This window comes from Camellia sinensis, chromosome 4 (genome assembly GCF_055761805.1).
Source record: "Camellia sinensis isolate YWXY chromosome 4, ASM5576180v1, whole genome shotgun sequence".
Taxonomy (NCBI): Eukaryota; Viridiplantae; Streptophyta; class Magnoliopsida; order Ericales; family Theaceae; genus Camellia; species Camellia sinensis.
This window is the reverse complement of record NC_138964.1, coordinates 66,551,141-66,623,229: the sequence shown is the minus strand read 5'-3', so window position 1 is coordinate 66,623,229 and position 72,089 is coordinate 66,551,141. Positions and strand designations below refer to the sequence as shown.

The window sequence follows — 72,089 nt, the reverse complement described above, 5'->3', positions numbered from 1 at the left end:
TTTAAAAATTACAAATATTATTTTTTTTAAAAAAAAGTTACAAGATTAACAAAAAAAAAATGAAATTTACAAGTTTTCTTTTATACATTAATAAAATTACATGAACTGTTAATTAAAATATATTTATGATATTATTTAAAACTATTAATTAACTTGATGATTTATTAATAAAAAGAATAATTTGTTATACAATTAGAAACTTGAAAGGGTAGGATATAATTTTTAAAATAACATAACAATCCGTATTTTAAATAAATTTCAAACGATGTATTGGTAAAAATACCAGAAGAATTATATTTTATTGATAAATAATGCAAAAAAAATGAGATAAAACTAGATCAGGCTGAGGCACGGATATCTCGTTTTCTTTAAGGAGATCAAGCCCACTGCAGTAGAAAGAACCCAAATACCGATGTTGCAGTCACTAAACTATGACTTGTCCTCTCCAAGATACAACAGCTCAACCACTTGTCGTATGGTTCAGGCCAACTCTGCACAAGATGGTGAACTCAAAGCTCCACCAAGAAAAAACACCCTTATTTGGCTAGTAATCTCTCAATGTAAAAAATAGTTGGTCTAGAAAGAAGTAGATGAGAGGAATAATTTATAGGCCACTATGACCTTACAAATTACACCAAAAAGTAATGACCATTAAACTAGAAAAAATGGAGAGTCCCAAAACCTCCAAATATTTACTCACTACCAAGCCCATGACCTTCTAATTAATCTCCATTCATGAACAAAACAAAAAGTCACCACAAAAAAAAATAAAAATAAATAAAAGATATTAAAATGGTCCAACTATCCCCCACTCATTTTAATATCAACAATGACAAGAGAGATTATCAAACAAAGATAGACTAGTATGCATCATGAAGGTGTGCTCTGCATTGAACATTCATTAGTGAAATAGCAACCTCTACTCTAGAGTCAATAGTGGTCTCAAACTTAAACTATGACTACTTACGGGAAATAAAGTATTACTGCTCACACATAATGATCCAGGTGTTGACATAAGTTTTTAAAAGCCAGCACATTACCGCTATGTGCCTATCCCAGTTTTCATGAGCATATTTGAGAATAAGCCTTGTTATTATAGAAAGCAGCCCCACTTCCATGCTCACATAGGTGAAATCTGTCAAGAATGTTCCTGTAATTTACACACTCCACTCAACAAGAACTATAGAATTTCATTAAGAGTATAAAAACTTAACCCTCCAACATTACAGGACAAATGCACTTATATAATAGGGACGGACAATAAAATATTAAAAAGTGCATTTTTTTACAACCACCATACGATTCGTTCTTCCCATTGAACCTAGTTACAGGATCTCTGGTCCCTATGTTGGGTGTCCTCATACATGATTTATGATTTTATAGGCTTCAAGCCCATCCCCCTCGATGTATTCCAGACCCTATCTCTCGCCAAGGCCTTGGTTAACGGATCCGCAAGATTATCACAAGATTTTACATAATTCACAGTTATGATGCCATTTCTCAAATAGGATCTCACATTACTGTGTTTCCTTCGAATAGGTCTGGATTCACCATTATAAAAATGGTTTGTTCATTCTACTAATAACAATAGTGCTATCACAACGAATTAACATAGAAAGAATTGGTTTTTCCCAAAAAGGAATTTCATGTAACAAATCTCTCAACCAATTCGCTTCCTTATATGCGGAAGCTAACGCTATAAGCTTAGCTTCCATTATAGAATTAGCAATTATGGTCTGTTTTTTATACTTCTAACAGATAGCACCACCACCCAAGGTAAAAATAAAACCCAAGGTAGAGAGAGAATCACCTGACAAAGTGTTCCAATCGGCATCACTATATCCCTCAAGTACCATAAGATACTTATTATAAAACAAACCATAATTTTTGGTACCAGATAAAGATCTCATAATTCTTCCCATGGCTAGCCAATGATCTCGACTTGGCTTGCTAGTAAATCTGCTAAGTACTCCAATAGTATATGCAATGTCAGGTCTACTACAGTCAGTAGCATATCTCAAACTACCAATCATGTTAGCATATTCATTTTGATTAATCATTTCTTTTTCATTTGTTACAATAGATAAATGTATGTTTGCATCAAAAAGAGTAGCGACATGTTTATAGTCTAGAAAGTCATATTTCTTTAAAATTTTCTCAACATAATGCCATCGATCAAGAAAAATACCATCATTAGTTTTGGTAATTTTAATTCCTAAAATAAAATTGGCTTCACCAAGATCTTTCATATCAAAGTGGCTATTAGGCATATTTTTAGTCTTATTTATAATATGTAAATTAGAGCCAAAGATAAGTAGATCATCCACATATAGGCTAACAATCACATGTGCATTCTCACAAGTTTTATAATATATGCACTTATCACATTCATTAGTTTTGTAGCCATTCTCAAGCATGCCGGAATCAATTTTCTCATGCCACTGTTTAGGAGCTTGTTTTAAACCATAAAGAGATTTAGTTAGCTTATACATCTTGCTTTCTTGGCCAGGCTCCACAAAGCCCTCGAGTTGGTCCATGTAAATCTCCTAATCTAGATCTCCATTTAAAAATGTTGTTTTCACATCCATTTGATGAATTTTTAAATCATGAATTGTAGCCACTACTATCAACAATCTAATGGATGATCTATAGTAACTAGAGAAAAAGTATCAAAGAAATGAAGATCAACTTGTTGCTTAAAAGCTTTAGCGACAAGCCAATTCGGTTTAATTTTTTTTACGAAAGACCCATTTACACCTAATAGTTTTACAACCTGGAGATAAATCCACTAGCTTCCATGTTTTATTTAAAGTAGTGAATCTATCTCATCATTTACAGCCTCTCTCTAAAAAATAGCATCAGGTGAAGATAAAGCTTCTTGCACCGTAAGAGAAATTTCTTCCATATTGTAAAGATAATAGTCAAGGCCAAAATCTTTTTCAACTCTAGCTCATTTACTCCTCCTTGGTTGGATTTGAGAATTTTCTTGTTCTTGAAAAACTTGAGATGGAGTAGAAGAGCTAGGCATGGATAAAATATTTTCAGAAATTATTTGACCCCCACTATTTCTAAATTTGAAAGGAAATTTATTTTCATGAAAAATAGCATCACCTGATTCAAAAATAATATTATTTTCCATATCAATAAATCTATAAGCTGTACTATGCAACGCATACCCAAGAAAAGTACAAGTGGTAGCTCGTTCATCCAATTTAAGTCGTTTAGGATCTGCAAGCCTCACAAAAGCTAAATAACCCCAAACTCTCAAATAACCTAGATTTGGTTTATGCCATCGCCACAACTCATAAGGTACAATTTTAGTCTTTTTATGTGGCACTCTATTTATCACATGGCAAGCTATCAAAATAGCATTGCCCCAAAGATTTGAGGGAGCACCTGAATCAATAAGCATAGCATTCGTTGAGTCAATTAACGTTTTATTTTTTCTTTCAACTACGCCATTAGATGAAGGTAAATATGGTGGAGTAGTCTCATGAATAATTCTCAATGACTGAACAAAAGAGTTGAATCCAAGAGATTCATACTCCTCGCCTCTATCACTTCTAATTCTCTTAATCTTTTTATCGAATTGATTTTCTACTCAAGAAGGAATTCTTTAAATTTCTCAAAAGTATCACTTTTATTTTTTAATAAATATACGTTTGTGTATTTTGAAAAAACATCAATAAAAGTGATAAAATATCAATTACCATCACGAGTTAAAATTCTTTCAAACTCACACAAATCAGTATGAAATAATTCTAGCAATTCGGTATTTTTCTCAACACTTTTATGTGGCCTCTTGGTAATTTTTGCTTTACTGCAAACTACACATTTCTCAAATTTTTTGTCACTTTAGGAATTAATCCTAAACTACTCATGATTCCCACATATTTTCTGTTAATATGATACAAGCAAGCATGCCAAAAATTAATAGAAGATAACATATAAACTGAATTGTTGAAACAAAGGTTTCCTTTTATAGTGGAATTGTCATTACCTTATTGTGTTATTAATGTATCTTGGCATTTAGCCTCCTTTTCGACTAAGATGTGAGTGATGAACGCCTTTAAGGAAGTCTTCTTTTGTTCGTGGCGCACGCCCTTTTGGAATTCTCTCCAAGATGGCGGTAACTTGTCAACAACTCCTGCAACTACCAAGTTGTCACCAATCTTGATGCTTTCAGATCATACTTCTACAACTATCATTTGGAAATCTTTTGCTTGCTCCCCAACAGATTTTCCATCCATCATTTGGAAGCGAAAAAATTGGCTAGCTGCATACTTTTTTGCTCCTACCTCTTCAGTATTATACTTAGTCTGTAAAGCTTTCGAAATTTTCTTTGCGGAAGTGTAAGTGGTGTCACAGTAAACATAAAATTGATCAGCAAGAGAATTTAAGAGATAAAAACAACATTTATACTCATCTGTATTGTATGAAGCCACTTTTGCTTCATGTGCCTTGTTGTCACGACCCGCTCCCCGTACCCAAGGGTTAAGCTTCGTGATGGCCAGTAGCTGAGGTTACCTCCGGCCAATTCTTAATTAAATTACACTCTATTGTATACCAACAATAAATTAATTATTTATTTTACTACCACACCCATTATTATTATTATTATTATTATTATTATTATTATTATTATTATTATTATTTACTCTTACTTTTATATTTATTTATTTACTATCTTTAACTTTAATTTGGCCCAACTAGTATTATAAATCCATATTTCTATTAATTTGGCCCCAAATAATAATTCCTAATTAATCCCATATTTGATAATCCAATACCAAATTAGATTCTGTATTTATTATTATTTAATAATATATTATCATATACAACTATAATACTAGTATAAAATTTAATGGACAACTTAAATTTGTGGATTGTTACAATCTTCCCTCCTTTTAATAATTTCGTCCTCGAAATTTTTCATGTGTGTAAGCTATCCACTGCGCACTTTGAAAAATATATATTAGATGATTAATCTGATAGAAAATATTACCTAAAAAAAAAAACTTTACCAAAAATAACTCACTGTCTAGTTGTCAAAAATTATTTTGGGCCAAAATGAGAAACAATCGATAATTTTAAAAACTTTTCATTAGTTTTCTTTCTAAAAAAAAAAATGAGAACACAATTAAACAAGCGATTAGAAATGAAATGACGGAATCATATGTAAGAGTTAAAGGAATTTGAGATGAGATTCCATTTCTTTTACCTGTCAACTTTTCTATCATGACTCTAACCCGCCCCTATGGATTAAGGTCGTAACCGGCCAGTAATCAAAGGATTACCTACGGCCTCAAACCAAACAAGACATATCTCATCACAGTAAAGGGGTCAAACATAAGCAAATTTAAAACTTTTGTCCATAGAGCTGTGCCTACATGGCACACCATAACAATCCATATATATATATATTAATAACTCACATCAAAGGAATAATAACACAAGGTTCTATACATATAGGATCATTCAAGTCTAAGTCAGTCAAACCCAAAGTTTATATACAAAAGTAATCTGATGTTTTCGCCAATATAACAAAACTATATCAAAAGAACAAAAGAGGTGAAAACAACTCTCGTGCGTGAGACGTTTGGGCTGACTCTTCAAAACCTTGACTGTTTCTCACATATTTCATCGAGGCTGGGTTTGGACATCCCTTAGCTCACCTACATAGACATGAATGAGCGTGAGAGAAAGCCCAGTGAATAATATCAAATAAAGAAGGTACACGAATGAAATTCACATATAGCAAGTGGCCTTGGGCCCATTTAGAATTCTATATAGCGCATTATTTAGTACATTAGGCGATTCAAGCCCAAACATATCAAACGGCCTCTGGCCCACTTCGTTCCTTAACAAACGACCTCAAGCCCAAGTCATTGATGTCCAACGGCCTTTGGTCCAATTATCCGTGTCAAACGGCCTTCAGCCCAATCGTTCATGTCAAACGGCCTTTGGCCTAATCATTCATGTCAAACGGCCTTTGGCCCAAACATTCATGTCAAACGGCCTTTGGCCCAAACATTCATGCATGTCAAATGGCCTTCGGCCCAATCAATTGTATCCAACGGCCTTTGGCCCAACCATGTGGCATAACAAGCATTTGTCCGCAATTCAAATTAACAAGGTCATAAGACTTATATAGAAATCAACAATTGGACAAATAACGTATTTCAAAATATCTTTACTAAGATATTACTCACAGTGTTCTGCCGGTGGATTTGCCCTGGCGCTCGACCCTACACATTTCATGAACACAATGGGTCACAAACAATTCATTCTGTTCTTAATTCATACATCCTTCTTAGGCTTCTTTCTTATCCTTTTAACTCATTTACAATGCTTAATGTATGCCTAAGAGTGCTTAGAAGTGAGAGAAAACGGAAAATGAAACACAAAACATCTTTACAAAATTTCTGAAACAGGGGTCCCCGCTCGAGCGTGGGTTCTTACGCTCGAGCGGACCCCTTTGGTGTGCAAAAGTACTGGTTGCCTTACTTTTACGCTTGAGCGTGAACTTGGACGCTCGAGTTGAAAGTCACACTACATGGCTCCTCGCTCGAGCGTGAATGTCCCCGCTCGAGCGGGCACCAATGTCTGCAAAAGTTCTGGGAACTCGCATTTCACGCTCGAGCAGCCCCTTCCCTGCTCGAGTGGACATGCCAAATTCTGGGTTTTCCAGAATTCCCTTTGAGCTTCAATCACGCATTCAAGTTGATATTTCTTGCATTTTACAGCCCATATTTCTCATATATATATATACTAACATGATACAAACACCAAATTATAACATTATGAAGCTCAAATCCCATGAATCAAATACATGCATGCCCCAAATCATACCAAATTTATTTCCAACACAACAAATTCATATATTCAACACCCATGCTTCTATGAATTGCACTTGCATGTGGAACACAACTTCTATTCTCAAATTAGATGATGAAGAGATGGTCAAAAATATGAACTTCAATTAAAATCTAACATGGATTATATATTTTATGCTCAAACATGCAAATTCATAGCAATTTCTCATATGCATGCATCTATTGACTTTAAATTCATCAATTTCCACTCAATTCTTGTTCTTGGTCAGATAATCACTTGAATTCACATGGTTACAAACTCAAACCCATGAATTAAGAGTTGATTACTCACCTAGGAGCTTCAATTCTTCCAAATTGTAGCTAATTCTTGAGTTTATCATCAAGATTTCCAACTTCTTGATCAAAACTTCACTTGTCTACACACTCTCTCTCTAAATTCGGTTTTCTCTCCCTCTCTAGAGAGCTAATCTCAGCCAAATGAATTAAAAGAGAGAAATTGAGTGAGAATGAGCCTTTTTATAGGCTCTCTTAATCACACTTTATTAACAATAATTAATTGAGCACTATTTTATCAATTTAATCTATTTAATTCGATCCAAATCAATTTTCAATTAAATTTCAGTGTGGGCTCTAAAAATTATGCTAATCACAATGGCGCAATCAATTTCGGGTTCTGTGGCCGATAAGGCCTTCAATTTAATTTCTAAAGCAGAAAATCAAACAGATTTTCCTACGGTGAACAGATAGAAATCCAAAATCACATATATTCATACAAATAACACTCAAAATCATATCAAACACATAATTACATTCATAATCAAGATTAATTAGGATAATACGGAACAGGGTTATCACATTTTCACTAATGAAAAATAGTTTCAAAATTAGTATTTTTATAATTGGAACCCATTTTCAATTTTTTTTTTTAATACTGAACTGAAAATTATATGTATTTAATTATATTATAATTTTGGTGGGTGTTTGAGCCCAACATCCTTTGTTTCTTTTTCCTTCTTTTACTATAACAAATATAAATTATATCTAATATCCTTCACTAATTATGCACACACAAAAAAAAAAAAAAAAAATTAATATATATATATAATCATATAAAATTATAATATAATTAAATCGACTAACAAAGAATAATATTTAAATACTAATTACCCGTTATCCTACTTTTTAAATGTGCGTGTGTCCTATGCTCCAATGATGAATTTTTTTTTTTTTTTTTTTTAAGCCATTGCTATGATACCATTTGTCACAACCCTCTCCCCGTACCCAAGGGTTAAGTATCGTGATGGCCAGTAACTGAGGTTACCTCCGGCCAATTCTTAATTAAATTACACCCTATCGTATACCAACAGTAAATTAATTATTTATTTTACTACCACACCAATTATTATTATTATTATATTATTATTATTATTTATTTATTTATTTATTTACTCTTACTTTAATATTTATTTATTTACTATCTTTAACTTTAATTTGGCCCAACTAGTATTATAATTCTATATTTCTATTTGAGAGGGAAATCTATGATCTGGATTGGGCCGTGGTAATGGCCGGACAGATTTGGGCTGAACAAGATTGGGTCGAGGTAGCGCGGCCCGTGCCCTAAAAGGATTTGCTCGGTTAAGGCATGGTGTGGTTAGACCGAGCTACTTGGCTGCATGGTATAGAGGCCGGGCAAGTGAGATGTCCGGTGCCAGGAACGGCGTTGTTGTTCCACGGTTCATGATTTAGTCGGGCAGGAAGGCCAGCGGCAAACCAGCATGAACTGTTCCGAGCTCGGCTATGCCGAGATGCAGATGAGCTCGGCCCTCATTGAGCACGGTGAGCGGAGCGCTCTGGCCAGCTGCACAGCACGACCGTTGATAGCCGAGAAGATTCAGCCCGACTGCCGAGCTCCCAGTAGAATGGGCTTGCAGTTTGGTTAGGTGGTGTTCAGCAAGATTTGTGCTGATAGATGGGATAGCAGCACCACGTGTCGAGAGACGAATGGGAGTAGATTTGGGGCACAGAAGGTATATAAGCGAGTTTGCGCCCCCCATGTTGGGATAGATGAACATTTGGTAAGAGAAACACTTACACTCAACTCTCTCATCACTCTCTCTATCCTCAGGTCTGTGCTAACTTGGTCGTCGGAGGGGTTTTTCGACCACACACCGCCGGGTAGCTCACTGCTGTTGTGCATGCAGGTGATCGGACAGAAACGGAGCTTGGAAGAAAGGAATACGGGCTTGCCTGAATATCTGCTCCCCGTACAATTGGCGCCGTCTGTGGGAATTCTTTGCAAACAAAACCTTGTCTTCTAGGCTCGTCTGATCACCGTCCATGGCAAACAACGAAGAGATTCCATTGTCTGCCATCGATGGAATTACCCCGGAGTCAGGTAGACGGAGAGAAGTGCATCTCACCATTGTTCCTCCGATGGCGGACCTGGAGACTTCTCCAGGAGGACATTCAAGAGATGCGCGGGATAAGCGCGGAAGAAGTTATGGTCATTCACGGAGTCCAGACGGTCATCGGCGGCTGAGAGAATCACATGCCAGACGTCTGGAACACAAGTTAAGGGATCAAGACGCCATCATCCGGCGAATGGCGACGGAGATGGAGGATCTTAAGCGGCATGTCAAAGGAAAGGGTGTAGCTGGAGTAGGCGACCACAGTGAGCGCACCCAACCACGTTGTTCAAGCAGTCAGAGCCAGCGGCATACTCCGTCCATCTCAATCACCAGAAGTTACAAGGTTGGAGATTCCGACGCGCGCGAAAAGAAATCCAGCATGCAAGATAGAACTTACCGACCCTGACGTCCGACGACGATGTCGAGGTATTCTTATTCTGCTCATTCAGAGGATTTGCGGGCAGTTTTGAAGGAACGGGCTCGCCGGCGGGAGGCTCAAAGGGTGCTGGCGTTCCAGCGGCTATCCTATGGGGTTCACGCCAGTGAGGAGGTCAGAATGCCTCTACCCCGCCCAGCCGCGCCTCTCCTTGTAGATACAGACTTGGCGAGGCTGAGTGCCACTCCATTCTCCGTGGATATAGAGACCGCACCGCTTCCGGCGGGCTTTCACCAGCCAAAGTTCACGCTCTATGACGAAAAAACCGACCCGTATATGCATGTAAGTCATTTTCGACAGGTCATGGCTGGACATAGGCGGAATGACGCTCTTATGTGCTTGATCTTCCCGTCGAGTTTGGGCGAGCTGGGTTTGAAATGGTTCGAGAGGTTGCCGGAGGGGAGCATTGAAAGGTGGCAGCAGTTGGCCGAAGCCTTTGTGACACGCTTCAAAACCAACACCAAAATACCAAAGGAAGTTGATCACCTCCTGAGTGTCAAGATGAAACCGAGCAACACATTGAAGGCATACAACTCCAGATATTGGGAGACCTTCAACGAGATCTTGGATTGCCCGGTCAACCTTGGAATCACACAATACAAGCGTCGTCTCACGATCGGACATAGACTGCGGGACTCGCTTACCATGCACCAGCCGACATCCATGGGCCAACTAATGCAGCGCATCAATAAGCACATCCTAGTGGAGGATGATGCGTCAGCATCTACCGTGAAGGCAACTCCGGTAGCAACAGACAAGCGGTCAACTGGCAAAGTGCACGCGGTCGGGCAGGAGTCCAGCCGATCCAGCTACCGCGCTGAGGAATCAGACCGTGACACTAATCGCAAAAACCGGGGTAGGGGACGTCGGAATGACCGAAATGACTACCCCCAGGATGACGTAGCCGATGCAAACAGAAGGTTGAAGGCAAGGACAGGCATCACCACAGTCTTTAAGATTCCAATCTATCGCATACTTAGTGAAATCCGTGATGAGGAGTATGTCCGGTTTCCTGCTAAGTTAGGCGACGGACAGAAGGGCTTCAATCTGAGGTACCGTTGCACGTTTCACCGGAAGCGAGGCCACCGGATAGAGGACTGTTTGCCTTTGAGGCAACACTTGGAAGAGCTAGTCACAGCCGGACACTTGGACATTTACATTGATGGTGGCGTGAAGGCCAATCAAGCTCCGGTTGACCTGCGGGGACCGGATGACCGAGATGCGCCTCTCCAAGGGGTTATTAATGTCATCCACGGCATAGTGGAACCGACGCGTGTATGCGAGCTCCGAGGAATGATCAAGAAGGTAGAACACATGAGGGAAGTTTTGTCGGTTCAGCCTGCGATCAAAAGGGGAAAGACCGAAGAGAAAGACGTGATCAGTTTCTCCTCAAGAGACCTAGAGCGCATTCAGACGCCGCACAACAATACCCTAGTGGTAACACTCCGCGTCAAAGAATTTGATGTCAAACGGATCTTGATCGATCAGGGAAGCTCGGTTGAGATCATGTACTACGACGCTTTCAAACAGCTCAAGCTCTGGGATACAGATTTGGCCCCGGCGACTTCGCCACTCGTTGCTTTCAACTCACAACCGGAGTGGCCTTTGGGAAAGATTATCCTGCCGGTCAAAGCGGGATCCGTGGTCAAACAGGTGGAGTTCTGGGTGTTGCAGGTGCCCTCCACTTATAATTTGATCCTTGGAAGGGGATGGCTTCACGCTATGCAAGCAGTAGCGTCGACCTATCATCAGGTGATGAGATTCTCCTCGGTTATGGGGGCAATCGAGGAGATTTGGGGCGATCAAGTCATGTTGAAGCAATGCTTCGTGGCGGTCAATGGGAGCCGAGCTGCCAAAGGCTTCGTTCAAATGATTGAGGGACCGGAAGACCGGGGAGTCCTTGATGACGTGGGCACCAAGGCCGAGGACAAAGCTGTCGAGGAGTTGGTGGAAGTGCGCATTGATACAGAGCATCCGGACAAGTTCTTCTTGCTCGGCTCAAGTCTTATAGCCCAAGAAAGGACCGACATGGTTGAGTTTTTGATGGCCAACATCGAAGTCTTTGCATGGTCACCTTACGACATGCCCGGTCTCGATCCGAGTTTTATATGCCATCATCTCAATGTCTTCCCTGGGGCTAAGCCGGTCATTCAGCGAACAAGGAGATCGGCGTTGCATCACGCTGAGGTAGTTGCGAAGGAAGTGAAGAACTTGCTTGAGGTGCGAGCAATTCAGGAAGTGCATTATCCTCGGTGGATTTCAAACATGGTCGTGGTGCCCAAAAAGAATGGGAAGTGGCGAGTTTGCGTTGACTACAAGACCGTCAACCGCGCTTGTCCGAAAGACAGCTTCCCTCTGCCTAGAATAGACCAGCTTTTGGACTTAACAGCTGGACATAACAGGCTCAGTTTCTTGGACACCTACCGCGGCTACCATCAGATTGCCATGCATGGGCCCGACCGAGAGATCACCTCGTTTACTACACCAAGGGGACTCTTCTGCTACCGAGTCATGCCTTGTGGTTTGAAGAATGCCGGGGCAACTTTCCAACGGATGGTGACCAAGATGTTCGCTCCTCTGCTAGGCCAGACAATGGAGGCTTATATTGATGACATGGTGGTTAAGAGCCGGCGTCAAGAAGACCATTTGTCCGATTTGGTTGAGATGTTCGCTATTCTCAAAAAGCACAAGCTACGCCTGAATGCGTCCAAGTGTGCCTTCGGCGTGGGATCCGAAAAATTTTTGGGCTTCCTAGTCACGAACTGAGGTATCGAAGTAGACCCTACACAAATCCAAGCCGTGCAAGAGTTAAAACAGCCTAACTCGGCTAAGGATGTGCAGCATCTGGCCGGAATGGCCGCCGCGCTTAACTAATTTATAAGCCGGTCATCAGATCGCTGCCGTCCTTTTTTTTCAAGCCTTGAAATCAAAGTTCTCATGGGATGAAGAGTGTGACCGGGCTTTGGCCGAGCTCAAGGAGTATTTGTCTTCAGCGCTGTTGTTGGTCACACCGGAGCCCGGAGAAGAACTTTACCTTTATCTGGCGGTATCGCAGCATGCAGTCAGTGCAGTGCTTGTTCGGTCGGAAGGAATCAAACATCTACCCATCTTCTACATCAGCAAAACCCTGCTACCGGCAGAGTCGAGGTACTTGCCGCTGGAAAAATTTGCGTTAGCTTTGATGATGGCTTCAAAGAAGTTGGCACACTATTTCCATGCCCATACCATCATCGTCTTGACCGAGTTCTCTCTCAAAGCTTTGTTCGAACGGGAAGACTTCTCCAGACGGATTCTTAAGTGGGCGGTCGAATTGGGACAGTTTGATGTGAAGTTCCAGCCGCACACAGCCATAAAAGCCCAGACTCTGGCCGACTTCGTTGCTGAATTCTCACCTGGAACTCATCCGGTATGCCCGGTCGATATTGTCGTGGCAGATAAAGAGGCGAATGCAAGCTCGACCGAAATACCACAGCTTGGCGGCATTGGCAACGCGGAACTTGCGCTCCCCGCCGAAGCCCCTTCAGTTAATATGATACTACAGCCCGGTGATGCGATGACGGAGTTGGCTATCACTGACCAACCCGCTTTGTCCGACACCACATCACCGAGGAGAGAAGAAATGGAACAGCTCAGCACAGAGCCTGCGGTCGGCGTAATACCGCAACCTAGCGATTCGCCTATGGACTTAGGCATTATGAATCAACTTGCTAAGTCCGTCGCCGAATCACCAAGGGGGGCTGAAGTGGAACCGCTCAGCACGGGACCGGAAGCCCAACAGCCGAGCAACAGTGATCCCATCAACCTTCAAGCTTCTCAGGACCCCTCAGAGTGTTAGAAGCTCTTTATCGGCAAAATGTGTAAACTTTTTGTTGATGGAGCCTCGAACCGTCATGGTGCTAGGCTGGGTATAGTTATGATTTCGTCAGACGGACTGACTATAGAACATTCTATCACCCTTGGCTTCCCAGCATCCAACAATGAGGCCGAGTACGAGGCGTTATTGACCGGTCTCAAGAGCACGCTTCAGATGCAAGCATCCGAACTAATGGTTTACAGTGATTCCCAGCTTGTGGTTAACCAAGGTTCTAGGGTTTACGAGGCAAAAGATGATAGAATGATGAAGTACCAAGCTCTGGTCAGAGACCACATCAAGCGATTTTAGGCGATCAGGGTTCAACAGATTGGCCGAGAAGAAAACGGCCGAGCAGATGAGTTGGTCGGCCTTGCTTCTATGGTCGATAGCACATCTCCCAACCCTCTCTTGATTGAATTCCTTCCGAGGCCCAGCGTTGAGGAAATCGGGCAGACAGAAGTACTCTACGCCGAGCTAGGTCCTTCTTGGATAGACCCCATAATCCTCTTTCTCAGAGAACGGAACCTTCCAGCCGACAAGAAGGAAGCGCATAAAGTGCGGGTGAAGTCAGAGCGGTTTTGGCTCTCTCCATCAAGCGCTTTATATAAGAAGTCTTTCACCGGTCCCTACCTGAAGAGTGTGCACCCGAGCAGCGTGGAGGCCTTCCTTTACGAAATTCACGAAGGCATCTGTGGCAGTCATATAGGGGGCAGGTCCTTGGCCTACCGAGCTATTTCGCAAGGCTATTGGTGGCCGTGCATGCAAGCCGATGCCCAGAAATATGTTCGCAAGTGTGAGAAATGCCAGAAGTTTTCCCACCAGATCCACCGGCCGGCCAGGGAACTTCTTCCCCTTACCAGCCCTTGGCCCTTCGCGATGTGGGGGCTAGATATAGTGGGGCCGCTACCAACAGCACCAGGCAACCAGAAGTTCTTCATCGCGGCCACAGACTACTTCACCAAATGGGTTGAAGCGGAGCCTTTGGCAACAATCAAGGAGAAAGACGTGAAGCGGTTTGTCTGGCAGAACGTGGTCACGTGATTTGGCGTCCCCAAAATTTTGATCTCTGATAACGGCACCCAGTTTGACGGTCGCCTATTCAGAGGGTTTTGTGTAGATTTAAAGATTGAATTCTACAACTCTACCCCGGCCTACCCACAGTCCAACGGTCAAGCCGAGGCTTCGAACATGACCATTCTTGATGGACTGAAGAAGAGGCTTGAGAAAGCCAAAGGAAAGTGGGCTGAGGAACTCCCCAGTGTCCTTTGGGCATACCGAACAACCCCGCGGCGATCTACCAGGGAAACTCCTTTTGCTTTGGCATATGGCATAGAGGTGGTCATCCTTTTGGAAGTTGGTATGCCCACCCTCAGAAATGAAAGTTTTGAGCCCAAGCTGAACGCTGAAGCCATTGCCTTGGAATTGGACCTAGTGGAAGAACACTAGGAAAAGGCTTTTATCCATGTGGCCACTTACCAACAAGAGCTTTCAAGGAAATACAACAAAACCGTGCACCCCAGACCGTTCAAAGTGGATGATTGGGTCTTGCGGAAGGTCATGGGCAATACCCTGGTGCCAGGCGAAGGCAAACTAGGGGCAAATTGGGAAGGACCCTACAAGATAACCGGTCTGGCGGGCAAGGGGGCATATCACTTGGAGGACTTGGATGGTAGAGGAATACCCCGGCCATGGAATGCAGCCAACCTCAAGTTGTATTATTTCTAGCTTTTGCTCTTTTTTTTGTGCAAAGAAATTTTTTGCCTTACACTTCGTGTAATATTCATTTTTGTCAAATATATAGAAGTGACTCATCTTTACCTTTAGTATTTTTTGTTGCTTTGAGTTTTGCGTATTCTCAACCGAGATGATTTACTCCGGTTGAAGGAGTTGATGTTTTGTTCAACTTAGGTATTCTCAACCGAGATGATTTACTCCGGTTGAAGGAGTTGATGTTTTGTTCAACTTAGGTACTTTCAGCCGAGATGTTTACTCCGATTGAAAGAGTTGATGTTTTGCTCAACTTAGGTACTCTCAACCGAGATGTTTACTTCAGTTGAAGGAGTTGATGTTTTGCTCAATTTAGATATTCTCAACCGAGATGATTTACTCCGGTTGAAGGAGTTGATGTTTTGTTCAACTTAGGTACTCTCAGCCGAGATATATACTCCGGTTGAACGAGTTGATGTTTTGTTCAACTTAGGTATTCTCAACCGAGATGTTTACTCTGGTTGAAGGAGTTGATGTTTTGCTCAACTTAGGTATTCTCAATCGAGATGTTTATTCTGGTTGAAAGACTTGGTGTTTTGCTCAACTCTGGGTGTACTACCGAGATGATTTATTCCGGTTATATGAGTTAATTAATGAAATTTGTCTTGCCGAGATATTTTGTCTAGTTGAAGTTCCTCAGCTCTAAGACCGTGCAAACACTTGGTGAAACTAGATCTTTTTCATTAATGAAAAAAGAAGTACAAAAGGAGGGGCAGAGAGCCCGGTTACATGTGCAAAGCAAAAAACAAAGAAAAAAGAAAGCTAAGCTAAAGGGGGGAAAGGTTGGTGAATTCATCCTCGGTTGCCTCCAAGTTGACTGTTGGAGATTAGTCTTGGGCACCGGGCTCACTTCGGCCGGGCTGCTTCTACTCTTGGTGGCCCTCTCCCTCAGCATCTGCCTCAGCTTCTCCTTCAAGTCCTTTATTGGCCTCAACCTGCAACGTGCTGAAGACGTCGTTGGCATATGGCATGAGATAGACCGGTAGGAAGGTAGCTGGTGTTGCGGCAAACACATCGGTATCAGGACCTTGACCGAGCTTTTCGCAGGCAGACTTCCAACCCGCCTTAAAATAAATGTCTTGAGTGGCAAAGACTTGCTTTTTGTAGCTGTCCTCGGCTTCCTTAAAGCCAGAGTTGTTGGCATCTTCGCACTCCTTCTCCCTTGACTTTTTAAGTGCATCCAGCTTGGCCTGGAGCTCATCTCTCTTTTTCTCAGCCTCGCCGAGCTGGCCGAGCAACTTGTTATTGTCAGCGTTAGCAATTTGCAGTGAAGATTTTGCTCGGCCGAGCTCGGTTTGAAGACTCTGGACTTGGCCGGCAGTGTCATTCGCCTTCTGCCATAGTCGATGGATTCGCTCCATGACCAAGTGTTGCTTCTGGATGGCCTGCAAGAAGAAAGTTTGATCAGAGAGGAAACCGTGCAAACACTTGGTAAAAATTTCAGTGAAAGATTGAGACTTACCCTGGCCATGGACTTAACAGACGATTTCACCAACCGGGTGTCAGGAACGTGGTCGCTGCCGACCACGTCGCTCGGTAGGAGAAGGGCTTTAGAAAGGTCAAAGGCGAGCAGGTGCTCTTTGTCGCCCTTGATGGAAGCGGTAGCCGGTATGTCCTTTCCCCGGTGTTTTAGCTGCGGTCGCCACGGTGGTGTTGAGTCGACAGTGTCGGCGGGTTGCTCGGTGGTTAGCTCGGCAACCAGCTCGGCAGTTGGGTTTGCGCGAGGCCTTTTGCCAGCCCGGCGAGCTTCTTGTCTGGGTTACCCGGCACTTGGAGATGCCAAGGTGACCACGGGGCCGCTGGATTGTCTGGCAGCTTGAGAGTGGGTGATGATGCTCAGTATCTCAGCTGAGGTTGCTGTGAGGAGGTTTTTGATGAGGCTTCATTTTGCCATCTCTTGTTCTTCGGTCAGCCGGATTAGCGGCACGTCTGGTAAAGTTGGGTCTGGAGGAGGTGTTGGAGCACAGAGAAAGTCTGTAACTTTGCTCCGGCGTGGAGCTGAGTATCTGTAGGTTGGAGTGTAGCCGAGCAACTCGTTATAATCCCAGTGGCTGTAACGGAGCACGGTCCGTATGGCTTCTACGTTGGGATATTGGTAGTTGCAAGGCTTGAATTGCTGCAAAAGAAACAAGAAAAATGGTTAAGTACAGAATGTTGAAGGCAGGAAATTAACCGAGCAAATTAGCGCGGCTTACATGTGGAACCAAAGTTCTTGTTGATGAACCAGCCCGGTACGTCGGTTGTTTCATAATTGCCAGACACCTAGAAGAAGTCGTCATCATGTAAGTCCTTGTCTGGGGTGCCGGTCACTATTTTCTCTTTGCCCGGTCTTATTTTTAAATAATAGGCCAGGCCATCGCCGGTGTGCCCAAGGGTGTATTGTCGTAGTATCTTGGCTAAACCTAAGTTTGTTCCTAGCCGGTTGTTTAGCTCGTGCACGCCATTGATTATTCGGTAAGTATTGGTCGAAACTTGGGTGGGTGCTAGCCCGGTGCGGCACAGAAATTCGGTCATCAAAGGATTGACCAGGAAGCGGAGGCCTCCTTTAATTACTGACAGCACGGTGAAGGGGCAATGGTCAAGCCTGCCCCAAGGGGTTGTTTCCATCTCGGCAAGCTCTAAATGGACATCAGCCGGGATACCGTACACTTCCCTAAAGGCGGCCAAGGCAGCAGGTGTGTCCACAAGGAAGCGAAATTTCCCCATGTGTGGCCAACTAATTTAGCTCGGCTGAGGTGGTTTGGTAGACTGGGAATTAATGGCTGCTTAGTCCTTGAGAGCCTCAGAATTGGTCTTTGGTCCCCATGGACTCTGCAGGAAAACAGAGGGTAATTGTAAGTGGGGGTGCGGTCGTGCAAAACGAGCTACACTTGAGCTCGGTCATGGATTGTGCCAAACCACCTCGGTCGTAAAGGCTAGCCAAGGAGCTCGGTCACTCAAGCGAACCAGAGATTAACCCGGTCGAGCGGCCAAGTCCTTTTTGCTACCCCAATTTCTACTAAGGTTGGGACAAACTGCTTATTTGCTCAATCTGAATGATTTTTTCCATCAAAGGAAGACCTGGAGCTCGGTTCGCCCTAGATCTTCAGTGTTCATCAGAGAAAATGAAGAGCAGCAAGGAGAGTGAAGAGTTAGGGACGGTTTTGGGTGCCTATGTCCTAAAACCTACGGATTTAGTGCCCTAATATGCAAAATACCAAGTGAAATAACAACAAAAGGGGTTGAAGAACTTATCAGTTGAGAGTAGTGAACTTCCTCGAACACGAACTCAGTAATGACAAGAAAGAAAGGGAAGAAGCTCTGGATCAACAAGGATGAAGGAAAATCAGTAATGACGAAATGAAGAAGGAAATGGCGTATATAAGGGAGGAAGACCGCCAAAAATTTGAATCTGAACGGATGTGATGTTTGGCTGTTCGAGGCCAATCAGCGCACGACACGTGTCCCTATTGACGGCGGCGTCAGTATTGAAGAGACAGGATGGTGAATCGAGGCGTTGACCGGGCAAGTTTTGAAGACAGGCATGTCAACTAGCCCGGTCACCGTATTGCAAACCGAGGACCGAGGAAGTGTTACCCTGGTCAGAATAGGTAATCCCAGTCACGCTTGTGCGGACGAAATTAAGGGGCAATTGAGAGGGAAATTTATGATCTGGATTGGGCCGTGGTAATGGCCGGACAGATTTGGGCCGAACAAGATTGGGCCGAGGTAGCGCGGCCCGTGCCCTAAAAGGATTTGCTCGATTAAGGCATGGCGTGGTTAGATCGAGCTACTTGGCTGCATGGTATAGAGGCCGGGCAAGTGAGATGTCCGGTGCCAGGAACGGCGTTGTTGTTCCACGGTTCATGATTTAGCCGGGCAGGAAGGCCGGCGGCAAACCAACATGAACTGTCCCGAGCTCGACTATGCCGGGATGCAGACGAGCTCGGCCCTCATTGAGCACGGCGAGCGGAGCGCTCTGGCCAGCTGCACAGCACGACCGTTGCTAGCCGAGAAGATTCAGCCCGGCTACTGAGCTCCCAGTAGAATGGGCTCGCAGTTTGGTTAGATGGTGTTCAGCAAGATTTGTGCTGATAGATGGGATAGCAGCACCACGTGTCGAGAGACGAATGGGAGTAGATTTGGGGCGCAGAAGGTATATAAGCGAGTCTGCGCCCCCCATGCTGGGACAAATGAACATTTGGTAAGAGAAACACTTACACTCAACTCTCTCCTCACTCTCTCTATCCTCAGGTGTGTGCTAACTTGGTCGTCGGAGGGGTTTTCCGGCCACACACCGCCGGCTAGCTCACTGCTGTTGTGCATGCAGGTGATCGAACAGAAACGGAGCTTAGAAGAAAGGAATACGGGCTTGCCTGAATATCTGCTCCCCGTACACTATTAATTTGGCCCCAAATAATAATCCCTAATTAATCCCATATTTGATAATCCAATACCAAATTAGATTTTGTATTTATTATTATTTAATAATATATTATCACATACAACTATAATACTAGTATAAAATTTAATGAACAACTTAAATTTTCGGGTTGTTACACTTGTAGTCTTCTTCATTCATCTCCTCAGTTGGGATTTTGTTTGTGTTCTTCTTGGTAAGAATATAAGTAACTTTCAAAAGGCTGAGGTAAAAACAAAAACTTTTCTTTTCCACATCCTTTAAACTTGAAAGGCTTGTTGAGATCTCTAATTCTGCCTTTGATTTTTTCTGGTACTTGTTCTATTTTGATCTCCTTAAAATTGTTGGTAAAAATAGCAGATGAATTATATTTTATTGATAAATAATGCAAAGAAAATGAGATACAACTAGATCAGGCTGAGGCACGGATATCTCGTTTTCTTTAAGAAGATCAAACCCACAACGATAACAAGAATCCAAATACTGATGCAGCAGTCACTACACTATGACTTGTTCTATTCAGGATACAACAACTCGACCACTTGTCATATAGTTTAGGTCAACTCTACACAAGATGGTGAACCTAAAGCTCTACCAAGAAAAAAACACTCTTCTTTAGCTAGTAATCTCTCAAGTGTAAAAAATAATTAGTCTAGAAAAAAGTAGATGACAGGAACAATTTATAGGCTACTAAGACCTTACAAATTACACAAAAAAATAATGACCACTAAACTAGAGAAAATGGAGAGTTCCAAAACCTCCAAATATTAACTCACCACCAAACCCATGACCTTCCAATTAATCTCCATTTATGAATAAAACAAAAAGTCATTAAAAAAAAATAAGATTCATGAATAAGACAAAAGGTCACAAAAAAAAAAAGAATAAATAAATAAAAAATATTAAAATAGCCCAACAAGATGTATTTTAATTTATCCTAAAATTTTTAATTACACATACATATGTTTATCCTTTCACTACTAAAAAAAACACTTTTTGCGACCGTCATAAACCGTCACAAATAATAAAAAACAGTCGCAAAAGACTTTTTGCGACGGCCCATGCGACAGTAAATAGGGGTCGCAAATGTGGGGGTGACAAATACTTTTTGCGACGGCAAAACAACGGTCGCAAATTATTTGCGACCGCCTAAACTACTTATGGAGACCACTATTTTGCCATCACAAAAAACAAAGAAAAACACTAACACGATTTTTGGCGACCATCTTGTTACCGTCTCAGGAAAAAAAAAAAAAGAGTAGCGTTAAGCACTCTAGGAATATCAATGACAAGAATTCAGACAATATAGCATTATAGTTTAATTGAATATTCCATTTGAGTCTCAAAATTTGAGTCATATGTGAAAGTTATTACAACTAAAAACTTGGAAAAAGTACTTTTATGAAGAAAAAAAATACAATCCAGAACTGGCCAATCTTCTCGTCAATTTTCTTGTTCGGGTGTTTCTCCACTCTATCGATGAAGTGGCCAATCTTCTCATCAATTTTCTTTTCAAGTTCCACATCACCACATTGCACCTATGCAACAAAAATTTCAGGCATTAATGATAAAAATTATATACTGCCAAAATAAAAATTATCAATTTTAATCACTCCTATGGGTATAGTGCAATTAGATTGAAAAAAGGCATTAATTCAATTAAGCATTAATGTAGTTGCTGCTTCATAGATGTTCCCTTTTAAAGCAACATGCCTCAATTAAACACTCCGTTGAGGAAGTCTAACTTGAACTAAGCATAGATGCTACCCCATGTCACCATCAGCACTAACTCATAACTAATTGAATGACTACAAGGATGCCTAAAAATGATTGTCTTACTTCCTAAAAGTCATTTTCGGGTGCCATCAACATCGAATCTGGGACATAATTCAGAAACAGTTCATAATAAACATAATTCAAAAATTGTTTGATTGGTTTAGGCCAATGTGCAAAGTAGCATAATAAACATATTAAACAAAGTATGAATTCAACTGGTATTCAGCAAGTCAATGTTTTCAAATGGCAAGATATTGTAGCAATCAGTACAGGCAAACAGGAGACACCAGAATCATAGTTTAATTAATACTTCTATTCACTATCAGCAAAAGAATTTTTACTTGAGGAGCATACCAGAAGATCTAAGTGTAAAAGGAGAATAGCAACCAAGGGTCTTTGCTAAGGTAAAGAGCTCTGGAGATAAATGAGTAAAACATGCATTGGATCTAGTATTCCCTCATTCTGAAAGCCACTTAAAAAAAAATTAACGTCTTTCCTCCTGAAATGAGAAATAGTGGCATCAATTTATGGTTAGAACAATAAATCCATAGCAATAACACTGCAAAATCGTGCATACTATGGAAATTACTGAAATAAGCATATCTCACTCGTGCAGAATGATGCAGTACATAGGCAAAGGATGCTCTACAGCATGCTACTGATAATTGATGCACAACAAAGAAAAAGCAAACTAAAAGTTAAAACATAATACCTGTCCAGGCATATTAGTTCTGTCAGCAGCAACACTGCATTTTCTCTTGATTTAACTTGTTTGTTGTGGATTAGCTCACGAAGACATGGTTTCTTAATGTTCCTAGCTATGTAATTTCTGCAGCCATTGTCTGTCTCAAGAAGAACAAATGTGAACACCCATTACGAAGGCATTTTAGGATTTATCATTTTTTGACATGAACACATATATAACACAACTCATTTATCATAGGAAAAATGTGTTGCTTTTTTTTTCCTTTTTTGTCTTTCTGAATGGAGTATAATGCGTGAGTGTTTTTAACCTACATAACTTCCATGGCTATTGTTTCCTGTAAATAATACTGGGCAATTGTTGTGTGTTTGGCATAATCTTATAATTCCTAATATATTATCTAAAGTTTGCTCGAGTAACTCATGTTGTCGTGCTTGATAAAGGCATGTCGTTTGAGCATGTCTTTTCTTCTTTTTTTTGTCATTTTTAAAAAAATAAAAGTAAAACATTATTATTATTTTTTTGTCTTTTCATTTGACCAGCTGTTATTTATCATGTTGGTGTTCACTGGTGTTTTAATTGTGTAAGCCGTAATGGTTAACTATGTACTTGTTTTTAGGAATTTAGTTTTTGCTTGATTTTCAAACTTACTCGAAAACATTTCTACATTTTGTTTCTTCACTTGATTTTGCTTTCTGAGTTCTTAGCTATGGTGTGGGACAAAAATATGGATTCAAGTTACAATAATGACTTTCCAAGTTCATGAATATCTAAGACCTAAGGTGAAGTTTCTTATCCTATCTCTTCATGGAGTCCAGAATAGTTACAGCTTTTGTTGTCCATGACATGAATTTTTTTAGTTATTTAATCTCAGCTCTGTGATTCATATGAAAATGTTTCTATCTCCGACAAGTTTGGGTGTTGTCTGTGTCGGAGATGGACTATGAGTGGCAACTGGGTTCCTAAAGGTCTGCTTTAGAATCTATGGCCCTTGACTTGTTATTCTTGTTGAAAACCTTATCCATGTTAGCTTCACCTGAACTTTAGATATAACTATTTTTCCTGTGATCCAGCAATATGTTTCATGTGTTTAGTTGTTTTGAGGGCAGCACAGAAGCAACAAATCTAATATGACATAATACATGGGGAAATATAGTGATATCCTTCAAGAACTTCATACACAGCAAATATCATAAATACATGCAGAAATATAACGGAAAAGAGAAGTATTCCAAAGAGATATTCAGAGAAATAAGCAACCTAATTCATAATAAGCTGAAAAATTCATTAAAAGTAAAGAAATGCATGCCTATTCATTTTCTTTTGAAGCTTGCTGCCCACTAGATGCATCTGACACCTACAATATGCTAGTATAATGTGTTAATAATTTCCATATGTATATATACAAATTGATAAAAAAACGTAAAATTCGTCAATTTGTAAGTATTGCACCTCTCTCAAGCTCATACTCCCAGCCACACCCTGTGACTCTAAGAACAAAACGCGTGCCATTAGGTTCTTGTTTGCAAAGTATCATAATGACAAGTGCATATTATATTTGTAAGTGTTTTTGTACACATCAATAAAAAGAATAAGTTTGCAAAGTATCACAATGACAAGTGCATATTATAGTTCAAAAAGTACACAAAATAAAACCAATGGCCCATGAACACTTTTAGTTCAATAATTTAGCCAACTAAGTTACCTTGGCATTGTTTAAAAATAGAGAAGAAAAAAAAATGACCATTCATGGTATTAATCTGATGCCTCAACTTTTAAGGTGTTAATTGGGGACATTGGTTCCTACGAACCCCATAAAGTAAAGGCAGCCTGAACCTTGGTAGAGTTGTTGGTCCTATTATATTGTTTTTATCTTGGAAATAATGACCATTCATGGTATTGGGCCAAACCATCCACTACAACAAAATGCACATTCGGCGACCAAAATTGGCGACTAAAAAAAATTTAGTCGCCAAAAGTTATGAAATTGGCGACCAACTAATTTTTTTAGTCGCTAAAAGTAAAATATTTAGCTACTAATTTTTTTTAGTCGGGGTATATTGGTTTTTGGCGACTAAAAAAATTTCAGTCGCTAAAAATGCTAGAATTGGCGACCAAAAAAAAAATTTAGTCGCCGTATATTAAGTTTTGGCTACTAAAATCATTTTGTCGCCGAAAGAAAAATGAAAAATTAATTTTTTACCTTTGGCGACCAAAATTTTGGTCGCCAAACGTTTATTTTCAGCGACAAAAAATAATCTTGGTCGCTGTATGTTGAGTTTTGGCTACTAAACCATTTAGTCGCCTATTGAAAATTAAAAAATTATTTTTTTACCTTTGGCGACTAAAATTTTAGTCGCCAAAAAATTTTTTTATTGTTATTTGGCGACCAAAAATATATTTAGTCGCGAAAGGTTGAAATTTTTGTTTTAGAGGGAAACAAATTATTTTTGGCGCCCGATCTATTTACACTCTGTTCTGTCTCTCACACACACAGACACACGATATACACTTCTATGTCAAACACTAGCAAGCCTCACCCTCACCATCCCTGCTAACAGTTGCCATCGAACTTCCACCACCGACCATCGCGGCTCTCGCCACCGCTGCTGACCATCGCGGCTCTCGCCACCGTCGCTCACCATCGCGGCCCCCCTCCCAGCCACATTTAGGTTTCTCTCTCTCTCTCTCTCTCTCTCTCTCTCTCTCTCTCTCTCTCTCTCTCCTCCTCTATTTCCCCATTTCACCATCTCCGATCTAGGGTTTTATTAGGTAGATAGCAATTGATTTAAGGTACTGAACAATTTAAGAATATTATTAGTAGGTAAGTTAATGGAAAATTTTACGACTCAATTCGGTGAAGTCCTCTTCACTTAATAGGATTGAAATTTGTTCTGTATTCTACATATGGATTTTGATTTTTTTATTATTTTTTGAGTTTTATATTTCAAATCCTACTCAATTTAAGCAAATGGGTTTCAATTTGATTTGTTTTTTTATTATAAAAAAATGGTCTTGCTTTGATTTGGTGGAGGTAGTGATTTTTGTGATCCTAATAGCTATTCGTGCTCATGATTGAATGATTTTGAGTTTTTTATGCATAACAAAAGCTTGAGTCACTGTGAAATCTCATCCTCCTTTTTGTTTTCTGAATTTCAATTTGAGGGCTTAGCTGTGTGTAAGTATTTACGTTCACAGAGATGTAATGAATTTGAATAATAAATGATGTTTCCTTAGCTGGGTAGAATCTGATAGGTGGTTTGATTTTCTTTGAATTTTTATATCCATATTTTGTTTGTCTTTTTTCCTTTTTCATATATTAAACCATACTCAATTCAAGCAACTGGGTCAGAATTGAATTAGATTTTGTTTTTCTCAATGAGCTTGGTTTGAATTATTATTATTTATTTTTTTGGTGGTTGGTAATTTCTGATGCTCTCACTGATTCTGTTAGAAGTAATGAATGGTGTTGGTGTTAATTTATTTGTTTTATTGTGTGCATAATTCATTCATTTTTAACATAGTGAATTGATTTAAAATTTGTGTGTGCAATGAAAACCTGGCTCATTTCTGATTAAGAAAAAGAAAAGAAAAGAAAAGAAAAGAAGAAACTTGTGGCACCATGGGAAAATTTTAATGGATGGTGGAACCATGTGTTATCACAAATTATCATGGTGATTTGGTTGGCAATAACATTATCAACAATAGAATCTTGTCCTTTTTGTTTGGTGAATTTGATTTTGAGGGAAGTTACTTAGTTGTGTCCAAGTGTTTAGGTGTTGCCATCATTTGTTTTGGAATGTCTGATTTTCTTAATTCAAGATTTTTTTAATATTATTATTGAATTCATGTTAAATTTTTTATGTGCATAAAAAGTTTGGGTAATTTTTGATTAAGAAAGATAAAAAATAAAATCTGCGGGTATGTGGCATCATGGGAATCATTTTTGATTAAGAAAGATAAACTTTTGTTGCTTGATAGCATGAACTCTTGCCATGGCACTAGGCAATTATTAGTTGAAGCACATGTAGAAGTAATCTTTGGCAAATTTATGGAATCTACAATTTTGCTTCCAGCTAACTATTAATTTGAAGCTGTCTTGGTGAAATAATTCATGCTGATATGGGAAGAGACGAATGCTTGTACTTTGTCATGTACTGTTACTTTCAAACTGCATTTAGTAGTTTAAATTCTGTGAGATGGAAAATCTATGGAAAATCTATGCCAGAAAAGTGAAATAGAGTTGCAGTTGCAAGAGTGATGAAGCATTAATTATGTTGTCATTGTATTTCTTTGTATGAAGATATGATATTAATTATGTTGCCTTCTTGTTTCTTTCTATAATAGTGGATTGGAATTGGGCCCTCACAAAATGATGGTGGGAACTGCTATTAGTGGTAAGGCTTTAAGGTGTGGATTGTGGGATAGATATGTTATCCACGTTCTTAATGAGGAACAACTATTGGTGTTGTTTGTATGGTTGTGGGTGTGCATTTATGGCTTTGATTTTGACTCAAATGGTTGCTATATTTGATTGGTTTACATACTCCCCACAGTGAAAATTTTTCCATTGAAAAGCCTTTTGCTAGTTAAAAATTTTGAGTTCAGAAAATGATTTCCACTTGAATTCCAATAGGACAACAATGCATTAAACTTAACCGAAAAAGGGCGTTAAGGGGGCGAAAATGCGAATCAACCCCCGAACGACTGTACGGATGTCACGGCTACCTTTCCCGTCAAAAATAGGACCTGTGACAACAGACAGAATGTAATTAGCACACGTAGTTTGGGAGTTAGAGTCGAAAATGCATTAAACTTAGTCGAAAAAAAGCGTTTTGGGGGCGAAAATTCATAACAGCCCCTGAACCACCGTGTGACTCACACGGACAGTTTCCCCATGACAAATAGGACTTGTGAGAACTGACAGAATGTAATTCGGACCCGTAAGTAGGGAGTTAGAGCCGAATACGCACTAAAGTGGGTCAAAGAGCTAAAGATATTTGAAGTGGATTTTATTATTATTATTATTATTATTATTTTTCTTGGTCTTATCATGGAAGGGGATTTCAATGGGACATCAAAATGCATCAAATTGGTTTTGATTTCAATGGGACATCATGATGCTAGTCTTGTGTGCTCTAGAAAGTGGGTTTAGAAAATGATCTTCTATATCATTTCCTTATTTTATTTTGTTTTATTTTACAGGGATTGAAGTCAAACCTGGCTCACAATACACTTGCCAACTTGATCCGGGAGTAAAGCTTCACATATCTCAGGTTTATTTTCCTTTCTCAAACTAATGCCTCTTTCCTAGATTCAACCATATATAGTCAACAAAACTCTGGTTTTAGATCCCAAATTTCTCAAGGTTTTATTTATTTTTAAAAAAAATTATGTATATATATGTTACGATTTGATGGAATGTTTTGTAAAAGACACCCAATAATAGGTTGTGGTATAATTTTATTGAGACATAAAGATCTCTAATTTGCTAAATATTGGGCACATTTTGCATCTTTTTTCTTTGGTTGTGATAAAAAGAAGCAAGGTTTTCTTTCAGTTAATTAAAGAAAATTCTAGCGTTACCCTCATTACAGAGATTCTTATAAATTAGTGGTAAGAACCTTAATCCAGTAACTGTCTAAAGCAGCAGAGTCGATGGCAGATGGCAGGACCCAGATACTTGACTTGTACCTTTTATGGTGATACTGATTTCTCACTAGTTTTTCAAACAGACCTAGAAAATGATTTATGAAAACCATGTCAATGTAGACATGTTAGAGCAGTTTCAGATGAAAGCTGTATACGTATTTGTTTTTTGCCCAAATTTTTTGGATTTAATTTGTTGCAATTTCTTGTATATGAAGGTACTACTCACACAGCAATGATTACCTTGAAATATGTCGCTGTTACAAGGCAATATATGAGATTCCCTCTGTGAGAAAAGAGCCAGCTAAGTGGATACCGGTAAAGAAACTTAACTTGTGCTTCCTTAGAGATAAAAAAGAAAAGAAAATGCTTTCCTTTTTTTTGACTATCTAATAAAGAAATTCTCACACTTCTCCAGGTTATCAATTGTAAGAAGGGAAAGATTGCAATACAGCGGCAGTCTAAACATAATATGTTTCATCTAAGGAGCTTTTGTAAACCAAACTCCTCTCTTAAAAATAGAAATTCTCATAATATGTTTCAGGTTCTTCTTTTTGTAATCATCCCATTGGGATCAATTCACCTTGCGTATGTTATTCATAGGTCAAACAACTTCAATAAAACACATCAGCACTAGTGAGAAATCTAAGATGCCATTCTTCTGCTCCACAAAAAATAACATGACAGAAAGGCAGGTGAGAAACTAATACTAATTCTCCTCTATCCCCCACAATGAATCTCCTCAGTGTACCTCCGTCTTCAACACACCTCACAACTGGTAACACCTCCATGACTAGAATAAGAGAAGTGGGCATAGTTGCTTAAAATCCCTTGAACTTGAGAAAAAAAACCCTTTCCTTTTGCCAGTGATTAGGATAGAGAATTTCACCTTGGAGATAGCACCAATAAACTAATCATTACCAAAATGTGTAATATCTACCACCATGATGTTTTAGGGATCGGTGAAATAACTGGTACTTCGATACTCTTCTCAAACTCTCCATGCTCATAGCCTTTGGGCATCTATTAATCTTGTGCAAGTGTTATGTTTTAGCGTGTGCATATTGACGCTACATTTTGCAAAATACTATTTCTATCTATGGAAATTAGTTACCCTGCTAATGTCTTTGATTCTATTGAGTTTCTATTGCCCTATACAGGAATTTGTGTACTCTTTTTATTTTTCTTTTTTTCTTTAAAACGCACTCTCTTCTTTTGATTTCCTATTTTCAGCTTTTTGTTAGGCCTATTTGATATTTGTTGCGGTCAATAATTTGAAATTCCCTCATTTAAGAACAATGAATTTATACTCCTTCTATTCTTTTGTTTATATTGTATTAGATGATACATAGTATGAAACATCACATGTGATATATAACTTTTTATTGACAATTATACTATCTCAAACAACTAGTACTTACTATTAAGCTTTTCCATACTGTTCCTTAAGGGCAGGCTGCCAGTTTTGCAACAACCCCCCCCCCCCCCCACACACACACACAATGCGAAGGGAAATAATAATAAAAAATACAAAACAGAGGAACAAAAAAAAGAAAAAGAAAAGCAGAACCCTTTAAAATGGGAGCTATTATTAATCTTATCTGGAGGGTGCTTGTTTTAATTCCTTTACCTCTGTATTGGATTACTGCATACTGCACTTCAAGTTTGTTTGCTGCAATAGTTTTTTTTTGGGTTGACACACCTGTGTATGACAATATTCTTCATATCTTGTTGCTGATTGTTGTGATGTTGCATGTATCTGAATCCATGTGTTTTATGAAGAGTTACATATTTGTCTCTCTTTCTCAGGAAGTTGAGAAGCATCTTTCAGAGATGGTTGTCTCTAAAGCGCTGGTAGCAAAGATTGATCGGCCAATGGGTATAGTCTGTTTCCAGGCAGCAAAGGACAGCAATGACATTTTGAATTCATGGGCTATGAACTTGGAGAAGTTGCTTGACCTTGTGGAGAAGAGTTGCCACCAAATCCACAAGGAAACTATGGTTCACAAAGCTGCCTTGAAAGTTTGAAAATGCTGATGGCACTAATTGCAAGTAGACTTCTCTATTCATTGTGTCTATGCTATTAGCATAAACATATATATATCTATAATATTACATCAAATGAATTAAAATTTGCTACTTTGGTAGTAGTGATATAATTTGTTTTTTGACTTGTCATTTAATTCTTTGCAGGGTGTGCTCTGCTCTGTTTTGAGGACCTATTGACAGAAACCAAAATGGGTTGGTCTTGTTGCAGCGGGAAGAGATTATTATGTGCTTTTATCTGTTTCCTCCATCCTTCGGCTTTATTAAAAGATTGATTAAAGATTCCACATGGTTTCTGCCTTTAAGTCTTTTGTGCTTTTTATTAGTGTTTTTTCTCAGTTGATTTACTCATTGGGATGATAGATTGGTAGTTGTGATATGAAAATTAGCAGGCCTATGGTATTTGTTGTCTACAGTAAAATGATTTGTGAATCAGATGTGGATTATGTTTCACTTCTATAGTTCACAAAGTGGATATTTCTTTTTTGTATACGGAGGACATCATTTTTGTATGATTATCTATTTGTATGGAATTATTATTTTGGGTTGGATTATATTTGGTTTGTATAGAATTTGATGTTACAAGACCAAATTTTTGGAGGTTGAAAGTGAAATAGAAATAGACATATGTATTGTTTTGTTTATATACAGGGTGCAGGTTGCACGAAATAAATACAGATTGTGCAGAAATTAATAATAATAAAAAAAAAAAATAACACTAAATAAAGTTTTTGGTGACTAAATGTTTAGTAGCCAAAAAAACTAAATAAAACTTGTTGGCCACTAAAAATTTAGTAGCCAAAAACAAACTAAAGATTTTTTTGCGACTAAAAATTTAGTAGTAAAAAATATATGAGACTTTAAGCGACTAAATAGTTTAGTAGCTAAAAAAAAAATGAAAATTAATTTTTTTTGGTTACTAAATATTTAGTAGCTAATAATAAATGATACTTTGGGCGACTAAAAATTTTAGTCGCTAAAAATAAAATTAATTTTATTTGGAAACTTTTGGCGACTAAATATTTAGTCGCCAATTTATGATTTTTGGCTACTAAAAAATATTTAGTCGCCAATACCTCGTACTTTTCCCTACTAAAACATTAGTAGCCATTTATAGGACTTTTGGCGACTAAATTTTTTTTAGTCGCCAAAACCTTCCCCGACCGTGTTCCCGCGACAAATCTAGCGGCCAAAATATTTAGTCGGGAAAAGGCTTCGGCGACTAAAATCCTTACTTTTGGCGACTAAAACTTTAGTCGCCAAAAATGCATTTTCTTGTAGTGATCAATGTAGGAGACCTCAAAGCATGGACAATTTGTATAGTAAAATTTTCATGATTTGTTTGAATAGAGAGGGCTCCAAAATATTGTGGCTCTAAATGAACATGGTTGAGAAAATTTAACACTTAACTGAATCTTCTATTTTGTTGATTGAGGAATTGAGGTTGACCATACAACAAGATTTGGTTTTATCGATTTTTTAGTTTATTGTAATTGAGTGATTTATAGAAGATTTTATAAAAATTTATAAAATTGCACATCATGAATAAATAGAGTGTAGGAGCTGCTCTATAAATGTATTTCCAGTCTTTATTGCAAAGTAATCACTTATGTTTTAATATAATATTTCAGTCAATATTAGTTTAAAAATTCTTCAAAATCAAAAAAAGAGTATACTATCCCACAACCAAACATCCTCATTATATAGAAAAAATTTCCATCGTCTACAAACCGACAACAATAGTATCATTCATCTCCCTCCATTGCCCTCTCTACCACAAATGCATGCACCTAGAAACCACCTCTACCAAACCCCTATTGACTGTTTTGACCACGATCATACATCAATGATCTTAATGATCTGGCCTAAATGTGAATGCAACAACTCAGACTCATTCAGTAGAAAACCTAACCCTCATTTCTTGGCCACTATTGTAAACCTAGCTCCCTTAAATAATTTCAAGTACGCAACTATTATTATTAATATTTTTTATTTGAATTGAGATTTTGAGATTTAGATTTCTATTTAAATCCCACAATTTAGCCAACTAAGTTACCTTGCTCATTTCTCGGCCGCTATTGTGGAACTCGACTCTGTAAAAAATGAATGGATTTTTTCTCCTCTTTTTCTCTTGAATTAACTAAGAGTTTAAATCATATCAATTTTTTTTAGTAAAAAAAAAGCACATATGGGGACAGATCTGACCTCTGACTATTGGCGTCAATTAAATAACAAAAGAAAACAGGCAAAAGTAAGGTTGGACAAAGAGTCAAGAAAAACATGAACTAGAAATTAAACTATTTCTTTAACACATTTGATATCTCTATGAGCCCATCTGGCAATTGATCTACATTACTAAATGATTAGGCCACATGTTACACCAATGCAGAGGGAAGTTACAGAAGAAGAGAAATAAGTTCCATGTACAAAAAGTTACTCTGCTTGCAAAATACTAGCCACTACAAGTAGATCACAAATTTTTCAACAACAAAAAACTACTGAACAATGTTGAGGCAATGATCTGATTCTGAATGTGAGAAAACCATAAATTCAAATTAGAATTCCAGAATTTGATCCACAAACAATGAAGACAAGTAGACAATGAAATTCATATCTAAGTCGCAACACTAGAGAAATTAATTTTAAATGTAGAAAAAAATCATTTCAGATTCAAACTCTCTGGATCATAATTCGGATTTGAGTTACAGTAAAATTCACTGATAAATTATTGAACAAAACAGAATCCAGATTCAGCGTAGTATGACTTATTTAAAGCAATGATCTGATTCTGAATATGAGAAAACCGTAAGTTCAAATTATAATTCCAGAATTCGATCCACAAAAATGAAGATAAGTAGACAGTGAAATTTATATATAGGTTGCAATGATCATCTGTAAATGAAAATCAAACGCTGAACTGTACTAGTAGAAGCGAGTCCTGCTCGGTTATCTCCGATTCCTTCACTTTCTGTACAACAACCTGATCAATCGAGAAGATTGCAGCGAGATTAGTGGATAAGCAACAAGTTAACGAAGAAGGCGTAAAGATGAACAAGAAGTGAATGCTTCGAAGAGATTTATCTGATCTCACCATGTTTACTGATCTCACAGAGAAACTGAGACAAGAGAGAGAGAGAGAGCAATTCAGAGCACACTTGATTTCTCGGATCATTACAGAGAGAGTTGAATCGATGAAGATGTGTTTAGGCTTACCGATTATGAAATCTTCAACAATTGTGGACTTGAGAAAGTTGAATCGATCGACAGATTTGAGCGAAAGATTCGAGTGACAAATTCGAGCAAAAGAGATAGTGAGATTCGAGCGAGAGTCAAGCGAGAGACAGATTTTGAGAGGGAGAGAAAGAGAGTTCAGATTTGGGAAATAAGAAAAAAAGGGGATTACAGGGAGAGAAAGAGAGAGTCAAGTTTTACTAATTTTTATTTATTTTATTTTTTTAAGAACACGATTGGGTCAGGAAAATGGGATGGTAAAATGAGATTTTGATGTCTAAAAATGATTTTTTGTGACTGTTAAATAATCAGTCACAAAAAAGTAGACGCAAAAAATTATATTTCTAGTAGTGTTCAAAAGTTACAATTATGACAAATCAGATATTAATATATATTACATCACATCATTATAAAGTAAATTGTGAATTATTCTTTTGTGAGCCTTAAATATTTTTTATAATGATGAGATTTTTATTTTTGCGTATATGTCTAATGTAGAAATATAAATCAGATAATTTTTATGAATAAATCCACGCACCATGTTCAGACATAAAATAATGATAATAATAATAATAAATAGATAAATAAAGAAGTCCACACCCGCCAATAAACAGACTACTCAACTCCTGGACTTTTACAAAGGGAGGCCACACTCTGAGCCGCTCCTGCAGCTCGAAAACCATAATCAGGGTTACGATTGTATCTTGAAACATGGGCTGGTCCAGATCCCTGGTCTCCATGGCAGTGGTTGTGGTTATGTCTATGATGGTATTCGTTTTATCAACGGCGGTGGACATGTGGACCGATGAAAAATCGGTGGTGTGGAGGAGGTCGGAAGAGGAGGTGATGAGTATGTACCAATCATGGGTTGTGAAACATGGAAAGTCCTACAACGGCGAGGCCATGGCAGTGGGTGAGAAGGAGAGGAGATTCGAGATCTTCAAGGAAAACCTGAGGTTCATCGAGGAACACAACGCTGAGAACCGGAGCTACAAAGTGGGTCTGAACAAGTTCGCTGACCTGACCAACGACGAGTACCGATCCATGTACCTGGGAGGTGCAAAGGCCGGCACTAGGCGGAGGCCTTCCATGCCCAAGGTCACCGACCGATATGCTCCTCGCCTCAACGAGGCCTTGCCGGACTCCGTCGATTGGAGGAAGGAAGGTGCTGTTGTTCAAGTCAAAGATCAGGGTAGCTGTGGTATGTGCTTCATTCTCTCTCAAATTCACAATATTGCCCTTGGTTTATTTTATTTTATTTTTAAAGTTAGGATAGGAATTCCAAATAATCAAATTGAACTGAGTTTTAAGGTCAAGTTTGGGAAGACTAAAAAAGTGTACTTTTTGTCTTTTTGGACTAAAAAATTGAGGTTGAAAATATAGATGTTTGGGTTAACTTTTTGACTTTTTATTGAAAAATGTGTAATAAAAAATTGTAAAAATTGATTTGCAGGGAAAAATTTGAATTGGGAGTTGTGCAGCCGTAATTGTTGACTTTTGATGAATAGTGTTAACTTTTTAACTTTTTGAGTAACTTTTTGGCTTTTTGGCTTTTTTTGAAGTCCCCAAACTCAGCCTAAGTCTCATCAAATTGGATTGGCCGATAAGAATCTTAAATAATTTATCAAATTTTCTATTAAATCTCTCACATTATGTGAGACCTATATATACATGGGTTTGTGTGACTCTTATGCTAAGAAATTTGATAAAAAAAAATTAATAAATTATTTAAAATTTATAGCATTTTTTTTTTCAACTCAAATGATAACAAGCGCCCCATGTTAATTTTGGAATTGTGATAAAAAGTGATTTTGAAAAAAAAAGTTCAAAGATTACAAATTTTATGAAATTCATAAAAAAAATATTTTCAAATGTAATTTATTTATTTTTTCCTTGTGCCCAGAAATATTTGTTATTAAGACCTTTTCTTGAATTGATATTTTAATCCGCATATACTTAATTAAAAAGAAGCAAACAAAATTGTGACAATTATTGAACAATTAATGGTTGTGGTCCACAACTTCTGGAAGAGCGTCTTATCTTTTTGCTTTCACAAAAAGTCTATGTGATGATTGGACGGAATACCCTCTCATTTGTTATAAGGTTGAGGATATATTGGCAATTTTAAAATGTTTTGGAAAAATGGTTAAAATTTATATTTTGATTTTTTTTTTAATTTTTTTTGAAAGAGAGAAGTGGGTTAAAAGTAGAGAAGTGACTTCTAACTCACTTTCTAAAATAAGCCTTTAATAATTGGAGGTAATGAATTCATTTGGTTGTGAATGATGTAAGGTGGTGGGTTTCATATTTTTTATAATTTAAAAAATATATTTAATTGATAAGGTGGTGGTTTTGGATAATATAAATAAGTGCACTTTTTGACTTTTTATGAAATATAGGTTGGGTATAGGTTGGGTTTGAAGTGATGTGTTATAGATGTGATGTGATTTAAATAAGATGATATGACTTAAATAGGATAGTGATTTTTTGATTTTTTGACTTTTTTAGATCATGCCAAAGAAGACCTTTGTTTATTTATTTATTAGGGGTGTTTGAGAATATACTATTTCTAGTTAATTTTTTTAAAAAAGGGTACAGAAAAATAAAAAGAATAATGAAATTCAATATTTTGACTTATTAATTATTTTAACCGTAACCCAACTTGTCAAATGGAGCCTTAGGCCTCGTTTGGGAACCAGCCCATTTAGTCAAAAAGTCAAAAAAATACTAAAAAGACAAAAAACCAACAACTCATACCAAAAAATCAAAGATTTAGGGTTCGTTTGGTTTGAATTTCGGAAAAAATTTTGGAAAATTTTCTCTACAAATAAGTTTTTAAAAGTAATGAAACCAAACAAATTTTTCCAAAAAAATTTCTCAAAACTTGTAAACCAAACAAGTTTTCCAAACAAATTTCTCTCTCACACACATCAAATCAATCACTTTTTCCAAAACTCTCTCTCAAAATAATTTTCCAAAACACCTTTTGAAAAAAACCAAACCAAACAATTTTTTGTACTTTTTATCTCTAAAACACATCTCTCAAACACAAACCAAACATACCCTCTATTTTTTCTCTACTTTTTGCACATCTTTTCGTAAAAAATCAAAAAGTCATCTTAAATATACTAGTTTTTTTTAGCTTATATTGTAATCAAATAGTCAAAAAATTAGTAAATTAGCCTGTTCCCAAACGATGCAATATTTGAGTTGTACTTGATGAGAGGAAAAGTTTTAACCCAACTTTGGTCCGGTATGCTAATTTATAAAATATTAATTGTAATTTTATATTTTTTAGTTATAAAATAAAGTAAAATATTTATAAAAGATAATAAAGTAAAATATTTATAAAAGATATATATATATATATATATAATTCATTCACTTATATTAAAAAATTGGAGAAATTATAATAAAAAAAATTAAAATTTGAGCAGTATAACAAAAGAAATCTTAAGTTTTTAATTTTATCAATTTAAATTTTGATTTATTGTCAATCTCAACTAATTATCTAATTTTGTTGAGTTAACTGTCAGAAAAAATATATTTTAGTCATAAAAATTAATGAAAACGAAGTATTTTAGACATTTTTCATACATCCACATTGAGTTTAATTATTAAAATACATATTTTTTTGACAATTTTACTTAACGAAAAAAAGTGAATGATTTAGATTGAAAATAAATAAAAGATTAGGGTTTAAATTGATGAAATTAAAAGTTTAAGGTTTCTTTTGTTACAAAGCTCAAATTTCTGTTCTTCTTTTTTTTTTTTTTTTTTTGTAATTTTTTCTAAAAAAATTGTTAAAAGATATTTTACCATTGAATTTTGTTAATGTTTCAAATTCAAATAGTAATTAAAATGGTCTAAATAATTTAATATCACTTCAAGTCAAAAATAAAAAAATAAAAACATTAATAGCATATATCTATTGAGTTAAGTAAGCGGGCTTAGAATTTAAAAGCTTTTTTAAGGTCAAGATTGGGTTAGTTAGATTAGGCCCGATAATTGGTCGTGCTTAGAATTACATATTTTCTTACTATATAGTGCAAGCTCAGGTTTGTTCACCTCTAACAAAATATCTTAGTTCATTTTCTAAATCTTATTTACACTTCTTTAGTTTATTTTACAGATTGAGTTTCTTTGAAGTTCAACTTTGAATTTGATTGTCATATTCAAACTCATAGGACTCATTACGATTGCCTATTTTGTAGAGTTCTATGACTATATATCATTTATAAAAAAAATTACGTTGATTCAATAATTGTAAGATTTTTATTTTATTGTATTTGTTTTCAAAAAATAGACGACATGTGTATTTTTGAAAATAGGCCATCTATTTATTTTCAAAAGAAATGTAATAAAATGAAAAAGTTACGATTATTGACCAACCTAATTTTTATATACATGAAGGGTCATACAAAATGAAAACTATCGATACAGACCTGTGAAGGTCTCATGAATCCAAACATAACGTTCAAATTCAAACTTAAATTTGAAAAGGTCTAATCCTTTGGGGTCGGATTTTTCTTAAGGAGAAAATTACTCATCAGTGTTAAGTTGGGGGAAGTTGTTATACATACAAGGAAAAGTATATAATTTTAATAATTAATATTGATAAAATTTACCATTGATTTATAATTATTTTTTAACTTTTAGACTGATTTGAAATTTCCCCTTTTTTAAGGCCCCGTTTTAATTTAAAATAAAAAAGTTACTTTTTTTGCTTTTCTGCGTGTATTTAGTAAAAAAATAAAAAGCTTACTAAAATAGTTAATTTCGAAACCACCAAGTTCAAATTTAAAATTGAGGGAAAATAAACCGTCTACAACCAGTCTTGTTTTTATGATATAAACGGTTTATTTGGTAGGACTTTCCATGTATGTCATTTTTAAAAAAAGAATAGAATGATCTGATAATCGTATAATTCTCCATTTATTGTGTTTATTCAAAAAATAAATAAAATTTAGATATATATATTTAGAAACATATTGGTCTATTTTTTTTTATTTTTTATTTAAGACAAATGTGATAAAATAAAAGTTATAATTATTGGATCAATCTTATTTTTTCATGGATGAACTTATAAAATGAATAGTTTAAATTATCAAACTAAAACATATGTTGTGTTTCACCGCCGTCTCAAATTATCTAAAAATTCAAATTTACACCTAAAGAGAAAGCTCACCAACCCCGTTCATGGGGCATGTTTCTCTATTCACAAGAAATTTCAAATGAATTATTAAATATTTTATACAATAACTTATATGAGTGAGTCTTATGTGATGCAGATTTCATACTCATATAAGTATTATGTAAAATATTTAATAAATTTATTTTTAAGGCTTCGTTTGGCATATAGCTTTTGAGCTAAAATAATAAAAAAATAAAATAAAATGCGTTAAAAAGTCAACAAGACAAAACATCACATCTAAATCATAATCATTTCATTTTCTCTCGCAAGAGTCAAAAAATCCAAAAAAACCTATTCCAAACAAGACTTCTTAGCCGTAAATAGCCAAAAAATCAAAAAGTTAAAAAGTCAACTCACATTCCAAACGTAGTCTCTAGCTTTGCTCCTCCATTTATTATCAAACCACAATGCTTGGTACATTAAGGCCTTGTTTGGTTTGTGTTTTTTAGATATTATTTTAAAAATAATTTTTTGAAGAGAGTTTAAAAAATTTGTTTAGTTATATATTTTGAAATTTTTTTTGAAGTTTTGGAGTTTTTGATGATTTGATATATATATATATGTTTTTTTTTTTTTGTTTTTTGTGTAGTTGAATAGATGAGTGTGAGAGAAAAAATGAATAGATGAGAATGAGAGAGAAGAAAGAAAAAGTGATTGATCGATGTGTAGTGGAAACTTTCCTTCATCGCCGGAGTTATATGTTTCATTGGACGATCATTGATTGTGAAATCAGGATTCTTCAAGTCCAATTTGCAGGTAATCTGATTGTGCGACCAGTATTTCATAGGATCTTCGCCTATGATTCCACAGGTTTTGAGCTGCATCATCAAGCAGAGAAAGGATCTACTAGTAAGTAAGAAAAGAACTAGATAGAAACTTACAGAAATTTATTAAAGAGAGCGGAAGCTTCTTCAAACTTTGATTACAAGACTCGAGACTCGATTTCTAGTGTCAAGTATAGTTTTTGGAACTTGTCTTGATGCTTGAAACTCTAAGTTTGCAACCTATTTATAGAGAAAATATCAAGGATGCATGCAATAATGCCGAGTGCACTGTTAGCCTCATCGACGCATTATTGGTGTCCTGATGATTCTCCATTGACACAACTTGTCTACCAGGATATGACAGGTTCATAACTCTGGTTCACACAATTACATTGATAGACGAGCCAGATTATGACAGGTTCATAATTCGGGCACATTATTGCAAAATATCTATAATATGACAAACTGATATTATTCCAACAGTTTTTCTCAAATGCCTGAGTATTGATTAAAGCGGAATAATACTGACCGACACTTATTGACAGCTATCGTTTAGACTCTGGACCACGCCCACCACGTTCTTTCATTATTAAAGAGATAAGCATGGAATAAGATCCGACCTGTTGATCTTATCAATAACGAAACATTCTCATCAGCATGACGAGATCAAATAATTCGCCGTCGATTTCATTCAGTTCACAGGTCTGCTGGTGTACTTCCGGCAGTTTGTCAGTGTATTGGTTGTCACTGCAAGCGGCTCTAGCGATGGCTTCAAGCTTGAGCTGCTGGATCTTACGTAACTGTTGAACCGCTGTTCTTGCCTGTTCAATGGCGTTGTCTTCTTCTTCGGCGAGACTGGCCTGGATTTCGGCCATTTCATCAAAGGAGATTCCTGAGTCGTAAGTGAACCTATCTTCAATTTGCTGCATGAGAGATTGGTATCGTACAACAATGGGATGAAATTGAGGATCAATCCAGCGACTTGATGGCTCTGTCTGAGAGAGGATGATCCGTTCATGTCTCTGAAGGGCTGGATAAGTTCTTCGAGTTGCTGAAGGCCGATTAGCACCTCCATATCTTCCTGCTCCTCCTTGGTTGGCCATTCTGTAATAGAAAACAGTGAATATACAAGCCTAGATAATGCGTCAGCAAGAGTATTATCAGAACCATTAATATGTTCTAATGACACATCTATGCCTAAGCCAGTAATGTAATCCGTGAAGGCTATCCATCTGGACCGTGATGGTTTATGATCCACTGTCTTATTGAAGAAACTGATTATGGCCTGACAATCAGTTCTAAGAGTAAGCTGCTGTTTATCAAGATAATAAATCTTGAAGGATTCAAGGGAATTCATGCATGCGTAGATTTCGGCGTCAATAGTGGATTTAATCGGATTAAACTTCCCACTAGCGTATGCACAAATCCGCTCCGTTGATCGTGGGTCTTTAGCAGCTAGTTTCCACTTGCAAATTCCTCCCCACCCTTCCATGCATCCATCTGTTTCAAGAATAATGGAGCACTGCAATGGAGGAATTGACAGATCAGGCAACTTCTGGATCTTGGCCTTGATCTTATGGATCAGCTCCCAATCTTGGGCATTCAGCCTCTTTTCTCCATTTGGGCTGACCTTTGAGTATAATGGGCTTAGCATACGGCCCAAATCTTTAATATATTGCCTGGCATAATTGAGGAGACCTAACCAAGAACGTAGGCCCTTAGTTTCTTTGAGCGTTTCTTCTGGGAATTGGGCTACCTTGGTTACAACATGTGGTTGTAGCTTTATCTTTCCTTCCCCAATTGTTGACCCAAGAAAATCCATCTGGGCCTTGGCAATTTTCATCTTTGTTGGGCTTAGGATAAGCCCGTTCTTCTTGCAAATTTCCATCATGGACTTTATGTGCTTCACATGCGTCTTTTCATCTGGAGAGAAAACCAGGATATCATCGATATAGACGGCAATATAATCTTCAGTGCCCTTGAAGCATAAATCCATTTTCCTCTGAAAGACTGCTGGAACATTTTTCAATCCAAATGGCATGACTAGCCATTCATATAACCCAAGGGGTGTCCAGAAAGCAGTCCAATCAATTGAATCAGGGTGCATGGCTACCTGATGAAATCCACTTTTCAAGTCAAACTTGGAATAAATACGGCTATGGCCCACCTTTGCCATTATGGTATTTATACCAGGTAGACTGTATTGATCCTTGTGTGTATTATCATTTAACCTTTTATAATTACACACCATTCGCTCCTTGCCACGTTTTTCTTCCTTCGTGACTGGATCAATGTACGTACCAGAATTTACGATGAAAGCTGTGGTACGATGTCGACTTTTACTTGGCCGGATTACCTTCAATTGTAGAAGCTGATCAATATGCTTCTTGAAACTTTCCTTCATCGCCGGAGTTATATGTTTCATTGGACGATCATTGATTGTGAAATCAGGATTCTTCAAGTCCAATTTGCAGGTAATCTGATTGTGCGACCAGTATTTCATAGGATCTTCGCCTATGATTCCACAGGTTTTGAGCTGCATCATCAATTCTTCAAATTGCTGCTCAAAATGAGGATTTATATGAGTGGAATGAAATAGCCATTCTGTTGAAGGCTCATAATAATGATCCACTGTAAAATCCTCTTCTTCTTCAAGCTCCTCCAAGAGGTTCACTGATTGACGGGTTTGGATTGTTATTACATTCTTGTAGAATGTAACATTGTCTCCTTCAATACGTACTCCTCCATACATTGCTCGAATGAAGTTGCACCCGATAATCATCTGAATTCTTCCTCCAAGTTTGAATGGGAAACTGTATGTATAAGGGATCCGAAACCAATTATCCCCTATATACATTTTTCCACCCTTTAATTTCTTGTTGGCCTTTGACTTTGAATTTATACCGTTGAACTCAACAGTATAGGTATTTTCTTCCAAGGCGTCATCTGGGACGGAGTCAGCATCTACGACGCAAGTGGTTGCACCCGTATCAAGGATTGCGCGTAGTTGGATTCGTTGTACTCCTGGAACCTCCAGTTCCACGGTGAGATTGTAAAGCATGTTCTTCTTTTTCTCCTTGAATTCTTCTCCTGCAATGACTTCATCAAGAGCAAGAATCTTTTCTGAGGGACCTTCTTCAAATTGAACATGAGCTTCAGCTTCTCTTTCCAACTCCTGTATTTCTTCTTCTTTGTATTTTCCCTTCGTTCTTAGTTCCCGTTCATCATCCTGAAGCTTAATTGTTAACTTGAGTTCCTCAAGTTCAGTCTTGTATTGGATGGCTTCTTCTCGGAGCCTCTTCATCTCAGCTTCACACCACCGGATGTACTCTTGTTGCTCCTGTAACAATGGCTTTTGATTGTAGGGGATTGGAGCTTTCCGAGTTATGAACGTAGTGAGGTTGAAGTAATGCTTGGCACAAAGTGCACATGTCAAGGCATTACATTTGTTGCAGAAAGCCTTCGAGTATGAGGATAAATCTCTTCTGCATGTGGTACATTCTGGTCTCCTGTCTTCTGGTAATGGGTTTTGCTGATCCCATTCATGTTGACAGTGGTAGATTTCTGGAGAGACCTTAATTTGAGCCCGATATCCTCCTTCCTTGCCAAGCCAATAAACATTATCAGCTTCTCGAAGCATATAAATTGTTTCTGTCAAACCACCTCCGATTTGTTCAGTATCATCAATCCCCTCTGATACTGAGTAGATTGCATCTGAGTCGTCATCTCCTGGTTCTACGGACATCACATCATAGTCTTCAGGAATACTCAGATTTTCGAACACAGCTACCCTCTTGACATTCTTCTTCTCCTTTGTGCAGTCCCTGGCATAATGTCCCTCCTCTCCACATAAGTAGCATTTATAGTGTTTTGACTTTTGTAAATACTTTCTCTTGTCAATTCTGACGTGAGAATTATGTGGCTTGCCTTTGTAAGTGGTAGCCTTTCGAACACCATACTTCTTCTCTGGTTCTTTATAGTACCCAGGGATAGGGATTTCCCTGCAAAAGTCCAGATTACGAAGTGACTTCTGGAACGCCGCGTTCTTGCATTCAGCTTCCAGATATTTATAAGCATAAAGAATTCGGGGAACGACTCCGATTGTGTTTGCTCCATGTCGTTCTGCAAATCCTTTCTTGATTCTTTCACCAAGGTCTCCTGGCATTTTTGACCAAAGCTTTGAGGATAATTCTTCTCCAATGAATAATCGTCCTGACTTTGTTGCAAGGTGAAGATAATCATTTAGAAACTTGATGATATCCTTCACATCTCGGCAGGAAAGTCGTTCGAGATCACGATAAGCTTCCTCCTGCATCAGCGTTGATCCTTGGTAGGGGTCTTCAAGAGTAAACACAGTTCTCATCTGAGAGATGATGTTCTGTGTACCTTCATTCCCATCGCCTATAGCCACAAGGTTAGCATATTCATCTGCATACCTCATTCGCCATTGTGTCCAGATTAACTTCTCCGTTTCTCCAAGAAGATTCTCCATAAACAGAAGTTTATCTCTGACATCTGTAAATCCTTGAGAAGCAACATAGGACCTTGTGATTGATTCCCATCTCATAAAGGCATCATCAAATCTTCCAAGAGATTGTGGAATAACAAACATAGCTCCTGTTTGTTGCATTGCAGATGGTAAATTCCACATTTCGTTGTTAGCTCCTCGTCGGAAATTTGATCGTATTCCTGTATAAGAAGGTCTTTCAGGAATATTGATTGAAGGACCATGTCTTGTTGCTGGTGGGTAACCTGGGGGACCCATCATTGAATCCTGCGGAGGATTATAGTGAGAGGTTACGGCTGATGATGAGGATAAAAGATAATGAGGCTGCTTCTGTTGTCTTCTCTCAATTAAAGCCTTTATCTTTGCGATCTGCGGATATTCAGTTTCCGCTTCTCTGTCTACTTCCTCCATCATGGCGATTATGTTAAGAGTAGAGTCAGATTCTTCTTCATCATGTTGATATCCCAAAGGATCATGGTACTCCAAAGAATCATCTGAATCATCATTTTTGTACTGCAAAGCAGCTTTCCCTGTGCTGCCAAATCCTTCAGTGCTCCTCCAGTTACGAGCATCATGTCTTTCATAATTCCGAATGTCACAGAGATTGCGAGCATCTTTCTCCACCATTCTTGGTAAAGAAACCTTCTCAAAGATGATCTGAGCAATTCTTTCACCGGCGCGAACTTCAAATTCCTCCTGATTATGATTAAAGAGAAGGACCTTAATTTCTCCTCTGTAATCAGGGTCAATTACCCCTGCGCCAACATCGATGCCATGTAGTAAGGCAAGCCCTGATCTTGGGGCAATTCTTCCATACATTCCACAGGGTATTTCCATGGCTAGTCCAGTAGAAATTAATGTTCTTCCATAGGCTGGAATAACATACATGGCTATTGATGTCAGATCATAACCAACGGCTCCATCAGTTGCTCGAATTGGTCTGGTTGCATGTGGTACTAGCTTGATGAGTTGAACGGCATCGAATCCTTCATATTCACTCATAGGATAGCAAGTTCGGCAAAGTGGTTTTCCTTTCTTGTCCTTCTTTTGCTTCCGTGACTGTTCTTGAGGAGGATAGGATGATTCAGCATCAGTATCAGTTTCTGGTGTAGGCAACATTCTTTGCCGATGTCGATGTTGTTGTGGATGCAATTCAGAAGTTCCTTGTGGATGCAATTCTTGTTGAGGTCGTGGTTTCCATTTTCTTCGTTCTGAATACGGTCGCCTTTCTCGCCTTTCTGGTGATCGCCTTTCACCACCTTCCGTTCGTCGTTGGAATTCTGCATATCGCATGCTTGCTTCTTCAAGAGTTTCTTTGAAGACATTTGGCTGCTCTTCAAAGAATAACAGTGTCTCCTGTTGATTGCGGGATTCATTTTGGATAGACTGAGCATCATCGTCAGATTGCATGATTTCATTATCATTGGAATCATAATGAACTGGATCTGCACGTTGAGCGGCTACATAATCTCCGAATCGCAGACTGAAATTACCCCCTGGTAAATTTCGAGAGACGGCAGTTGTTGGCTGTTGAGGATGTATCCTTCTAACTGGTGGTCGGATGATCCAGTTACGTCCTCGTAAAACATCAGTGGGAACTTGTTCTCCTGGGATGGCTTTGACTCCTCGAGATGTTAGAAATTCAGTTACTCCTTGAATTTCATACGCAAATCCAACGTTGGGAGTGTTGGATAATCTGCCGACTAATCCTCGAGTGATCAATAGGTTGGCTTCACCTCCTTGCCAATTCTCATATCCCCGGGTTTGAATTACAATTTGTACATGATTGTAAAAGTCCCCAATAGTCATCATAGTATTAGGAACTATGTAGACCATCTGTATCCCTCTAGTAAGGTCAACCTCCATAGATGCGAAGGTTGCTTGATCTCCCGTCCATCTTGTGTCCCGAAGAACTAGAACAGCAAGATTCCCTTGTTCTATCCGATGTAGGACTTGAAGTCGGATTTGAACAACTCCAAGGTGGATGTACTGCATATGGCTCCTTCGTAGTTCTTCATAGCTTTCTTCTTGGATGAAGGGCCTCTCGACTTGCGTTTCTCCTACGCAAAGTATGGCTTCTTCAGATCTGTGAACATAAACTCGATGATGAGCATCATCTCGTCTAGTCCTGTATAACACCTCAGCTGGTGCTATATTTGCTCGCTCTGCCATAGATAGTTGTAACTGCACTTCTGGAGAGATCTGCTGCTCCAAGGTGTTTGATGTTGAAGGACGCCCCCTTATTCGTTGAAGTGCGTTTCTTGCTCTCCTCTGCAAAACATAATTTCGTCGCTGGTCCTGACGATACTCTCGGATCTGATCTTCAAATAATGGTGCTCCAGGTGTTGCTGTTGTTGGCCGTGGTTGGTTGGTAACTCGTGGCAGGGTCACCGTCCTTGTCCTGGATGTTGAGGCCATTATGAATTCTTAAGCCTGAGTTTGTCAAGCTCGTCTTGTAGCAACTTGTTTGGATCCCTATGAACTCTGAGAAGTCCTTTTCCTTCCTTTGGCTTCTCCTTTGGTCCGAGTGAGAGTTTTGCGATTTTTGCAACAAGATCGTCGGTTGAAAGTGCTGGAGACTTCTGGGCTTCCAAAGCTCGAATTCGTCCTTCAAGTGTTTCAACCTGTTTGGACAATCTTAAACAAAGTTCAATTATGGTGTTATTTTGCCGTATCAGGGTTTTCACTCCTGATGGTATGGACAACTTGTCAGAGGAAGTTGATAAGCCGATTCCTGGTGCTTCTGTGGTTTCTGATGCTTTGAGAGCTTCAAGATACACCAGATCGTTTTGACTCATTCAACAAGTGCTCTCTTGAGCTGTTGAAGAATCCCTTCTATCGATTTCAGCTGTTGCTCTTCCTTGTTCCACGACTTACTTTCAAGGAAAACCTGAGTTAAGGAATTAATTCCTTTTTCAAGTTTCTCTGTCTTTTCACCAAGCTGATGGACTGATTTTTCCAAGGACTGAATTTGAATTTTCTGGCTTCTAAATTCTTTCAAGTTGACTTTGCTTGAGAGACAGACTCGATCGTAAATTACAGCAATATTATGAGCTAGTTCTTTAGTTGATGGCTTTTCAGTTGAGGTTTATATCCAAGAGGTTTAGAACCTGGTGGAAGATCCACCAATTCCTAAGTATGATTTTGCATAATGGATTCAATTTCATTATTAACAGCCTCTTTCCACAAAGGTGCTTCAGGACCTGTCATTGCTGCCTTAAAGTTTTGAGGTTCATTTTCTAACAAGTATGTCAGAAAATCTGGACCAAAGGATTTTGATGTTTTAGCTCTCTTACTTCGTCTTGGTTCATCATTAGTTAAATCCTGTTGGTCGAGACTATTACTAGTCTCTTGTGTTTGATTGTCATTAGTCTCTTAACTTTGTGTACAATCATAAGTTCTTTTCTGTGAACTTAATTCCTGTCCTTTCTTGTAAGGAAAGACATGTTCAAAAAACACAGCATTCCTTGACTCTATAATAGTGTTCACATTTATATCAGGTATTTCTGATTTATAAGTCAGAAACCGATATGCACTACTATTCTGAGCATAACCAATAAACACACAATCTACTGTTTTTGGTCCAATCTTAGTCTTTTTAGGAACAGGTACTTCAACTTTTGCCAAACACCCCCACATTTTTAAGTATTTGTAGGAAGGTGGTCGACCTTTCCACAATTCATAAGGAATGCTTTTGGTTTTCTTGTGGGGTATTCTATTAAGAACATAATTAGCAGACAATATTGCTTCCCCCCACAAGTTCTGTGGTAAGCCTGAACCTAGTAACATCGCATTCATCATTTCTTTTAGGGTTCTATTCTTCCTTTCAGCAATTCCATTTTGCTGTGGAGAATAAGGGGCTGTAGTTTGGTGAATAATGCCATGTTGTGCACAAAATTCATTTAATGGTGCATCATATTCACCACCCCTATCACTTCTAACCATTTTAATGGTTTTACCAAGTTGATTTTCAACTTCTGTTTTGTAGAGTTTAAACATTTCTAAGGCGTCATCTTTACTTCTAAGTAAATAAACATAACAATATCTTGTGCAATCATCGATAAAAGTTATGAAATACTTTTTGCCTCCTCTAGTTTGAATAAATTTTAGATCACATACATCAGTATGAATTAATTCTAGAGGTTCGGTTTTCCTTTCAACCGATTTAAATGGAGCCTTAGTTAGTTTCGCTTCTACACAAATTTCACATTTATGATTAGGATTAATTTCAAACTTTGGTATATAATCTAAACCAATTAATCTACGCAAAGCATCAAAATTCACATGTCCTAATCTACCATGCCATAAATTTGACTTAAGAATATAAACAAAAGATGTGTCATTCTTATTCATAGCAACTTTCGGTACAACTGTCATTACATTCAACTTAAAGAGACCATCACTCATGTATCCCTTACCAACATACATACCACTCTTTGTTAATACAAATTTATCAGACTCAAATACAAGCCTAAAACTATTTTTACTTAACAAAGACCCAGAAACTAAATTCTTCCGGATGTCAGGTACATGCAGTACGTTGTTGAGGGTCAGTTCTTTCCCCGATGTCATCTTCAAGATCACTTTCCCTTGTCCAGCCACAGTAGAAGTAGAAGAATTTCCCATGAAAAGTTGTTCACCATTTGCAGCCTCATTGTAGGTAGTGAACATCTTCTTGTCCGCACATATGTGACGAGTTGCTCCAGTGTCAACCCACCACTCTTTGGGATTTCCAACCAAGTTAGCCTCAGACACCACAGCAGAGAGGTTGATGTCATTCACTCCGTCAGAGATGTAATCCAATTCTGTTACATTGGCCTGATTGGTGGTCTTCTTACTTGTACTTCCACGATCCTTCTTAGGGCGGCAGTCAGAAGCTCGATGTCCAGTTTTGCCACAGTTATAGCATTTTCCTTTGAACTTCTTGCTACTATCGCCTTGTTTAGGACCATCTCCAGTAAACTTCCTCTTTTTGTTATGTGGTTTATGAACTTGTTCAACCACATTAGCCTTGGACTCAATGGGATTTTTCCCATTCCTCTTTTCAGCCTTTCGGTTATCTTCTTCGATTCTTAATCTTACAATCAATTCATCCATGGTCATCTCTTTGCGTTTATGTTTTAAATAATTTTTGAAATATTTCCAAGCCGGTGGTAACTTTTTCACTAAAGCAGCGACTTGGAATGACTCGCTAAGAGACATACCTTCTGAATGAATATCATGCAAAATTATTTGAAAACTTTGAACTTGAGATATTACCGTTTGGGAGTCTACCATAACAAAGTCCAGAAATTTACCGACGACAAATTTCTTCGTGCCGGCATCTTCTGTCTTGTATTTCTTCTCCAAAGAATCCCACAATTCTTTTGCTGTTTTCAGAGGACTGTAAACATTATACAGCATATTGTCAAGGCCATTTAGGATGTAGTTTCTGCACAGGAAATCTGAATGTTTCCATCCATCTACAGCGGCAACAACTTGCCGATCACTTTCACCCTCTTTAAGTGCTGGAGCCTCTTCATGGAGAAACCGGGCCAAATTAAGAGTTGTAAGATAGAACAGCATCTTCTGCTGCCATCTCTTAAACTCGGTACCGTTAAATTTTTCCGGTTTTTCTCCATGATTGATTGGTACATGAACATGGTTCTGAATAGGGACCGATGTAGGTGTAACAATAGGAGTACCACTGCCAGATGCAGTTTCAGTTGTAGTAACCATAATCTCTGATTACAAAAATCAGGAAAAATGAAAACACAAATTAATTTTCTAGTTACTAAAACCAGAAAATAAATTATAACAACAAAATAATTTTATTTTCCTTGTTACTAAAACTAGAAAAATAAAATATAATAAGAATTTTCTGTAATACCAAATAATATTCTGAATTGTTAATGACACCAGTATCGTACTACTAGTTGTTGTCAAAGAAAAGAGACAGTATATTACTACTATCAATCAAATAGCATAAAACACTATTTGTTTTTCCAACCAGAATATTAATTTGAAAACACAGAAAATTAAATACAATGAAGATACCCAAAAACGAGTCTGTCTTAAGATTGTTGGACAATCTTCACTGTATTTAAAAAGATTAAATTCTGTTGTGTACATAACAACAACAAGAATAAAAGAAATAGAGAAAATGAGAGAATTTGTTTGATTACAAAAATCAAACTCGAAATAAAAATAAATAAATAAAACTACAGATTTTATTTTGTTACAAAAACAAAATTAAAATCTGATTAAAAACAAATAAAGACAGAATAAAATTAAACAACTTACTTGGTTAATTTATTTGAATAACTTTTCTGATCAAGTCCAGTGTTTAACACTGTGTCCTTAAGACAGATTCGTCCTCTCTACGGTGCTTTCAGAATTCGGACGTCTATCTCCCAGGATGAAATGATCTACCACAAACAATAGCAGCACTACTAATTGTTTGCCTTACGAACACACTAAGTGTTTACACTCTTTCTTTCGGAAATAAAATGCAGCAAGATGAAGAATATAAATAGCAGAAGTGAAAAACGAAATTTATGAATATGAAAAACATCAAATGAGGGTGGTCCTATTTATAGATGTGAAGGTGGCTCTTGGTTTTGAATTGAACAGGTATGCGGCTCTTGGTTTTGAATTGAACAGGTATGATACCTGTTGGTTTTGAATTCAAACAGATAGCAAAACGGGAAGGGCTCTGTTTGGATGAGCAAAAAATTCCAAACCAATTTAATTTGAAAAAAGATTAGAAGCCCAACCCAACCACACATGTGTGGTGATTTTTGGGTCCAATGGGTCTAGCCCATTTTGGGCATAACCTCTTCCTCTAAAACACTTGGGTACCCCTTGGGGCACACCCCAAGTATCTCACTCTAAGCCTTATAAACCCTTTCAAAACTTCCCACCAAATCAATGTGGGACAAGCCAATTTACAACCTTAAGGAATTTCCACCAAAACTCCATTTCCATGGAGCATACTTTGGCTTCAATTTCCCATTCACTCGGTAATGGTTTTGAGCAACCAAATATACCACGTGAATCACAACGCGGCATAGAACGCATTACCACTTTGACCCGAGTAAATCGACACTCGGGGCCCACCTAAAAAATAGACCAAACTTGAGGAAAAATTCTGATTTTACCCAAAAAAATTTCCACCATTTCCAACAATTTGTTCTATTTGTTGGGCATTTGGAGTCCGCGTTCCATCCCTATAAAGCATCTCTAGTATCCCTATTTGTTCCTGCGTCGGATTCCACCTTGTCCCACCAGGGTGTGTTAGTGACTCCACCGCCTACAACGAGCAACCAAAATTTTCAGATTTTTTTTGCAATATCTTCTTGATTTTCTTCTTACGCATGATATCTTATTATTTGTATGTTTTTATTTAGTGATTTCATTCATCACAAAAAAAAAATGTTAATTAAGTTCAGGTTGTTTGGTTTATAAAGATGGCACATTGAGTTTGACTTGAAATATATGTATAGATAGATGGATATCACTTGGTTAGGAAAGTCAAGTTTGGGCTCTTTTACTATTTTAGTTATAAAAAATAAAATAAGTTTTTTAATTTAATAAGACAAAAATCACATCCAATTTATAATTATTACATTTTATTTTTTTTCAAAAAGTTAAAAGTCCTTTCTAAACGAGATTTTTTAATCTGAGACTAAAATAGCTAAAAAGTTAAAAAATTAAAAAATCAACCGGCTTTCCAAACGAACGTTAGTAGATGGAAGGGGAAAATTGAGTATGATTAATCTCGCACCTGATTGGATTGTATGATCTTGTGGTGGTCAGAGGAGTATCCAAGGTTTCTGGTTGGTCCAGTTTCAGGTCTAATGAAGTTCTTGAGATCGAAAGAGGGGGTGCCAGTGTCGTTGTTGGCCACCTTGGGAGCAAGAGGGTGTAAACGTTTGCAGAGGGGTTCGTGCTCCCAGCAGAATCCACGTGTGAAGTGATGCACCTTCATACTTGCATCCCATCCCATGTGCTATGCTATGAAGACTGGCAATTATATACAAGTCTAAAAGAAAACAAAGTGGGAAATGAGGTGGTGCGTAGAACAACCAAGACCAAATGATTAGGTCAGGTTGACTTGAGATTTCCATATTAAAAGGAAGAAGAGAGAGAGAGAGAGAGAGAGAGAGAGAGAGGGGAAAGAGAGTGTGTGTCTGTCCCTTTCTAATGCTTTTAATTATTGAATTATTTCAGAAGAGTCGTGATATTCTAACTTAAAAAATTAAATTTACTTATCAAGTTCAATGATTAATTAACTAATTATCTATATGTGATATTTTTTCTTTCATATGTTTTTTTAATTATTAATTAATCTTCTCAATTACATATCATTAAATTTAAAAAATAAGTCTAAAAATTAAACATTTATGTTTTTCAATATTTTTTCATAATATTAGGTGCATAAAATGTGTACAAAAACTGTATTGTCTGACTGAAATTTATCTTGACTATTATGTGAGCCAAATTTAAATCTCAATCACAATAATATGTTTGCTTTGCATATTTTGTATTATAATTTTATGCACCTATTACAACTCAATAATTAAATATGTATTGCTTCATATGAATTTGAGAATAGAGAATCATTAACCGGAAACAGTGGGAGCTCAAAGTTTTTGAACATCTTAAACTAAACATTAAAATAAGACCTTATTATTTAAAAATAATCATTTAAAATGTTGGAACCTTCGGCAATAAAAAATAAAAAATTAGAAAAGGAAAGAGAAAAAGGAGACGGTAGGGGAAGTTATTAAGAAGTGTGGCATACCACATGATTGCATTTTTTTTTTTTTTTTTTTTAAACAAAAAAGCAATTCTTGGGCCCAAACCCCCAGTTGTCGGTCTGATTTAACTTAACCCATAGGGGAAGGGATCCACTATCGAGGTACTAGTGGAGCTCAATCATATGCCACAGACGAACCCAAATTTCGATCGGAGTACAGGGCGAGGGCTCTAAAGAGAGTCGGCTGCAAAGCAACCATTTTTCAGTTGGGTCACACCTGTGGAATAGGATGTCTGTTTTTATGTTGATACTTGACTATTTGTTGAAAAAATAAACAATTTTTTGAGTAATGCTTTCCACTGGCAAAAATGTTTTAAAATTTAAAATAAATAAATTATATTTACTTTTAATATAACTCATATTTAAATATTTTCTAATTTTCTGAACTCATTACATAGGTTATTTTAGGAAGATGGTTAAAAGTTATCTTTCAGTTGTTAATTCATTTTGAGTCTAATCATCTCTCATATTTTTTACATATTTTTTTTTTATAAAAAATCAAAAAAAAAATCAAAAAATCAATTTCTAACTATATTTCTAAAATACACCCATAACCCTTAGAGGAGAGATGATGAATGAGCTTACGGGTAAGTGAGTGTGTGCGCATTTGCGTGTGCGTTGGCCAGTGTAATCGGATCTTTTTTGTTGCTTTCATGATAAGGTGTCCATGCTTTTCGGTGGCCACTCTTAACTTTTTCTCTATAAGGTGGAGATGAGGGTAGAGAACCAAAAAGGAGATTCCCCCAATTCTAAAATTTGAAAATGGAAACCCCCTCGCATTATACGGACGTGGGTGAGAAGAGCAATTGAATGAATGGCGTTTTCAGTGGTAGAGAATTTTAAAAAAAAAAAACAAAACATAGCCAAATCTCATCTATTTGATACTCATATCTCATTTTTTATTTTTATTTTTTATTATTATTTAGTTGGTTTGTACTAAGGGGTGATTTGAGATATTCTAAATAAGCGTATTTTTTGACTTTTTATAAAAAAAAAAAACATATGAAAAAGTAAAAAGTGAGTAGAAAAATAGAGAGGATATATTGATTGATGTGACCCAAATAAGTGTATATATACAAAAAAAAAAAAAATAGATTTTTTTAGTGCATGCCAAATATGTATTTAAAATATTTTATATTTTTGGTGTTTGATACAACTAAAAATAAAAATTAATGAAAAATATTTTTTATGGTGAACTGTAAAACCAGTCTATGGGGGGGGGGGAAGAAAAACGATATATAAGTACATTTTTTAGATTCACTTTCTAGACCCAATGATGTGTAACTAATATGAGTTGCTTTAGATATTCTAATGCGTAAATTACAAATACACGCCATGAGATTTGCTTAAAATACAATTTGTTCCTTGTGATTTTGAAAATTACATACTGTCTCTTGAAACTTTTAATTTCATAAAAAATGATCAATTTTATTAATAAATTATTAAGCCAAATTAATAGTTTTTAATGATGCCAGCAATTTATTACAATTAATAATTTAGTTATTTTTATCATCATTGTACAAGAGAACATTTACAAATTTATTTTTTCAATTAATTATGTTAAACAAAAAATTATGACAAGAGTGTGTTTGTAATTTTTTAAATCATAAGAAGCAATCTGTATTTTAAACAAAGAGTGTATTTGTAATTTATCATATTATAATAGAATGTCGCATCATTAGGTTTGAAATGTGGGTATAATTTTTTAGCCTAATTAACATCACCCGAACATAAAATATTTTTTACTTTTAAAAGTTGAAAAACGTTTTTCAGACTAAAATTTTACTAATGTCACCATATTACCACCGCCACTTTCACCTCAATGACCACACCACCATCACAAAATTTTCAAATAGTCCAAACTCACCACCCTCACTTTTTATTTATTTTTTATAAGGATTGGATTCTTTTAAGTTGGACATCTCAATTTGAGAAAATGTTTGGACATAGTAGACCAATTTTAGGACCTATTTAGGTGATCCGAACCGTTCACTTTTTAGTACTCGTTGAGTAGAATATTCATGCAAAAAATTAAGATTATTTTACTTCAATATTTTTTAATCACATTTCTATTAAAAAAAAAAAGAAAATGGCTACTCTTGAAATCATAATTGTCATTTATTTTTTAAAAATAAATTTAATTCATATATATAACTATCAATGTCCAATTATCTTAATTTTCTATATAAATATTCTCCTCAACGAATTCTAATAATTGAATGGTTCAAATTACCAACAACGATACAGGGCCCGAAATCCCAACGGCTCGAATGGCTCGAAATGGTTTCCCTCCGAAATTTTGATGCACGTGGAGCTCACTGAGATTAATTTAGTGCTTTGTCTTAGATGCTGCTACAAGAAGCCACACTCTACAAACCTCTCTCTCTCCACCACCAGAATGCCCGGCGCCGCAACACCGCCACCGACCCCAGCCTTAACACCCACCACCACATTACTAGAAAACCACCCAATCGGCCACCCACTCTTCACCAGAATCTGCCTCGCAACCAAATCAGACATCCCCCAACATCCACAAGCTCATAACCTCGCCGTCTTCGAGCGACTCGGCCACCACTGCTCTGCCATCGAGTCCTCCCTATCCTCCACTCTCTTCCCCAACAACCCTAACCCCTCCCCTCCTTTCCACTCCTTCACCGTCTTCCTCCTCGAACTCTCCTCCACCTCCACCCTTTCCTCTCCCCCCACCCCACCTCCTCTCTCTTCCCCCCCATCTCCAAATCCCTCAATTTCGACCTCCCCATCACCGACGCAAAATCCCATCTCTTCAAATCTTCCGAACCGACTCCGTTGCTGGGTTTGTGCTCTTCTTCCCAAACTACTCAACATTCCTCGCCAAACCAAGGTTCTATATCGAAGACCTGTTCGTGAGGGAGTGTTATAGGAGCAAAGGGTTCGGGAAGATGAGGCGAGAGAGGTGAGAGGCATGGGTCAAGAAAAGGAAGAAAAAGAAAAAAAAAACGAAACCCAAAACGTCGTCGTTTTGGGTTTTGAGTCAAATTTGAGCCATTGATTTCGGGCCCTCAAACAATTTTTTGAAATTACTAAAATTAATCACAAAATGGGTCACGTCAAAATGCTGTCTCGAATTGAATGACAAATTTTAGAGGATCCAATCCCTTTTTATATCCCAAAATCTTGATTCTAAACCCAACACTGAAATTAGTTCAGACATTAATTTGGGATTATTTTTGTCACAAAAAGATAAAATAGACTTTTTAGCTTAATAAGATAAAATGTCACATACAATCAATAATTATTACATTCTTTCTCACACAAAAAGTCAAAAAAGTCAAAAAGTATATTCCAAACAAGGTTTTTTAGCTTCAGACTAAAATATCTAAAAAGCCAAAAAGTCAACACACTTTCCAAACGAACTCTAATGGGAAATTTATATAAAAAGAACCACAAGATTTGAGTCTTGTAATAAAATAAATTTTTAAATATAATTCTATCAATTTAAATTTTAATATTTTGATTTATTTTTAATCTAAATCATTCACATATTTGTGTTGAATAAAATTAATGAAAAAAGAGAGTAATTTAGTCATTAAATTCAATGTAAGCCTTCGTTGGGCATGTTAGGTTTTTTAGTTTTTTGATTATTTTAGCCATAAGAGGACAAAATAGGCTTTTTAGCCCAATAAGACAAAACATCACATCCAAACCATAATTATTTCATTTTCTCTCTCACAAAAGTCAAAAAAAATATCTCAAATGAGACTTTTTAATCTCAGACTAAAATAATCAAAAAACTAACCCACATTTCAAACGAACCCTAAGTACATGGAACAAGTTTAAAATACCATTTATGTTAGTTTAATGACTAAAGTACATATTTTAAAACTAATTTTACTTGAGAAAAATAACCAAATGCTTTAAAGTGAAAATAAATTAAATGATTAGGGTTCAAATTAATAAAATTGAAAATTTATTTTGTTATAAGATTAAAATTTCGTATTTTTTTATCTTAATTACTTGGTGATTGGTGATTTAAAATGCAAATGTATGGAGAAAAATAAATAAATAATTTATATTTTTTATTTTATAGTTTGACCAAATTTTCATTTAATTCCTATTGTTTCAAACTGAAAAATTTTATCTCTACTCATTAAGTTTAATTTTAATTTAGTCATTCTATTCAAATTAACGATTAAAAATAACGATTTTAAGACACTTGTTAACCTCCTGAGATGTATATGTGAAAAAAAAAATTAACGGAATAACCAAATTAAAACTAAGTAAAAACTTGAATCAAACTATAAAAATAAAAAATATAATTTATAAAAAAAAAAAAAGAAGGAATAAATTACACTGACCCCTTTTCTATATCTCTGAAATATTACACTGACCCCTTTAAACGTATCAATCTCACCCATATATTAGTCAACCGGCGGTTGACCAATGGAAACGGTTGATATCATCAAACATATCTGAAATACCCATTTTACCCTTCCGTACACTGCCCTCAAACCACTACCTAACCTCCATCACAGAACCTTCATTACTGATAACCAGTGGAACATTTAACCGTAATTCCAAATACAAATTGACGCAACGCTAAGGCCTCGTTTGAAGTGTTGATTATTTTGGATAATTTTTTATTTATTTTAACTTAGCTGAAAAAGTTGTATTTGGGAAGTTTTTTTTTTCTTTTTTTATAAATGATTTCATAGTTGCGAGAGAAAAAAAAAAACGATTATGAGTTTGATATAACATTTTATCTTATTAACTATTTTAGCCTATTTTGTCTTTATTGACTATTTCAGCTCAAATATTAGGGCTGAGTAAGGGATCCGTGAAATTCGTAATTCGATCCGGTCCAGTCCAATCCAGTAGGTTTTGATTGATTTTTTGAATCCGTGGTTAGGCTCCGGAATGAAAAATTAAAAGTCCGTAGTCTATGGATCAGTTCCAGATTGAATCCCATGGTTCCAAATTGGAACCGATCCGGACCATATACAAATAGCCTACATTTATATTATACATCCTTCCGCATAATATCTTCTCTTATTCCAGATAAAACCTAAACCCAAACCTAAATCCACATAATATCCTCTCTTATTGCTTTTGTTTGTTGGTTTTTAGTTTTAATTTGTAATTGTCTAAATACTTGTGGTAAAACTAGTTTTCTTATGGTTGTTTAAAAACAGTATGTCGCTATTGTGGAACGACAGATTGCTATTGTGGAACTAATATGACGCTATGTTTATAATTTTATGAAATTAAAATATTATATATATATATATATTTTTTGTTATTTAATTATGTAAATTCGTGGTCCTAAACCAATCCAATTTGTGTTTAAATGGATTGGTTCGGATTGGTTCCACGATTTAAACAGATTGAATTGGTTCTAATTTTTTAAGAACCGTAGATAACGGATTGATTTTGATTTTATCGCAATCCGGACCAATCCAGACCATGCTCACCCCTACCAAACAAGCCTTTCCAAATAGGGTCTAAATCAACAATTAAGTTAATCAATTGAAAGGGTGATTATTGTGTACTATGGAAATACGACCATGTGATTGTTCATGGTATTATGATTGATAAAGAAGGTGGAGTATTATGATTTTGTATTGAGCGATTGAAGAACATGAGTGAACATGGTGAATGATGATTGGTGAAAGAGCATGGACATATAGTACTCCGGAAGTACCTAATAATTTTTCCAATTGAAGACCCATTGTGACTGAAGAGTCTGGTTCAATTTTCTATACGTACATATATATGCATGTATGAACTCGTATTACCATGAACTTGCAAAATTTAGGCTTATTTGTAATCGGATGACCGTGTTTAAGATTTGTGTCATCCAATAATTCACAAAGGTTACACAATAGGTGACGATTTTGATTTCTGAACTCATTCGTACCATATTGTGATGTCACGCTCTAAAAACCCAATATTAAGAATTTATTTATTTATTTATTTAGCTTATTCACAATAGGATGGTCGCGTTCATGATTTGTGTTATCTAACAAGTCATAATGGTTACACCCTAGGTGACGATTTTCATTTTTGGACTCATTCATGCCATTGTAGCCATAGTAGGTGAAAAATCTAAGTTCTGTGATTCATGATCTATGATAATGTTCAATTCACCAAATTCCCAAACAATAGACAATCTAAATCATCAAGCCAAGAGGGATCAGTGTAATGCCCCAAAAATCGGGAACATCAGAGAATATATTAACAATTAAATACAAAATTTATCTAAGATTACAAGAGTGGGAAACGTCACTAATGAGTCCTTTGGCTAATAACCAAACAAGATCCCAAGAGGGTCGAAGGAGTCAATATAGCCTCCCTTCAAAGTCCAACAACCTTAGATAGCAAAGCTATCATTTTGACAGATTTTAACAAGATATTAACACAAGGTCTACATGAGTCAACGAGACAATAAGGAATAGGTAATACAAAAGATATGCATAGAGCAGGCTTTGCAAACACTCAATACTTTTACAGATTTGCAAAAGTACTGGGAGAGTGATTTTTACGCTCGAGCGGGGTTTCCTACGCTTGAGCAAGTGGGCGCTCGAGCTGTCTTTCTTACGCTCGAGCGTTGGTTTGTTGTCTGCAAAACTACTAGATGTATGTTTTCCACGCCCGAGCGTCATTTCTTGCGCTCCTGTCACGACCCAAACCCGGCCCTATGGGTTTAGCACCGTAACCGGCCAGTAATCCGAGATTACCGAAGGCCTGCTTAACAGTAGTACAGTAAAACAGAGTACAGGGCCTGGCGGAAGCCAATACAGTAAATGAATAATGTCCATTGAGCTGTGACAGTCTGCATGCCAAAAAGATTTTTCATGCATTCACATATACAAACAGTACAGTCTATACAAAATTTATAGTCACACAGTACAGGGACCTAATCCCTTGATAACAGTACGGTTAGCAGCTAACAGTCTATACAGTAATCCAAACAGTATGGAGACAGACGGGGGGAAAACAAGACACCCCAAAGCCATAGCATGGCAACTCGGAACCTCGCAGTGAGGCACAAAGGCTGGCTTGACAAAACTGGAGTCTAACCTACGCTCCTAGCTCCGATCTGGTGGCTGAGCACCTACATATATATATATAAACAGTGAGCTAAAGCCCAGTGAATAACATAATGCGTAAAGGGGTTATGAATGAAATGTCCTTACAGTAATGAAATCAGTTCATTAAACAATACTTCAGTCTTTCAGTCAGAACAGTTATTCAGTCATATGTGGTACATCCATTAGCATAGCAGTAAACAGTAGGTCTTAAAGACCGAACAGTAATGATGGCCATCAGTCAGTAAACAGTAGTGGTTCCACGAGGGAACCGACAGAGATCTCTGTAACAGTAACAGTAAACAGTAGATGCTAAGGATGCCACAATACAGTTCAGAAGATAGGACATACATTCATTCAGTAAACAATATCAGTTCAGGAAACAGTTCAGTTCAGTATTCAGAAGATAATCATTTGAACATATCTTTACACAATTGTTACTCACAGAGTTTGGGCTACAGTATGCTAGAGCGTGCCTCCCCAGTCGCCAACCCTACACAGTTCACAGGTTGAACACACACTAAGCTACACAGTTGGGAAAGATAACAACTTAATCCCTAATGCCTCGGTGTGTTCTACATCTATATCCTCAACAAGATGTCTTAAACTAGGACTAAGAATGCCTAGAATGGGATGAGGATGCAAAGATGCACATTTAAAAGCATTTTCAGAAAAACAGAGTCCCGTTCGAGCGCAAGTTTCCCCGCTCGAGCGGTCATGCAACAAAGGTATACGCTCGAGCGTAAACTTTCCCGCTCGAGCGTACTGTAAAAGTACTGGATGGGTGAAATCTCCGCTCGACGCCCGCTCGAGCTTGAGACATGACTCCGCTCGAGCGCCCAGTTCTCCGCTCGAGCGGACTGTAAAACAGTGCAGAAAGATGCTGGATGCTCGGATTCCACGCTCGAGCGGCATTTCCCCCGCTCGAGCGGAAGTGCAGAATCTGGAAATTCCAGATTGCACCTCCAAGCTCAAAACCAAGTTGTTAACAACTCAAAACCGATCCTCTTGGGCTCATTTTCTGGAAAACTCTTATAAACACATGGAATAATATGATTCAAAGCTCAATTTTGAGAAATCAAGGCCCAAGGGTGGTTAATTCAAACCTAATTTCATGAACAATATGAACATGCAAACATGCATGTATTCAAATCATTTTGAAGTTCCAATTTGATGCTCTAAGGAGCCAATTGATCCAAAAACAAGTTGAAAACATGGACCATTACAAAATTATGAACATGCATGCACCATTTCACCATGAATTCAACTCAAAACTCATTAATTCAAACATGCATGCATGAAATGAAGCTATAATTCCACATTCTTGAACCAAATCATGACTTAGTTCTACAATGAAGTATGAATCATGCAAGAACTAGCTCAATAACCACAAGAAGAAGATGAGTTTCCTACCTTAGTCTTGTATTCAAGGTTTAGGAGTCTAAAGTAGCAATCTACCCTTCAAGTTCTTCAATTAGCAAGCAAAACTCAAGATGGAAGACAAGTTCTCTCACTCTCTCCCTCTCTTGGTCGGCTAGAGCAAGAAAAGGCTGAGGAAAATGTGTTATGTGGTCAAGTGTAAGGCTCAAATATGTTATATTGAGTGGGCCACTAAGGGTGGCAATTCGGTAATTAAGCCTAACTCTTTAATTAGCTTATTTAATCTAATTCAAGCATACCTAATCAGTTTTCAGATAAAAATACCATAAAATCACATTAATTATGAGGATCATAAAACATTAATCCATTCCCAGTTCGGCCGCCGATAAGGCCTTCAATTAGCAGTTTAAACACTAAAATACGAACAGATCAAATAATTAATCGAACAGATAGAATGCAATTCAAACAGATGTATTCATTCAATTCAGTTTCAATTTTGGTCAGGCAGTCCAGTATTTTTAATCAGTCCAATTATCAGTCATAATCAATTCAGTTTAACGGTAATCGATGTTTATCGTAATTAATCAGTCATTAATCGACAAACAGTATGAGGGTTGTTACAGCTCCAGCGGTGAGCGTCTTGTTGATTGTGTCTTGGTGCTCGAGCTGCCTTTCTTGCAGTCGAGCGGAACAATTTATTATGTCTGACGCTCGAGCGTCAACTCCTCTACTCAAGCGAACTGTGCGTATATCCAATTGTGAAAATGACATTTTGTATCACTTTTTCATTATTCTCTCTAAAAAACTTTATCTCTCTACATTTTCACCTAGATCCTTTGGGTTCTCTACCCTAGTGCCTTTGAGAAAAAGGTAGAGCGTCTCTAGATCTTCATTTTGATCCGAATAAAGTTGGATTTGAGCATCCTTGGAGTTTCACCTTTGCTTTGCTTTGCTTGGTCTTCTAACTTGAGGTAGGGATTTTTCTATACATTCATATGGCTTTTAGCTTAGTTATTTGTTATTGTGTAACAATGGTGGGATTTGGGGTTAATGTGAACAAACCTAGGGTTTGGCTGTGAAATGGAAAGAGGGGTTTTTGGTGAATATGAAATAAATGGGCATGGGGTTTGAAAATGAAATTATATTATGTCACAATTGTTAATTTTGGTACTTGGGTTAATGTTTGAAAAGATGAGGAAATTTTGCCCTAAAGGATGACTATGATTGTTGTACAAATTGCACAAGGATTAGGTGAATTGAAACTAATCCATTGCTGGTTGTCATTGAATATGATCATGTTTTAAATACATTGTATATGTATGATTGTTTGGGAGGAGAAATGAGATGTACTCCATGTATGATTATATGTTTAAATACATTGTATATGTATGATTGTTTGGAAGGAAAAAGGGGATGTACTCTATTGTTTAGGAGGAGAAAGGGGATGGACTCCATTGAAATTAAGTTGGCCGGAGTGCCCTGGGTGAAAGTCCTGAAATTATACATGGGTGTCGATCCCATGGACGAAATATCCGTACAATGGCAGATTAAAGTGTTTATGTATTAATTATATGATTGGAAAACCACTGAGTTGTAGTCTCAATTGGGTTGTTGAAGGATAATGGAATCGATTCATGAATTGAGAAGAATAAATGAACTTGAAATGAATTGAAAAGAAATGGATTAAGGTTTGAATCTGGTACATTATGATTCTTATGAAAATGTGAATGTTTTGTCACAGGCATTGTTTATGCATATTGTAATTATATCTTTGCTAAACCTCATATATTGTGTTAGATGATTCCTACTGGACTATGGCTCACCCTATTTGGAAAAAATATTTTCAGGTGTTGGTGATATGCCTCTGCCAAGGCAATAGCATTGTAGGAACTTTTGGGAACAAGAGTTTTTTTGTTTTGTTTTATTCCTTTATAGTCGAGGGTTTTAATTGTATGAGTTAGTCTCTCTTTTGTTGTAACCAAGCCAAGACTTTGAAAGGTGTAAGCCTATAGGACATTTATTTATGCTAAACTCTTTTGTACTATTAATATTATAAAATGAAAAAAACATTACACTTTGATTCATGTAGTTATTTATATATATTTTGGTTATATTTTGGGCATGTGGAGGGTGGTGGTGTTTTTATAATAAAATTGGTGTAAAAGGTCCAAAATGCCCATTGGTTGTAATGAAATGGAATTGAGATGTATTTAGTTGAAATGAAATGGAATAGTGGATAATTAGGACCTTAATTATGTATTTAATTATGATCTAGTTAGGCTTAACTATAATTTAAACCATTCCAGTTACAAGTACATTAGATATATACATGTATATATATAGAATTGGTACCAAAGTCATAATTGTTTCCATGATTCAAGGGATTTGTCTCTAAAGTACAATGACTATAGCCTAGGAGGTATGATGGTTGGCCATGTGCTCAAGATTTGGGGAGATTTTTGTTGATTTTGTATATATATATGAAAATATTTGTGTACAAAATTATTTATTTGAGAAAGGTACAAGTATATATATGTATATATGTGTGTAATGGTACTAGTTTGGGTCAAAATGTGATTCAAGAAAAATGTGAGGGCATTGGGTTTAATTTATGAATTGGAACACTTATTTTAGTGTCAAATTAAATTAAATTGGGGTTAAAGAGTATAATTCGGTTTGGATTTCTTGTTTCGAATAAAAACCCGATTAACCAACGAACGTGATAAAGACTGGAAAAACCTAGGGTTTTCAAGTGGTAATTTCATATTTAGGGAGTCAATTAATCATTATTAGGGTATTAGAAATGATTTCTAAGTTACCAAAATCGATTAGGGTTTGCGGGCTTTGTTGGCGCATGTATTTTGATCATAAGGTTGCAATTAATTAAGAAACTGAGGGACTTCAAGGGAATAATTTAAAAGTAAGGGACTTTTGAGAAAGTAAAATTTTCAAGGGCCTCACAATCTATCCGCCTTAAAACAATTTCGTTCTCGAAATTTTAGCCATTCTTTATGTCTGGAAATATTTGTCCACAATGCATCCTCGCACTTTTGGGTAGATCCTGTCAATGTATCTTAATCTTCTGGATCATCTTGTCCTCTTAATTTCATCTTCCCAATTAATGACATAAGGAGATGCGTCAATCTTTCGAATTTTTTGAACAGTTTGAACTGTCCGTCTTACAGGGTTTGTATTGCCAATTTTCTAATGTGGTGATTTACACTTTCCCTTGGTAATTTGCTGATGCCATTGCGTTTGTTGATTTGTTGAATCATGGGAACTAATCTATCTCCCTTAAATAATAAAAGCCTTTCCACTAGATGGGTGAGTCATCTCATTCTTTTGGTAATTATTGATAATTACTAAGGTACGAGTAATGAATCTATTTCTAAGATGAGGTCGGAGTTGGGTATCTTCATGCCTTGGAAATTGCACAAATAATTCCTATGACCTAACACATATTGCAGATATGAAAGAATGTGACGAACAAAAACCCAAAGTTCTAAGACTGGATTAAATAAAGGAAATTTACACCATCTACATTTAGGTTACAGAAAGTCACTTCAAAAGAGTTCTAACTGCTTAGTTACATTCTTCTAGGTTAACCAAGGCTGGTACTGCAATTCCTTAGGTTCATATGTGTTGTATTTCTCATTCTCAGGGTACTGCTTAGTGAGGTTTTCGTCTTCTTCTTCTTGTAGTGCAAATATTCTGCTAGTTGGCCTCTGATTATTATTGAGCCCAGGCCTCTTGTTGCCTCATTCCTTTTGGTATTGCTGACTGACTAGACCTGGCTTGTTCTTCCATGTCTTTTGCTCGTCAATCCCTTGTGCATTTGCTTTCATACCTTCCCTTTGATTTCCTGATTGGACGAGTTGGGGACACTCAGTTTTCTTGTGCCCTAGTTGCTGGCAATAGTAGCACTGGATCGGCCAAGCTGATCTTGCCTGAAAGCTTTCCTTCTGGTACTGTTGTTACAGTTGTTGTTGTTGTTGTTGTTGTTATTATAATTGTGGTCCCTAGAGTACAGTTTTTGTGTTACATGCCTTCAGCTATTTCTTTCTGGTCTCACATGGGATTGACTTTCTTTCTTCAAGTTCCAAATCTGTCTAGTATTTACCACCTCCCATTCTGTGTCCAGTGTTGTGTCCACCACATCAGCAAAAGTGGGAAGTCGCAAGGGTAAAACCCTTCATCTGATTATAAGGTCTATACCCCACTCAAATTTTCGTGCTTTCTCTTCATCATTGGCTACATATCGAGTTGCATAACGACCCAATTCCTCAAACTTCACCACGTATTGGGTCATCGTCATCGTGCCTTGCTCTAGTAACTGAAACTCACGAATTCTTTCCTGTCTAACAGTGTGTGGGAAATACTTCCTCAGAAACGATTCTTTAAATTGCACTCAAGTCATAGTCATGGTGTGTAGACGTCCCCGAACGCCCCGGGAGGGTGAGTCCCATTCTGTTCATTTGGGCTCACTACAAGTTCGGACTCTCAAATTGTCACGGTTCTTAATCTGAACCAAAGAGTCCAAATCCGGCAAATTGTTTTGAGAAAATAGATTTTTTGAAAAAAGTGCCAAACATGGACTGCTTTGCCAGATACAGAGTCGCCACCTAAATATTTTATTTTGAAAAAATTTAGGAAACCCTGACTCGTTGCCTAAGGCCACGTGTCCGTCATCACCAAAGTTGCCTTGGCTCGGGAACTTGGGTACGATTGGGGAAGGTTACTTCGTAAGCACCCCCGCTCGCCCGATCAAAGATCGGCCTCTACTAGCCATGATATCTAGTTTTGAAAACTTTATGCATTCTTATTCCGGTTATTAGCCTAGATTTACTATGTGATGCGCATAGCGTACAAGTATAGACTGGATCGCCTGAATTAGAATAAAACATTTCATGTTTATTTTTGAAAGTGGTTTGATGGTGCTACCCGCAAGTAGGCTAAGACGTGGATTTACCACCCTTGGGTGGGCTTAGAAAAATATGATTTTGCCACTATCTAGTGGGCTTAAAACTCACAGTCAATGTATTTATTCCAATTCAAATTATCCAACCTTCACCCACAGGCATTCAGGCAGTTATATCAGATAAGCATATAGCCTCATGGTAAGCATACTATCATGGCAGTCACTTACACACATGCAAGGATGCTAAAGCATAAAACTTACCGAGTACTCTAAGCCAAAACAGAAGCTAATTAGAAATCCATGCATGATCCTAACTATACAAAAATACCTAATGTAACACATGCAAAATGCAACTAAGATAGGCTCGGCTATTCCTAAGATGGCATGTGAAATGCTGCAACTAACATGTATTGAACTTGGAATTGAGATACAAATGCAGTTAGTATGATGCGCCGAGCCCGGTGTATGCAAGACAGATGAATGAATGCAAACATGCTATCATATTGTATGCTAATTAAAACATGCCCTAATCTAACCATCATAAGCGGGTAAATAAAAGGGAGAAAGACGTGGGGTTGGAAGGCATGCATCACACACACGCACACTTATTACAGTTGTGCCCTCGCGCAGAGAGTCCGAAAGAATAATACAGTCCCAAATGAATAAATAGTACAGTCCTGAATAAATACAAAATCCTAATTAATTAACACATTAATCTAGGAAAGTAATAAATTGCACGCAAATCCGTGGACCGCCTCAGCTCTGTTCCGGATGATGAATGATGCATGCTCGGGTTGCCTTGTGCGGAGAATCCCTTGCGATGTCCCGGTTTGCCTCTGTTTGCAATTATCTTGGAATGCGTGCCAAGCTCCGGAAGGCTGCTGATTTCTGATTTGCTGCAACAGAGAGCAACAAAGGGGCATGGCAAAGTATTTTCACATATTTATGCATGACTACTCTTCAGGGAGTGTAGTCCTCGATTCTCGTGCCACCAATCACACATCTCGATGCATGATGGCCGAGAAGTCGAATTGCATGACTCAATATGAAATGAATGCACATATGGACACAACAAGGCCCAGACTCCATCATGGATAATCCGGAGTGTCGGCGACCGGGAATTGAGACACGTTCCGTCACTCGGAGTACGAAACGTCCCTCATTTCCCGTGTTTGGGCTAACTCCTATCCCAAACACAATGCAATATGCATGACATGTATGAATGCAACTAATATGCAACCTAGCATACACAATGCTATGAAATGGCATACACAATGCACGATGTAACGAGGCATGCACAATGCTCTAACATACAACCTAGCATACACAATGCTATGAAATGAAATGGCATACACAATGCATAATGGACTTACACTAACATGAGTGGACCTCAGCCACACTCACATCAGTAGCCATTAGATGAAAATGAGACTCTCAAAATGCGTGCACGCATGCATGCAAATTGAGGACCAAACCTAAGGCATAGTATGCAACTCTAACAAGGCATGGCAAGGCATGAAATATGGCATACAAGCATGTAATTCCAGCACTGAAATATGATGCTAAACAGCCCCGAAACATAGAAAGATGGCACCCGATGCATGAGATGAAACCCGAAACTCGAAACTAGGCACATGGAATGACTTATAGCTATACAAAGCATGCATTATTTGATCATGAAGCATGAAGACAGAGCCAAGGCAGTCCCAAAACAGGAACATTTCCAGTTCAAAGCATGGTCAAAAGATGCTAGCATGGTGGACAAAAATAGCATGCAATCTTGACTAGCAAACATGGTTTACATGGCAAGTATATGAAGCAAATTTAATCTCACCAAACCAGCAAAAATCAGTGAATAAATCATGTAAAAATAGGCCCAAATAACCACTGATATGCAACCATGGTATGCAAAAATAATGAGTTACTTTAGAGGGCCATGCAAGGAGTTATTAAGCACATGCAAGGTAAACATTTAGCATGGCATAAACAACTATAAAAAAAATATATGGTAGTCCTAAAACTCACCAGATTGACCCTGGAAAGTGACTTCGAAGCATGCAAGGTAGGGTCTCCACCAAACAAGAGAAGGAGAGAGGGGGTCAGTCCCCTCTGATTTGGAGGCTCAAAACAGTGTGCTAGCCACTGAAAATCCACTGGATTTCAATGGCTAGAAGGCCAAACAAAGCATGCAACAAGAGCTTAGGTGTAAGGCTCAAAACAAGGGACAATCGAGCATAAAAGGAAGCATATGACCTCAAACAAGAAAATTCCCTTGATAAAACATGAAGATGATGTCAAAATAAGACTTTTTTCAGTTTATAATAGATCTCAAAAGTAAACAAAAATAGGGCTGATCTGTTATGCAAAAATGACCCTAAAAGAGAGGATAGAGACAAGGGACAACAACTGGCCCCAAACAGTGAATAGCCCTTCAACAAAGTTGAAGAGAGGCTCAAAATGAAGCACTCTACAGTTTGGCTCGAAGCCCAGAAATGCTTACAAATAGGGCTAACATATCATGCAAGAAATAGGCCTAAAAGAGATATAAAGAGGCAAGTGGTAGCAGCTGACCTCAAACAGAGAAGAGCCCTTCAACAAAGTTAAAGAGGGGCTCAAAACAAGATATTTCATAGTTTATGACCAAGTCCAAAACAGCTCACAAATAAGCCTAAAATGCCATGCAAAAATAGACCTAAAAGAGAGTTTAAACACAAAAGGGGGAGGATGAGACCTCAAACAGAGAAAGACCCTTGATCAAACATGAAAAGGAGCTCAAAATATGACTATTTCCAGTTTGGGTCGGAGCCCAAAAATGCAAGCAACAAAGGCTAAGAAAGCATGCAAAATAGAGCTAAAAGAGAGGGAAAAGAGGCTTACCCTTGTAGCCTAAGTCTTCAACAACTTTTGGTCCAAGAAATGGTGCCCCTAGCCTCTAGAAATCAGCTTCAAAGGGCTGGAATGGAGGGTGGAGGTGTGGTCCTATGAGTAGTAGTGTAAAGAGGGCAAGAACCTTAGGGTTTGAAGGGTTTGGAAGAGAGGGAGAGGGAGAGTTGTATGCAATGCCCCAGTTGGTTTTGTAACCCTTCAAAATGGAGCTGGGGTGCTGGTTTTATAGAGACAGAGAGGCCAAGGAAAGGGGGGGAAAAACCAATTCAAATTTCCCCTCCAAAAGGCATCCCCTCGGATACAAAATCTGGGGGGAAACAGAGGGTACAACTGGAAGGCATTTGGAGAGGGGATTCTGGCCGGCCAAGTTCAAAAGGTTCAGGTGGCCGGCCGGCCACCCCCCATGGCTGGCCGGCCAGTGGTCAAAAGGGTCAATGAAAATTGCTGGCCAGCCACCCCAAAAAGGTGGCCTCCCATGTGTGTACAACACAAATATGTGGTCAAAACCCAGAAAATGTGAACCAGAAGAGAGAAAAGCCAACTTTTTAGAGGGGTTCAAAAGGGTCAAGGACAATTACTGGCCGGCCTATATATATTGGTGGCCTCCCAGGTGTGTACAACACAAATATGGGGTTTAGGGCTAAAGAAAGTGGCTCCAGGGTGGTCTACATTAGTTTTTTAGTGAGGAAAACGAGCGACGGAGAGCGATGAAGAAATAAAACTGGCTTTTCAGAAAAATTGCTGGCCTCCCACCCTCCTACAAGCTTTCTAACAATGAAAATAAGGTCTCCACCAAAAATGAACCAAAACAGATGCAAAACGGAGGTTCGGGGACCGAAACGCGCGGCCTGAGGCCCCGAAAATGGGCTGTTAAGCACCGAAGGTGGCATTCGACCACGAAGTTGGTCTCTCGAGCCACAGTGTCTCCCAAAAGGGAGTAAATAAGATGTGTGCCAAAAACCAGAGCAAACGGAGGTGGTTAGGCGGTCCCGAACCGAGGCACACGGCCGTCGGCTCCGAAAAATCGGAAACCGAGCTCCAAATGGGAAAAATGGCCTACGACCACGAAATGTAGCCTACGGCCACTGAGAGATGATCTACGAGACCTTTCCTTCCGTTCGGGAAAAGAAAATAGAGAACCAGAGCCTGGTTAGCAAAACCGAGGCAAGGCACGAAAGAGTCCGGAAGTTTGGAGGCAAGGCTCGCAGCAGAGACTCTGAAACTTCTGAATGAGCACGATATGCAATATCACCAAGCACTCAACTGGTGACGTCTGAGTCTTAAGGTCGGTCAAAAAATGGGGTGTCTACAGTTGCCCCTCTTTAACAGAACTCGGAAGTCATAAGTGACGAGAGTGAATGTCAAAGCCCAGAGACGACCCATTTTTGACAAGGTCGAAGACTTAGACAAACAGGCGAGATAAACAGAGATGCGCCCGCAGGCGTGCCCGCAGGCAGGGGCAAAATGCAACTGGAAATGCAAGAAGCCGAAGGTAAGTCAATGATCATGCAAATGCAGCAAGTTGTAATGAAGCACATATTCACAATAGATGCAACAGTTTTAAGCAAGAATGCAAAGCAACAACTACATTTCATGCAGTTAAGAATGCGGAGAATTATGCAATTCTCACCACGTCTCACACGGAGAATACAATACCGTCCGGTTCGTCTGGTCGCACCAGCTTCAAATGAACCGTACATACAATATCGTGCCCTGAAAAGAGAGAGACTCAACAAGCACAACATTGTTAACAACTTGTTTTCAAAACGATATTGAATGCAGACAATCGCGGCGTTGATAGAAAAGTGCATCGCAATGCGAGGAGTAACACGCGTGACAACGCGAGTAAAGCATGAGGGTATGACAACACCCGTGAAACGTGCACAATAGTATGGGTGGTGTGCATGAGAATGCAAGTGACGTGCATAACAATGCAGAACAAGTGTGAACTCGAATGCGAATTTGTCGTAAAACGACAAGCAAAGAAATGCAAGTTTTTGATGAGGGCAACTTAATCGCGACCTCCGGTTTACCTTCCGGAGGGGTCGCAACATGTTCAAAAAGGATACATCTTACTTTTGACGAGTAACGATGAGAAACGCATCGAAAGTTGAAGTTGAAGTTCCAGTAGAGCGATTTCGCGACGGAAAGTGCACTTCTCTTGTACTTTTTCAGGTCTCGGGGACTCCAATCCTCCCCAAAATTTGCAGAGAGCTTGGTGGGCACCTGGGGAACACCACCGGCCAGCTTTATTTCCAAGGGGAGGCCACCGGCCAGGGTTGAGGGAGAGGGGTAGCTGGCCTGCCCGAAAAGGTGGCTGGCCGGCCACTTTTCCAAAACCGTGGGCAATTTGGTCTTTTTGCCCTCATTTCTTTAAATCCATTCGGCCAAACACTTTTTCCTCACAACTCCAGCTCCGAAATTTCCTCCTCTACCTTCCTAGAGCATTTTCTCTCTCAGATCTGTGCTCTATATGCGTTTTTCAACGCCCCACGCAAGTTGTTTTCGCGAAATCTTTCAGTTTTCGTCACTTTGGACCGATTAAATTTTGATTTCGGTGCTTCTTTTCTCATTTTCACCACTTGAGGTAAGTTTGTCTCAACATTTGGAAGATTTCCTCGGGGGTTGACTTTTGTTGACTTTTTCATTTCCCGAGAGTTGACTTTTGTTGACTTTTTCCAATTTTGGCTCATTTTTGCTCCTTTTTGCAGATTTTCTGAAATGGCTGGTCATTTCCCTCACGGTGGAGGTCCTTCGGGCACCGGGGATGATCCTGATATCATGGCTCTGCCTCCGAGGGTTCGACCCTTCATACCCGAGAGGTACGACCCTCCGACACATGTGCTCCCCCAAGCAGTTTTCTACCATTTTACCGATTTCGATAATCGAGCACCCGGGGATCTTTTGTTGCGGGAGTCGGAGTCCCACCTCTCCCATCAGGCACGAGAGGTATTTACTTCACCTTTTTTACATTTCTGCAATGTATTCCGCATTTTTGTACGTTTCATGCCTCTTGCTATGCATATCTGCTCTTTTTAGCACGTAGCTTGTTCTGACGCTTAGCCCATGATATAGTATTCTGTTTGCATTTTGAACACTTGAATTTCTAATCACGTAACCCATAACCTGATGGTGAACACACAGCACACACTTATGTTGATAGTTGAACACTCAGCCCAAACTTCAAATTTCCAAACACACAGCCCAACTGAAGGTGAACACGCCGCACACACTTGTCGAGAGTAGAACATACAGCCCAAATTCTGAATTTCTGAACACGCAGCCCAAGTTGAAGGTGAACATGCAGCACACACTTGTTGAGAGTAGTACACATAGCCCAAGTTGAAGGTGAACACGCAGCACACACTTGTTGAGAGTAGAACACACAGCCCAAACTGAAGGTGAACACGCAGCACACACTTGTTGAGAGTAGAACACACAGCCTAAACTCTAAATTTCTGAACAC

The 72,089-nt window shown here is 37.9% G+C and overlaps 2 protein-coding genes and 1 pseudogene across 14 annotated transcripts; all 3 read left to right on the top strand.

Moving 5' to 3' along the window:
- Positions 1–24,316: 24,316 nt before the first annotated feature.
- LOC145824703 (26S proteasome non-ATPase regulatory subunit 12 homolog A-like) lies at positions 24,317–30,430 on the top strand. 8 transcript variants are annotated; one of them, XM_082925117.1, is made up of 8 exons: positions 24,330–24,853; positions 26,529–26,578; positions 27,387–27,457; positions 28,049–28,148; positions 28,249–28,324; positions 28,434–28,525; positions 29,640–29,882; positions 30,024–30,430. In XM_082925117.1, the coding sequence occupies exons 5-7, from the start codon at positions 28,303–28,305 to the stop codon at positions 29,856–29,858; spliced, it is 333 nt and encodes a 110-aa protein (XP_082781243.1). In that variant the 5' UTR covers positions 24,330–24,853; positions 26,529–26,578; positions 27,387–27,457; positions 28,049–28,148; positions 28,249–28,302; the 3' UTR covers positions 29,859–29,882; positions 30,024–30,430. The 8 variants fall into 8 exon arrangements, 4 of the variants coding, with proteins under 4 accessions (XP_082781245.1, XP_082781243.1, XP_082781242.1 ...); XM_082925116.1 differs by lacking the exon at positions 26,529–26,578; XM_082925118.1 differs by lacking the exon at positions 24,330–24,853 and having other exon boundaries at positions 26,330–26,578.
- A 3,237-nt stretch (positions 30,431–33,667) lies between these two features.
- On the top strand, positions 33,668–62,713 carry LOC114262018 (cysteine proteinase mucunain). Of its 6 annotated transcripts, none has more exons than XM_082925126.1 (2): positions 33,668–34,308; positions 62,667–62,713. In XM_082925126.1, the coding sequence occupies exons 1-2, from the start codon at positions 33,819–33,821 to the stop codon at positions 62,696–62,698; spliced, it is 522 nt and encodes a 173-aa protein (XP_082781252.1). In that variant the 5' UTR covers positions 33,668–33,818; the 3' UTR covers positions 62,699–62,713. The 6 variants fall into 6 exon arrangements, with proteins under 6 accessions (XP_082781252.1, XP_082781249.1, XP_082781248.1 ...); XM_082925123.1 differs by lacking the exon at positions 62,667–62,713 and adding an exon at positions 51,400–51,820; XM_082925122.1 differs by lacking the exon at positions 62,667–62,713 and adding an exon at positions 51,370–51,820.
- LOC145823361 (GCN5-related N-acetyltransferase 8 pseudogene) lies at positions 54,771–55,321 on the top strand (annotated as a pseudogene).
- Positions 62,714–72,089: the final 9,376 nt, after the last annotated feature.

Bases quoted from the DNA above. Each gene is read 5' to 3' on its own strand.
- LOC114262018 (XM_082925122.1), top strand. From the start codon at position 33,819: ATGGGCTGGTCCAGATCCCTGGTCTCCATGGCAGTGGTTGTGGTTATG. The intron at 34,309-51,369 runs GTATGTGCTTCA...TGTGGTGGTCAG, and splicing joins CAAAGATCAGGGTAGCTGTG to AGGAGTATCCAAGGTTTCTG.
- LOC145824703 (XM_082925116.1), top strand. From the start codon at position 28,303: ATGTTTCATCTAAGGAGCTTTT. The intron at 28,325-28,433 runs GTAAACCAAACT...TGTTATTCATAG, and splicing joins GTTTCATCTAAGGAGCTTTT to GTCAAACAACTTCAATAAAA. The intron at 28,526-29,639 runs GTGAGAAACTAA...TCTCTTTCTCAG, and splicing joins ATAACATGACAGAAAGGCAG to GAAGTTGAGAAGCATCTTTC.